Source organism: Prionailurus bengalensis, chromosome A1 (genome assembly GCF_016509475.1).
Source record: "Prionailurus bengalensis isolate Pbe53 chromosome A1, Fcat_Pben_1.1_paternal_pri, whole genome shotgun sequence".
NCBI classification, from domain to species: Eukaryota; Metazoa; Chordata; class Mammalia; order Carnivora; family Felidae; genus Prionailurus; species Prionailurus bengalensis.
Genome location: NC_057343.1, coordinates 52,786,331 through 52,858,419, shown reverse-complemented (window position 1 = coordinate 52,858,419; position 72,089 = coordinate 52,786,331). Strand labels below are relative to the sequence as shown.

General features: G+C 40.5%; 1 long non-coding RNA gene across 1 annotated transcript; it reads left to right on the top strand.

The window, feature by feature from the left end:
- Positions 1 to 38,247: 38,247 nt before the first annotated feature.
- LOC122483794 lies at positions 38,248 to 51,137 on the top strand. The gene is made up of 3 exons (XR_006297469.1): positions 38,248 to 39,073; positions 45,707 to 45,792; positions 50,891 to 51,137. It is a non-coding gene; the product is annotated as an uncharacterized LOC122483794 (long non-coding RNA).
- Positions 51,138 to 72,089: the final 20,952 nt, after the last annotated feature.

Sequence of the window (72,089 nt, the reverse complement as noted above, 5' to 3'; positions counted from 1 at the left end):
AAAATTGAGTGCATGCTTGTCTCCAAACATGTCTCCCAAGATATGAAGGCTGGTTATATAGAGAACTATAAAAAATTAGTCTGTATCTTCTCTGCGGAAGAGAATAGAGGCTTATAAAACAAAAAATTGTAGTATTGTAAATCAATAACAGATGGCACATGAATATTTTCAAAAGTATTTAGGAAAATGTGAAAAAATAATTTTTAAGAAGAAAATGAACCAAGGACTAAATTTACATTGTTATAAGGTTTGTTGTATATCATTTTATTTTATGTCATTTTACTATTTCATAATAATTTATTTATACTAATACATGTAGATATTTGCTAACATATGTAAACTTGTTCGATGACTGTTTTAGAAATCCGTATTGCATTTCACCTGCCTATTTACCCATTTACTATATTTTGTCCTGTATCTCATCACAGTTAAGTAGCAGTGGTCCACAGGTTTTGGTGACACCAGGAAGTTAGATTCTCTTAAAAATGATATTCTGTTTGCGGGTCTATACCGTCTGAGAGAGTACTGAATTTCATTAATCTGAAACTTCTGAAACTCTTTGGGGGTAGAGAGAAGTATTTGGTTTTTTCTTTGTTCTTGCCACATATGGTAATTTTTCTGAATCCATTGTTTTTATGGTATGCCATTTAAATATGAATGTTTTAGAAGTTAATTGTAAAGGTCATAAACGTGATAGCTGTGAAAAGTACACTGAAGCCAGTTATATCTTTTTAATCAAAGGCATAATCTGAAGAAAATATTATTTTCTTATTATTCTATGCATAATAATCCACACTTATTTATTACTATCTACAGGCACTGTACTAATATCTGTGTGCCCTTTTTATTCATTTAATGAGGGGTTTCCAAATTCACCTGTTCCGTGAAGATTTAATAGAAGTAATCATAATCACCATCCTTTAAACTCAGAGGGCTTTATAGCTTACAAAATGTTTTTACATACATCATTCCATTAGTGCCTCCCAATGGCCCTGGTTTAGGAAGGGCATTTATTATTATTCTTACTTCATCAAGGTGGAATTTCAAGCTAAGAGAGTGTGAGTGATTCCCCAAATCACAGTGTTAGAATGTGTTGTGCTTGGGTTCCAAATCTATCTACTAACTACCAGAGGTGGTTGTATTTTATCAACCCGTAACAGGTATAGCCACAACAACTTTGTAATAAATAATAGGTGTTGAAATAGCGAATGACTCATGTAAGCACAGTAGCTCTTGAATGGCTCAGATTAAGTCTGAAAGAAAATATAACCACTTCAATGAAGACTCTATGTTTTATTCTACCTGCAACTATTAATGGAACTTAGTAAATGTATGTATGCAACTTCCCCTAAGGGGATATATTCCTGGCGTTTATTTCTAGTTGGGTTTATGACTCAAGTTACCTCTGGTTTCAGCTCGAAGGGAAGCACCTCTGGTTTCAGTTCAAAGAGTATTTAGTGTCAGAGGATTTGGCATGTTTCTTTTCCTAGATTGGGGACTGTCCACTTAAAATTCAATCCAGGGTCACGTGGGTGGCTCAGTCAGTTGAGCGTCTGACTCTTGATTTCAGCTCAGGTCATGATCCCAGGGTCGTGGGATTGAGCCCTGTGTCAGATTCTGTGCTAAAAGTGGAAAGGGATTCTCTCTTTCCCCTCTGCTCCTCTCTCCTCCTCATGCTCTCTCTCTCTCAAAAAAATTTAAAAAAGAATCCAATCCAGGACTGGATTGTTTGCTTTATTGGTAAATGAAGAGTCATTTTTACAAAGATGTGCTTGACACTAAGTGCTTTGAGCGACGTGAGGACCAGGCCACGTCAGGCACCCGGTGGAGACTTGCTGTTTGCGCAACCTACCCTGCCTACAACCCAGCCCTGGCTATGAGACTGTTCTTTACTTTGCTACCAACGACCACTGGCCCATTGATCTTATTGCTACAGGATTCCTACTGGCTGAGCTATAAAAGAATTTCATTCTAATGTGCACACTTTAAGTATTCAGCGAATATTTGTTAAAAATAAATTAATAATTACATACTTTCATAATTGAAAACCTTCACAAACCCAGAGAAAATATAGTTTACACCTCCCTGGGGTTGGGCTTGTTACTTTCTTTATCATAATTTCCTTGGAGTTGAAGTGTCTGTTAAGTACGAGTTTGAATACTCTTCAAATACATTGGGGTTCCTGTGTCCTGATCAGTGGTAGAAAAGCACCTGCGGTGTGGTGACAGGGGCAGAAAAGGACTTCTAATGGATCTCTGGAGGAGCCATGTTTTGTGTGTGGGGTGAATTCCGGACTAGAAGTGTCTGAGTCAGCCAACATTTTTGATCGTTTACCCAGGAGGGAGTGATTGAGTGGGAAGCACCAAGGTTAATTTGTTGATTAAAATTATAATTCAGCATTTACATTTTCAAAGTACTTTGTGATTGCTAATGAGCTGTTCCTCAAAGTGGGCATGAGGGAAAGGGCAGCATCTCTGTCCCCATTGTACAAATGAGGAAACATAGTCAAGAGATATTAAGTGACTCACTCAAGGTCATACAACAAGTTAACTGCTGAGGAACCTAATTGAACTTTAGAAACTGGCTGTCTACAGCTGGCTCAGGATATTCGGGGTGGGGCTTCTTCCCAAGGGGAGTTCGCTCATCCCTGGGCTCTGTGGTCTAAATGTGAGTTGATGTGTGTCTGTGATCTTCTAATGGAATGAGCGCAAACATCCCCATGACTGAAGGATGTCAAAATGGCGCTGACGGCTGGAAGAACAATTCTGGGAACACACCATTCTGGCCTTCCTGACTGAGCTGAGGTTGTGCAAATTCTGCTCATGAAAATAATTTCTGGGGTCCTAGGGTCTTTGCTCTCACTTTTCAACAAATCTCACAGGAAACCTTTTCCTGCAAGTCTACTCTTCGAGATCAGTTCAGGTTCACATTAACCTTCCTTTTAGATTCTTCTTTAATTAAAACTAACAAAATCCCATAACCTTTCTTTGTTGTTACAAGGAAATGAAGCAACTGTTCCTCCCTAATCAGTGCTTATGAGACACGCCGGGCTTCAAGAACTCACAGTCACAGTGCTGAGGATGTTTCTTCCTCTGAGCTCCCCAAACCGTGTGCAGACCTTTATTTTTGCATTTACATTGTAACAGATATTTGCTCTACACTTTCTGGGGGAAATTTTTCACATTTTTTTGTCTCTAAGATCTTTTACCACACCTATTTAATCATAGGCACTTAGTATTTCTTTTAAGTTTATTCATTTATTTTGAGAGAGAGAGAGAGCAAGGATGAGTGGGGGAAGGATAGAGAGAGGGAGAGAGAGAATTCCAAGTAGGCTCTGTGCTGTCAGTCCAGAGCCCGAGACGGGGCTCAATCTCATGAATGGTGAGATCATGACCTGAATTGAAATCAAGACTCGGACACTTAACCAACTAAGCTACCCAGGCCATCCTCATAGGCACTTAGTATTAAATGTTTTTCCTAGAAGAATTAATTTAGGTCACCTAACCGCCTTTTCTTTGTACCAGTGGCTAAACTTTGCTTCTTTCCAGGAAGGAATAATAGGAGAATGAGAAAGAGGAAAAAAGGAGAAAGGAAAACTGGAATTGAAATAAAGAGGGGGTAGTGCCAGATGCTATTTGGAAACTTTATATACTATCTTCCATAACTCATGTGCTCTTATTAATAAGTCTATTTTGTAGATGAAGGAAAAGAAGAGTAGAGGGGGAGGAAATAGGTAGATGGAAACTGTACTGGCTGCCCAGGTGCATATATGCCCAACATTTGTAGTTCTAAATAATTATAATAGAACAAAATTAGCTTTACGTTGAACAACTCATCTTTCTCCAGCCAAATTCTGAGACACGGCCAATGCCAATAAGAGAATCACCTGGAAATTGTGCAACTGGTGGTTTCAAGGGATTTGGTCTACAAACTCTTGATGGGTCAATATCCCATTTGCCCCCTTTCTAAGAGCATCCCAGATTTTTCAATGTCATCTTTAGTTACTAGAGTGTGGAGTGAGGAATGTCATCCCATTACTGGCCAGCACATCACCTATTTTTATTTTTCATTGATCAGAGCCCAGGCCCTAGAGCCTGTACTGGGAGCATTTAGATGTTGGTTCTTGAACTTTTCTAACGGGAAGCTTAGTCATGGTTCCACAGCAGAAGTATTTGAAGAGAAAGACCTTTGGTAATTATGGGGTTGAACAGATGCCTTATATCAAGTGAGCCTGTATATTATGAGGTAACCGTGATATAATCAGCCATGGTATAAGAATATGGGTGACAGCTGAATTCCATGTCTGTATCTGCGATTTACTAGCTAGCTGAGCAAGTTACTAATTATGCTTCAGTTTCTCCACTCGTAAAATAGGGGTGATATTATTTACATTAGAGAAGTTATGAGGGCTAAAAGATAAAATATTAAAAATAACCGTCCCATGTGAGGGGAAACAAAACAAAGCAAGAAAAAGAGGATAATTCTTTAGAGAAAACTGTCAATAATAAATGTGGAATAAAGGGTACAATTAGAAAGTCACCATTTTATAGTCCTTAATATCATAATCAACTCATGTGAGTACGGTCGGTAGATGCTAAGTCATTGGGTGTTGAGGAAGGGGATATTCACGGTTTAGACTGAAACAGGACAAAATGTAAGTTTATAATGGAGAGGTCAAGTGGTCACTGCCTTTACCAAATAGTCAAGTTTGTGACTTCCAGAGGGACAAGAAGGCCTTATATGTTACTAGATAATCAAACACGAGGTATCAAGTACCACCCATGAACTATTCTGGCCAAAAATGTTTAATCTAAATCCAATTGAGTCTCTCAGCTAACTTCCAGTTTAAAGAAATACAGGGGAAGGGGGTACAAGTGAAAGTGCATCTTGAAGAAGTGACCAGTTTTATCCAGAAAGTGGGATAGTCTGTGTAAGACAATTGGACCTGAATGCTTAAAAAAGTTCAATATCATGGGGAAAAAAAGGCATGCAGGGGGACTGTTCTGAATTAAAAGAGAATAAGGGACTATAACAACTCCGTGAAATATGTAAAATAACAACAACGACGTCAATGGCAAACGAGCAATGGGATGACTTCTTTTTTTGGCAAGGACTATTAGGAAAATCTGAGTGCGACTGGATCTAGGTGATATTTATGCAACAATTTTTATTCCATAAAAATTCAATAGTAATTACAAATTTTTAGTTATAAGATACTATTGTGGTATATTTGAGAATGTCCTTATGCATACATATACACAGAGAAAGAGAAAGCAAACATGGAAAATGTTAATAATTGTTAAGTCTAAAAGGAAGGTATCTAAATGTTACTTTTTTCAAGTTATTGTGTTTGGAATTTTTCATGAGTTAGAAAAACCAAAAAGAAAAACACCCAGGAAATATATGGAAGATACTTAATTATAAATCTATGAAGAATATAAGCTACTTTTAATGTATCAATAGTATGTATAATGTATCTATAATGAAAGTTGTTGACTAATTGGTTGACAAAGACAGGAACAAACTTATTCCAAAAGGAAGTAAGAATCACATAGAAAAAAAAAAAACAGTTCAAAGACTGTCAAACACGTAGGAAATATATAAAAACGTTTCTTTTTGAATGTAAGTTTTATTAGATTTACGAATTGGTCTGTCATCCTCCTGGTCTGAACACAAATCTAGATAATGATGTTTTAGGGTGCATTCAGGAACTTATATTAACAGTATCATGTGTATTTGTAAAGCATTCCTTATTTTCTTAATCTGAATGCATTCACAGTTGCATAGATATCCACACCAAAGGCATCCAATCATCTGACTATATTCATACATTATTCTGGGAGGTAAATAAGCCAAGAATTTCTGCTTCAATGTATCATTGAAGAAACTTGGTCTTTGATGGTACCTGGGTTACAGATGTGGAAGTAGGACCGACTATCAATTACTCCCTGTTTAATTAGGGTGAATGGCGAACATTTCATATCAGATTTACCTGACAAAAATACGCTGGATTAGTAGTCCAATCTTCTGTATTATAACTCAGATATTTTGAAATTGCTTATGCCTGCAATTGTGAAAAAAGCAACTTGGATTTAAAAGTTATTAGCTATGGTGTCCTACCAGACCATGTTCTTACGACATCACTCCATTGAAGCTGCCATATTGCCTCTATAAGAACAAATGCAATACAGCATACATTTCTAGCACAACGCTAGATATTTTCTCCAGTGAAAATAAAGAAAAGGAGAAGTTGAAAAGGTTTGTGTTGCAAATACTTAAGTGGAAATCCAGACATTTATTATTTTTGGCTGCTATTTATTGAAAAATATTCAAGGGTTGGCAATATTTCAAAAAAAAATGAATTAGATAGTTCCACCTTGGGGTTTTGCTAAATATTGATTTTACTCATCTACATTCCTTTTGTTCCTCTCCTCTCATGTCTTGCTTTCTTTTCGATTACTTTTGTGTAATGCAGGAAAAAATGTGTTGTGGCTATGTCTATGAAATCAGGTTTTCTATATTACATTTTTAAAAATAATTTTTTAATGTTTATTTTTGAGAGAGACAGAGAGAGAGAAGGGGGGGGAGAATGAGTGGGGGAGGGGGAGAGAGAGAGAGAGAGAAGGAGACACAGAATCTGAAGCAGGCTCTAGGCTCTGAGCTGTCAGCACAGAGCCCAATGTGGGGTTCGAACTCATGGGCTGTGAGAGCGTAACCTGAGCCAAAGTTAGACGCGTAACTGACTGAGCCACCCAGGCGCTCCTCTGTATTAAATTGTTAAAGTGAAAAAGAAATATAAATATATTAACAATGAACAATTCAACAAATCTAAAATACATCACTATTTGCACAAATGTCTTGTTTTTTTTTCTGCATCTATCAGCCAAAATAATAAATTCTATTTTTCACTGGAACTTGCTAATTGGTTATTACTACACTTTAAAAAAACCAGAAATCTAAAGGTCAGAATTGCCCATGGCAAAAAGCTTTCAAATAATTACCATCAGAAATACCGTCTTAAAAACTGAAGGGTGACCACATTTATCAGTATCATCAGGCATGAGTTGCCACCACCTACGTGACTTTTCCAAATAAAACTTTTAGGTGACCTGAATTAAAAAAAATTTTTTTTAATGTTTATTTATTTTTGAGAGAGAGAGAGAGAGAGAGAGAGAGAGAGAGAGAGAGAGACAAAGTTTGAGTGGGGAAGGTGCAGGGAGAGAGGGAGACACAGAATTCGATTCGAAGCAGGCTCCAGGCTCTGAGTTGTCAGCACAGAGCCCGACCCGGGGCTCCCGCTCACAGACCGGACCGTGAGATCATGACCTGAGCAGAAGTTGGACGCTCAATCGACCGAGCCACCCAGGCACCCCTAGGTGACCTGAGTTTTTAAAGGAGATTATTAACTTGAATGGAATGTCTTAAAAAAAATCTTTTGTGTATGCCCTTTCATATAAGATTTAATGTGCAGAATACATGCTAGTATTTACTTAATGATTCAAAGTTATCATTATTAACAGGATACCTTTAATGTACACAACATTTTATGGGCTCGCAATCATTTTCACACATATACCTCCTATTCTGGTCTTCGCCTCAGCTTTATGGCATAGGTGGGGTGGGTATCAATATCCCTGTTTTATAGAAGAGGAAACTGAGGCTCAGGATGGCGAAACGACTTTCCCAAGGATCTCTCATGAGTGCCAGAACAAGAAAGCAAACCGAAGTCTTCTGGCTCCAAGCCTAGTGCTCCTTCCCACGAACAGCCCTGCCTCTCTGGGCCAGTGATTACACAGTGGTGTTTTGCAAAGATAATGAAGTGGTAACATGGACCATTTTTCCTTACTCTAAAAGCCCTCAGACTCCTAAGGTTTTATGTTCTTGCATTTGCTTTTTATAGTTTTTATTGCACAGTGCCTGGCATATAATAAGCATTTAGTCATTGTTCCTGTGAATCTGTCAGCTGTCTGTTGTGGTGTGCCTGGCACCAGAGGCTTATCACCTTCTTAATATTCATTCATTCAGTCATGCAGGCGTGCATTCATTCATTCATATATACATTCGACAAATACTTATTAAGAATCTGTGTGTGCCAGGCCACCAGACTAACTGTGGAAATAAATGCTGAACCCATGAAAAGACTTAGAGTTTAGATGCTTATGTCAACACATTGTCACTCAAATGTCAGACTTCTTGTCCCCCTCAAAGTTACTTTGAAGAATACATGAGCTGCCGTAGAGCTGCCATAACAAAATAACACTTAGCCGGGTGGCTCAAACAAGAGAAATGTATTTTCTCACAGTTCTAGAAGCTAGAAGTCTGATAGCAGGGTGTGGGCACGTTGGATTGTTTTGGGGGCCTCTCTCCTTGGCTCAAAGATGGCTGCCTTCCTGTGGCTTCTTCGCATGGTTGCTCTTTTTGCAGGCATGCCCCTGGTGTTTCTCTGTGCATCCAAGTTTCCTCTTTTATAAGGACTCCAGTCAAATTGGATTAGGTCCTGCCCATATGACATCACATTACCTTAATTACTTCTTTAAAAGGCCCTATCTCTAAACACAGTCACATTCTGTGGTTTTGGGAGTCAGGGCTTTGGCATATGAATTTTAGGCGTGTGGTGGGGGCATATGAATTTTGGTACAACGGCTTATAACACTATTCTAATCACTTTCCATGGAGAGCTTATCATGTGTCAGCAATTTCTAGGTACTTGTATTAACACTAGCCCCAATCATAGCCCCTGAAGTTAGGGTGCAGTTGAAGATATGCTCAAGAGGACTAAGTAGCTCGTGTGAAAAATAGCTTCTGAGTGGCAGTGCCTGGACTAGAGCCCTTCCAGTCTGATTTGGCATTTTTGATGTTTATTTGTTGGTGTAGAAGTCTTTTCGTATCGTGGTGCTTTCCCTTCTGGATAACTGAGCTTCCAGGATGCAGGACTGCCAGGTGTGAGGCTGCACAATAGCATGAGATTAGCGTACATTTACTTCAGCTGTCGATCACACTTTGTTAAAAAAAAAAATTTCTGGCAGAGCCTTGTTTCTTCAATCTACAATTATTTATTGTGTGCATTCCATGTGCCCAACAAGGTATATGAACTTTTATAGGCAATGACAGCTGTAGGTTTGCTTATTTCCGGCACGAAGGATTGCTTAGTTAATTGGCCATCTGGCTTTAGTTTTCGTTGCTGTTGTTGTTGCAATGAGCATTGAAACAATCCTTTAAAATCCGTATTTTTATCCACATCCCTGTGGTCCAGGAAAAGCAAAGTGTGGAAAGGATCAATAAATGTTTGTGGAATGAATTATGACCATGTTAAGCAGATTATCCAGTTAATTTTTAGCAACATTCATAAATGTGCTTTTTTTTTTATATGACGTATTTGTGGAATTGTCTAGAACCTCAGTATGCATTATAATAGTCACTAGAATTGCGGTTTTAAAGCCAGGAGATGGAGGTTTTGTTGCGATGTGGGTGAGGAAAATAAATTTAGCTAAATTAATAAATATTCTTTGAGCACATTCTGTGTACCAGGAACTATACCAGGCACCGGGGATGGAAAGATGAATATCCCCTGGCTTCACCTAGTTCAGTCTCCTCAGGTTTCTACCAGACCATTGCCTTCCTCTCTTGACTAGACTCTCTCTCCAGTCTCGCTCCCCTCTAAGCCAGCCGCCACCCTGCAGCACAGCAGCCTATCCGAAATGTAAATCTTACCGCCAGAAAGCCCAGTCTTCAGCATCACAGCTAAGCCCATCAGACACTGCCTCTCTCTTCTCGTCTCCTGTCATTTTTCACCTTGACATTTATGCAGAACATTTTTCTTGTTTCTTTTACATAACACCGGCCTCATCTTAGTTATTAGATGGCACAGAATCATTCATGCATTTCTCTCAATTTTATATTACTATCAGACACAGTCCCATTTTAAAAATTATTTTGGGCTCTGTGAATAACTGTAGTATTTAACACACCTAAATATTTGATGACTAACTTTGGTTGACTTGTACCATCTCAGTTTATACCATAAATTCAGGCAATGCAGAAATATTTTAGACAAAATACGCAGCGCATGATAGGAGCAGAAATAACTGGAAATGTTTATTTTATAGTGCATAATGCAAATATAACCTAGTTAAATTACCTAAGATTTAAAGCGATCAATACATATTTTCAATTCAGGGAGAATGTTAATACATCATTTTATGTTGTTGGATAATGTGAAATCTGATATGCTTTGCCATTTCCAGGAATTCCTCCCTGGGCTCCTCCGAAGGAGCTGGGTTATTCTAGTCTGATGTGTGGACCGGAAGCAGTATCATAGCTGGCTAGTGGCCAGCTGTATTTCCTCAAACATCCTCCACTCCTCAAAAGCATTTCTCCAATGAGCTGCATAGTAAATAGACACCACTTGTCCATCAGCCTAAGAGAAGCCGTCTTCTCAAGGCACACTTTAGATTTTCCTCTCTTCCCTCTTCCTATCTTGATATTGATTTGTATGTTACTGGATTTTAATAATTAGAGGCTTAGAGATGGTTGCACTTCCCTGATAGCTAGTTAGACATTTTCTTAGTTGTTATTAGCGAATCATCTAAGTACACATCAAACCCTATAGTGAAACCTCAATAAGCGATAATGTTTAGAGAATGGTAATTGATTTGATTTGTGGATAAAACAGAAATCCCTGCCCTGTTAAAAAAAAATCCGGTTTAGCATTGTGTTTAAAATATTTTGTATAACTTTCCTGTTTATTGTTAATAAATTTATGGTATATATATATATATATATATATATATAACACATGCATAGCATATACAACATATAATAGACTTGTCTATTCAGGATCTTTGTTCAGTCTAAACATAAATTCCTATGGACTGAATGAATGAATGAGCGAGACGCTGAGGTAATACAACTGACCCCGTGCTGCCCTGAGAACACAGGTTAGATGCATTTTATTTTGTTTTTAAAGTTAAATCCCTGTTATCTTTGGATTTGGTTTGCTCTTCCTAAGTCCATATCAGGGAAAAGAAATTCAGTTGACTGAGTAGTCATTTATTTGGATTTAGATGTTAGTACCTGAAAATTAGAGACTTGAATCACTTTGCCACATGTGGTATACGCCTGGGTAAATTACTTAACCTCTCTGATCTTTTTCTTTTCTCTTTTCTTTTCTTTCTTTCTTTTTTTTTAACTTCCTGTTAAGTGGGGGTAAAAATGGCACCTGTCTATAGGGTTTTTGTAAAGATTAGGTGAGGTGATGTCATTAGAGTCTTAACTGGATGCCGTCAGTACACGGCAGTCATTGTTATTATCCTGCACGATGACATGTCCAATAGAGTTTGGTGGGTTTAGTTTATCCCGGTCTTGTGTCCCTCTTTGTTGAATGTTGCCTGGGACCCCGGTAAAGGCTGCAAGCCAGCTGGTGCTCCTTCTTGCCGGGCATCCCATACTCCCTTCAGGAAGTGGGCTTTTGTTGGAGAGACCAGCTTGGTTTAAACCGCTCTTGTAGCTCAGGAACTTGACACATAAGTACTCTTCCAGGTGGCAAGGGGGCATACGTATGCAGTTACTTGCATTCCTCCCACTGTAACTTGGTCTCACACTCTTAGTTTGACTGAAGAAAAAAATGGAGAAAAGGTTTGATAGATACTCTTCCTTATACTTCATTCTAAAGGATCCAGAAACGACTTTTTACATTCTTATTTTTTTCCCCTCCACATTAAATTTTCCAATTTTTCAGCAACCCTAGTTTTGATTTCCCACTTGTACTGCCACTGCCTCCCTCAACTTTCCTCTCCAGCTAAAGATACTGGAATCCTAAATATCTAAGCCACTTCTACCGTAAGGGAGGTTCTCTCGTACTGTCCGGAAACCGAATGCTTTCAATGAGCTTAAGACTAAAATAGACTAAATCAAGAGTAAGGGGGAAAAAAATCAAAGAAGTTGAACAAATAACCACCATTACAAGTACCTTATTTCCTTAGGCTGTTCTTATTACACCGTAGCGAGCTAAGATGCAGAGGACAACTGGGAGTGCTTTGTGACTTTCTGGTGATCAGAGAGGCTAAGCCTTTTACTTACCTCCTATCCTTACTCTTCAATGCAACTGGGGTCAGATTCTGGCCCATTAGGGTTTTGCTTATTCCAGTTTTCTGGTGTAGGTGAGGAATGGGAGTAGAGTAAGCATGACACCTACTAAAAAAAGATTTTGGAATAAAAAAGACTGGGATGTGACTATTAACTCATTTGTATTAGTTTCCGTTTTCTCATCTATGAAGCACGGTTACAACAGCACTTGCCTCTTAGGATTGTGAGAATTAAATAGAGCAATGCCTAGACCGTCCAGTCAGTCCATTCCTTCTCCCTCCCTCCCACCTCCCTCCCCCCTCCATGCCTCTCCACACCTCCCTCCATTTTTCCATTCCTCCCTTCCTCCCTTCAGTCCCTCCCTCCCTTCATTTTTCCATTCTTCCCTCCTTCCTAGCCTCCATCCATCCCTCTATTTATTCAGTTAATATTTCTGACAGTTTCCTTTCACGTGCCCTTGCAATTCTGTCGGTAAAATCCCAAACTCCAGCCAGAGAAATGAAGTTTTTGACCCTGGAATAAGGAGCAGCATTTTAACCAGAATCACTGCCCATCTGCCTTGCCCGACTCCTCTGACAGCTCTGGGAGGTGTTGACAAGTCTTCCAGGTTTTAGTCACAGGAACTGAAAGTTTCCTGTGTTGTCAACAATCCTCCCACCTCCCAAACCATCATCCACAAGAGGCCAAAGGACGGAAGCGTCGCTGGACGGCACATCAGCAGGTTTTGTGATGTGGACCTGGAGGGCTGACCCTGGGGAGACAAGCATGCTCACCCTGGGTGCGCTGGGGATCCTGGGGGACGGGCTGTGCAGAAGCGTGAAGCTTTTAGGCAAATCTGGCCCCGGGCAAAAATGTGAATCTGACCGAGATTGTCTTCCACCTGCGGGCCCGAGCCTGGGATCCTGCCTCTTCCAGCAGTGTCCACTCTTCCTGTCAGCTCTCAGGAAGTGCTGCTTGTCATTCTTTGTGGGGCCCAGAAGAAACTAAAAACGCTTCCCACTCGAGGCGCTGTGCATTTTAAAATAGGCGTGAAAGCCATCCGTTAAGGGAAATTTCAGCTTGGAAACTGTCGCCAGGGTCGGGCAACGTCCGCTCTGGACCTGCCTGGAGTCCAAGCTTCAGATATAGAGAGGAAGGCTAAGTCATCAAGAAAGCTAAGAAAAGTAGGGTTGGGGGGATGGCAGGCTCCTGTTTCCCCCCCCCCCCCCCTTCTAGCCTGTGTGGCATGGCACAGTTTTTTGTTCTTTAATGTTTATTTATTTTTGAGAGAGAGAGAGACAGAGAGAGACAGAGAGAAAGAGCAGAAGTGGAGGAGGGGCAGAGAGAGAGAGGGAGACACAGAATCCCAAGCAGGCTCCAGGCTCTGAGCTGTCAGCACGGATCCCCACGCGGGGCTTGAACCCACAGACCTGGAGATCACAACCTGAGCCGAAGTTGTGATGCTCAACCCACTGAGCCCCCCGGGGTCCCTGGCATGGCACAATTTTTATTCTGAGCTAGAATTTATGTGGCTGTTCCCTTCCTTTGGGACGCGTTCACCAGTTTGCAAAGAGCTACGCCCCCCTGGCCCTATAGAGCCTGGACCTGGACTGTTTTGGAAGCACGGAAGCAGCAGACCAGAGGGACCGCTGCCTGTGCTAGCTCTGAAGGCTCCTCTGTGCAAAATACTAACTGCATTGCCTTTAAATAAGTCACCCTGGGGAAGGCTGACTCTTTCGTCCTCGTCTGAAACAAATCATCTCATGAAATTCTATCAGAAGAACGTTGAACAAGATATACTAAATTCCAATGAGATCATCCAAGAACTTGCACTTCTACTCACAGACCATCCCTCCTGCATGTTAGGAAGAAGGGCAAGACTGCATTTGACTCTCTGCTTCTGATGAAAGGACACACCCCAAGAGCAATGGCTGTAGGTTTTATGTTCCTGTCACTGTGCCGGATACTGTCAATGTGTGATGGTGACTTCCCCTTAAACAAATTTGATTAAAGCAGATTATGAGTAAAAAAAAAAATGTCTGAGAAAAGACATCTTTTTTATGATAACTCACTTGTGGTTTTGAAGTGTGCTTTAAATGGTAAGATCACAGTAAGTAATTTAGCTGAAGTGTAATAATTGGGTTCCAAGTGTTAGGATTGATACATTTCATTGAAAATAGCACCCTGAGGTTTTTCCAAATTAAAGATGAAATCTAAATAAAACCTTAAATAACCCATGTGGAAATACTTTATTGTAGTTAATAACCAAGCAAAAATATGCTCATTCTGTCTGTAGACTCGTTCCAACAGATTATACCTATTGTTGCTTCCATTTGAAAGACATCTCGCTTGGTTTATGTAAAAATAATAGCATTCCTAACTATTAATAGCAAATAAGAGAGACTTTTATGGACATTCATACATCATTTATAAATGACCCTTATGAATAAAGTGTTACAATGATTTCCATTAGCATAAGTTCCACAATTACGGGCTGCATAAGAGATACATTTTTCTTTCTTGAATGCACATATAAAAAGCTGTCGTTTACTTTGTTGAAATTTTATCCATAATGCTTCATTGCATCTCTATGCTATTAAATGACTATAAGCCTAAATATGTAGACCCGGATGTATCGTATGAGTATGTAGAGATCCATGGGGTCTCATCTGGACCCAGGATGCACGTGTGTGTCTACTCCTTGAATGGTGCAGTTTAGAATGAGTTCAGGCTTCCGGGACTGGCTTGGACAAATGACTAGAAATCTAAAGCCCCTAGTGGGAATCTTGATCTTGTTTTCCCTTACCCTGGCAACTCTCAACCCAGGATTTTGGGTACTAGCTTCCCACTCTGTAAGGATGTCCAACTTTGGAGTAAATGACTTACTCCAGCTTCTGATGGAAAGGGCAAACCAAGAGACAATTAACTGTGGGTTTTATATTCCCCGTCACTATACCGGGTACCATCAGTGTGGGATGGTGGTAACTTCCCCTTAAACAAATTTGATGAAAGCAGATTATTAGGGAAAAAAAAGTTTATGACAACTCACCTGTGGTTTTGAAGTGTGCTTTAAATAGTAACAACACAGTTAGTATTCTAGTGGACGAGTATTAATTGGGTTCCAAGTCTTAGGACTGATGTACTGAAAATAGTACCCCGAGGTTTTCCAAATTAAAGGTGGAATCCAAATAATACTTAAGTACTTCAACTTCGGAGCAAATAAGGTAGTATCTTCCCTGATGACCTAGTGAGAGAGGCATCTCTGTGATGGGAACGCGAAAAAGCGAAACACAAGAACCGATCGTTATTGAGCTTCTGTTTTGTGACAGGCACTGTATGCCCATTATCTCCTCACAACCATCTTATGGTGATGTACATATTGATGATGTACTTATGAGGTGTTATACTTTTTTTCTAGATGAGAAAACCAGAGCTCAAAGAGGTGACATAAATTTCCCAAGACTACATAAGCCATGGCAGAAAGGGTTTGACCCAAACCCATGCTTGTCCCACCACGTATACCCTGACCTCACTAACACGTTGCCTGAGCTTGTAGGTACCAGGGCTCTGGAGCCCTCCCTATTAACTTTCTGAAGATGTGGAACTACTCTGAACAGAGATGTTCTTTATATGAGATGTTATCATTAAATCGGTCTCATGTTGCCAGGAGACAGCCTGGGCTGTGAGTTAGAAAGTTTCGGCCACGGACATTGCCAGCAAAGAAGTTACAGTGAAGCACGTCCCCCAGCTATTGATATACCACATACTCTTATCCCTTGTCGTAGCCCTGCATCTCTTTTGTGAGGCCACTTAAAATGGGTTATATGTCCCAGCTGTGGCAGGTGTCATTATCATCAGCTGTTGCCATGGTCCCCTCGCTCTACTTGCCGAGATTCCTGAGGGGAGGGCAGTGAGCCGGCTGTTGTGACCCTCCCTCATTTCTCTCAGTGACTTTCCTATGTGCCTTCCTTCATAATGGCCAGGAGCATTTGGCCAACAAAAAAGTAGCTCCTCCATTAAAAAACAAACAAACAAACAAAAAAAAACAAAAAAAAAAGTCGGGGAATCCTCTGCTTGGGAGTACATATAAAAATGTGGAATGAGGACAGGGAATATAGTCAATGGGATAGTAAACGGTGTCGTGTGGTGACAGATGGTAGCTGCACTTGTGATGACCTCACACAATGTATACACTTGTTGAATCACTGTGTTGTGCACCTGACAGTAATGTAACATTGTACACCAACTGTACTTCAATTAAAAAATATTAAGTAACTAGTAGAGATGTAAGAGAGCTTTTAAAAGAAAGAGGAATGAGGGATTTTAGAAGTGGAAGGTGACAATTTGCTCCACCCTCCATGTTCGTACAGAGGACACATGTTTATCGTGGCGAAGGGGACTCTGCCACTTATTAGAGGTGTGACTTCAGGCAAATTGTTTACCTCTCTGTCCCCAGTTCCTCCTCTGCAAGGTGGGAATAATAATCGCACCTGCCTCATAAGGTTCGGCTGGAAGTTGAATGAGATGATCTGTGGTTCAAAACAAACTCCCAATAAATGGTAGCTGCCTTTATTATTGTTATTACCACGTTCAACTTAGATCACGTAGCTAGGTTGGAACACTTCTGGCGCTCATGCTAGAACCCACACCTCCTTCCTCAGGCCAATTCTTTTTCTTCACTGTTTCAACCTGAGACAGATCTAGACTTTTGATATCAACATTGATACCAACTTTCAATATCAACCTATAAAACATTTATAGCTGACCAAGAAAGAGAGGCTAACAGCATTATACTACTAACTTTGGCTTTCTTGAACAACTCTGTTACTTTAGAATAGGCTGTGTTTGGGGCGCCTGCGTGGCTCAGTTGGTTAAGCATCCGACTTCGGCTCAGGTCACGATCTCACAGTTCGTGGGTTCGAGCCCTGTGTCGGGCTCTGTGCCGACAGCTCGGAGCCTGAAGCCTGCTTTGGATTCTGTGTCTCCGTCTCTCTCCGCCCCTCCCCTGTTTACATGCTGTCTCTGTCTCAAGAATAAATAAACATTAAAAAAATTTATAATAGGCTGTATTTGCTAGTTTACTATTGATTATCTCAGCAATCAACTCTGGGAAGTATCTGCTGCTCTTAGGTGACACCAACCATTTACCACACACACACACAAAACAGTTTTTTCCTTCTATTCTCCATTTTTATGCAACAGGTCAGCTTGATCCACCGCATAATTCTTTCAGACTTTGTCACCGCCACATTGTAACTTCTCCCTTTGAGAACAAGAGCAGATAATGACCTGTTCTGGGGGAAGCCATGTGAGCAGATGAGTACTGATGTTGTCATTTGCAGGAGGAAAGCATTGCTGACATATGCAAAATAAATCCTAATTTTACAAATAATTTATCCCTGAATATTGTTTACTTTTCTTTTTGAGATTATCAGCCTTAGCCCTAAAATTAATCCAAGGAAATTGTAGTTTTTAATGAGGATAATTTTTTTCTCTGTGAAGTTTATTGATGAATAAAGTAAGGTCGTGAACAAAGAATTGTTATTTTTTCCCATAAAATGTAGTGGCAACATACTTCTTTAATGTCTTCAAAAAACCTTTAAGACTAATGACTCCTAAAGCCAAAATACCTCTTTTGTAAAGAAACGGGAATCAGAATAACATTTTAAGGTTAACCGTGTTTGTATGCATGAGCGATTATTGTATAAGGATATTAATAATAAATTACAGAGATTTATAAATAAGTTATCTATGGTAAACTAGACCAGGACTTCTAATTTCTTCTTTTACTTTGCATACATTGAGGTAGTATTTAACTATAAGCCATTTAGCAATTAACTACAGATGTTTTCGTAATTTTATGGATCTCCTCTGGAAAAATATTAACCCCATAGCCTTTATTTTATAAGCAAAAATCCTTTAGGGATTGCTTGGTTGTTTGTTAAAAATTACTTTAGGAGTATCTGTTTACAACAAGCAGGCATATCATAATTTACTCTCAAATATTTGAACTGAGTAGTGTGAAAGCCCTTATTTTTTAAAAAATCAAGGCAAACTGCATGTAAATCACACCAGACCTTCAAACAGTTTTCAAAAACCATCAGACCCGAAAAAGACCATTTACTTCACATAATTGAAATTGAACTGCTCGCATTAACCTGGGCCCCCCTCTTTTCCTCACTTGTTCTGATCTCAACATCCCTAAGAGCCTGCCTGCCTCTAGCATATCCTGTCAAATCAGGATTTTATGAAAATGTCTTAAGAGATTGAAAACCGAATACTATAATTATTAACTCCAACAATCTGATACTTATTAGGTCTCCTCTGGCTCACATTAGTCATATTGTGCAGAGGGACCAATATTTATTGTTACACTTGGATTCCTTTATGAGATAGAAGGTTGCCAATTTTGTAGTAAATTGAGTGTGTCAAAGACTTGGATGGGGGCCAACATCAAAACAGGCACGGGAAGTGTTTTCTTCCTGCAGGTGAGAGGCAGCTAGACAAACTTGCATTGTTTCTGTCAGCTCTATGATAATTAATTTCAACCATATTATCTGAATTAAAAAGTGACATTTATTCCCTAGACTGATTTCCTGGAACCTTTCCAGTTTCCCTACCCTATTTTGGAATAGGCTTGGCTAAAATATGAACAGATCATTAAGAATTGATGCATCAATGATGCACGTATTCCTCTAAAAGATGACACCTTTAGAACATGATTTTTAGACATTAGTAGAAAAGAAAATGTATATGAGAATGGGCCATGGGTCTCCCTGGCACAGCTGGAGTGCCGTGTGATGAAAAGTAAAAAGAGAGACTATTAGCAGACCTTTTGGGCCAGCAGTATGGATCTCCATTCTTCACATAAACCCATGTTGGCTCATTTGCTGATCGCTGTGATTGACTGTTGGGTCATATTATCCCCTGCTGTTCCCCCTCCCTCACTTCTGGGGATATCAACAGCAGGAGTCGTCCGTCAGGGCTCCATTGATTATCTTCAAAATTTGCTCCTGCTATTGACCATAATGGGGAAAAAATCATGCCTCTGAATTATTCAGAATGAAAATATACACAGAAGAAATCGATAAGGCACCTCTGATATTAAAGACAAATTAAAACAGGCAGTAGCATGAGGCTCGAGGCAGCCACTACATACAAAGGAGAAGGCATTTTGGAGATGAAGGAAGAGTGATTTGATTTCTTAAGAAAAGATGTTAAAGCTGTCAAAGCTTTTCAAAATTAATAGCTTTATTAATGGAGGCATTAGGACTTCCTGGCCAGAGAGTTCCTTATGGCTGCTGGAATTGTACCTGGGATGACAGCTCCAAAACTTCTTCCTAATATCCCCACGGACTTTTTAATTATAGCATGCTGCACCGCCCTGGAGGGACCAAATTACTACTGAACCAAACTGAACAAAAGTTCAGCTCGAAACCAGGATACTTTTTTTTTTTCCTTCCCCTCCCCCATGGTCTTCTGTTAAGTTTCTCAGGATCCACATAAGAGTGAAAACTTATGGTATCTGTCTCTCTCTGTATGACATTGAGGAGGGCACCTGTTGGGATGAGCACTGGGTGTAGTACGGAAACCAATTTGACAATAAATTTTGCATTAAAAAAATAAATAAAATAAACATTAAAAACAAAACAAAACAAAAAACAAACAAACAAACAAAAAACAAAACCAGGATACTAACAAAGAGTGAAGGCCTCGCACAAAGTACAGACAGAATTTGGTGGAAATTAAATGGTGAGGAAAAAAAAAAGTACCCTCTCACTGTCTCTTACAGTTGTGAGAAACACACTTACTCTGAATCTTTGACAGAAAGAACCAGGCTCCAGGAGGCTGTTCTGAGCAGGTGGGGATGGGGGTTGGGATCTCTGGGGTAGAAACTTCGCTTAACCTGGATTTCTGAGGAGAGAGGACTCGATTCAGAGCTATTTCGATGTTGTTGAAGTGGACAACTTGCAGTTCCCTGGAAATCCGATTCCCTTGGTTCGCTCCATAGAACTTCTGACCCGCTTTCCCCTTCATGAACAGGTGTGTTTAGTCCAAATTATAAACAATAATTATTTAGCTTTTTCATTTCATCCCATCTGTGAGGTTTTTGTCTTGGTTATGTAATCTCTGCGGGAGACATTCAGTCAGTAGCCCAGGAAACTTGAGGACCCTCACACCCCCAAGGGTCAGGAACCAGCTTGAAGATCAAGGGACTTTATTAGGTAGGCAGTGACAATCCCTCTTGACCGTTGGTTGAAATGTCACTCAATTAGGAGTCTTCCCTTGGACTGCTGTGTGGAAACAGACGATTCTCCTGGGATGCTTCTCTTTTCTAACCCTACTTCTGAGGCGAGGCCTGCTAGATGGGGAAGCACGCCCTTCCTGTGAAATTAACAGGGGCACTTAATATCACAGGGCAGCCACTTGGTCAACTGAAGATAGAACTTCTTCCATTTTTTTTTTTTTTTCAGCTCTTCTCTTGGTTTTTCTATCCTTAAAGTCACTACTTAAACAAGTTATATGTTTGAAAAGCATATAATTCAATGCATACCTCTGTGATATGTAGCATGGTCGGCTCCAACAGGGGAATGTTGGAGCAACATAATCTGACTTCTGCTTCACGGCAGCGAAGAGAATTCTGAAGGGAGGTTGTTCAACATGAGGTGTGTGAAGATTTTGGTAAGCGTTAGCAGCGGTACTAAAAGTACAGACTCGGGCTGTGTCCAGGCCCCAGGAACTTTCCTGGGCATGGCCTGTCTGTCAATTGGAGCTACCGCTATTGCTACTGGTCAGAAGAGAGATGAGTAGACTATCAGCCGGTTCACCCCAGCACCCCCAGGTCCCAGGCTTTCTTCCTTATATGCATGTACTCACTTTCCAGAGTCTCAGATGCTATCACCCATCCTCCCCACCCCCCCACTCTCTCTAGGTGACCGGCTCACTCTTTTCCCCTCTCTCCAAAACTCCAACGCTTCTGCACCTCTGCCGCCATCCTCTCCCTCATCTGTGACCCCGCTTCTTTCCTCAGTGAGATGTCTGAAGCAATCAGACAGCATTGCTCATCTACCTCAATGCAGGTGGGACAGGAAGCAAGGTTGCAGCCCATTTTTCCTCCTCAAGGACAGACAGTGCTGCAGAAATAACTCTTATCAGCGTGGTCAGTTTTTATCTTTCTATCAGATGATTCCCACGGGGCTACAGGCATGGTGTTGTTTCTCTTTGCTTAAAAGAAACAGAAACCAAACTCAACAGACCAGAAAGCTTTTTTGACCCCGTTTCCTCCTTAAGCTACCATTTGTTTTTTTCTCACCTTTTCAGGAAAATTCCATGAAAGAGTTGCCTCCACTACTGCCTCCAATTACTCTCTTCCTATGTACTTTTCCCAACTTACTATTCTGAAACAATTTTGAACATACAGGGAAGCTACAAAAATAGTACAGAGAATTCCCATCACACTCTCCACGTAGCCTCCCTTGATGTTAACCTCTTACATAATCATAGCATAATATCAAAACCAGGAATTTCCATTTACTCTTGAATCCACAGTAATTGCGGCCTGCCTCCAGATAAAGTCACAGTGCCCTCCACGACTAAATCCAGAGTCAATTCTCAGACCTTACCTTATTTGACCTATCAACAGCTTTCATACTGCAGATAATTCTCTCCTCCTCCATACGCTTTCTTCCCTCAGATGTTAAGTCACTCACACCATACTCTTCATCTTTTGCTTCATTTTCAATGCTTGCCTCTTCCAGGGGAGCTCTTGGCCAGTTCCCTTTTCTTCTTTTTACCCCTTAAGGAGCTGAATCCTTGGAGGACCTCTTCTCTTTCCTTACTGTTCCAACTCACTTGGTGACCCAGCCACTCTCATTGCTTTAAGTACCAACACACCCGGGGGACTGACACATTTTCTGTCTTCAATTTTAACTTTCCCTTTACACTGTGGACTTGTAGGCCCAGTTGTCTACTTTTAACATTCATTTAGGTGTTTAACGGGCACATCAAATGTAGCATTTCCAGTGCTGAGCTTCTGTCCTTGCCCTCCCCCCCACCCAGGTCGTTTCTCACACTGTATTCCCAGCGCCAGTAACTGGCAACTTAGTCCTTCCAGTTGTTCAAGACGAACATTTTGGAAAGAGATGCTTCTCTTTCTCTCATATCTCACATCCAATATCACAATTCTATTGGCTATACCTTCAACATATATCGAGAATCCAGCCACTTGTTAATACCTCCTCTGCCAGGATCCTGGCCCAAGCCACCACAATCTCTTCCGTTGGTTATTTCAACAGCTAACTCACTGGTCTTCCTTATGCCTTTGACCCGCATCTATTCTTTACCTGTAGTAATCTAATTAAAGCATAAAACAGATCACATAATTTTCTTATTCAAAATGGCTCTCCATCTTCCATGTCTCTCCATCTCAGAGGAAAACAAAAGTCTTGACAATGGCAGATGAGGGTCTATGAGACCTGATCGTCCTCTCAGTTACCTGTCTGACCTCATCTCTAACTACCTCCCACTACTCCCCTCTGTTCCAACCCACTGGCCTTTTTGCTGTACTTTGAACATCGCAGCCTGTTCCTGCCTCAGGGCCTTTACATGTGCTGTTTCCCTGTCCTGAAATTCTCTTTCTTCTGATATCCCTCATGAATGGCTCACCTTCAATCAGATGTCGCTGATCAAATGTCCTTTCTCAGTGAGGCCTGTTTTGGTCAGCGTATTTAAAATTACTTCTCCTTCCAGAAGTCCTTGTCCTCTTTCCTGTTTATTTTTTTTTTTTTAAATTACACTTATAACCATCACAATACTATATATTTTATTTTATTATTCTCTTTTTCTACTAGAATCCGAGTTTCACAAGAGCAGCAATTTTTGTGTTTTTCCCCCTTGACTTTTCCATTCCTAGTTCTTATACGTTGCCTGCAATGTAGTAGGTCCTCAAGAAATATTTGTTGAATGAATGCATGATGTTCCCATATCTCTATGAGACAGGCCAGCCAAGTATTATTGTTTCCATTTAATGTGGGGTGGTGGGCAGAATAAAGCATTAAGGTTAAATAACTTGTCCAGAGCAAATGAGAAGTCTGAAATGAGAGCCCATGTCTGGCCTCCAAGTGCTTGGGCATTTCATCACTAGATTTCAGGAGAGGCCGTCTATTTGAGATCTTGGTGAACTTTGGCAGGAAGGGTTATAAGAACAGAACCAAAGGCAGAGGAGTGCACTAAAGCTGTTGGTGGTCAGCTGGTTAAATACATTGGATCCAAACTTCTTTTTACAAGAGAAGAATCCCAAGTAAGCTTCACTGCAGGGTGACAAGAAGGAACATTAATCTGCCAGAGCAGCTGTTTGCTCTTATAAAATACATCAGTCTTCATAATAATGGAAAATCCAAGAGGCAGCTTTGCTGATTGAATTGAAAGTCAATAGGAATCAAGGAATTGTCCATGTTGAATAATTGAGTAACTATTTCTAAATTAAGCCTTTTGGATGAGCAGCACGCCGGACTGTAGTGTGCACAAATGTATGTTTTCCTCACTCCCCTATTCGGAGAAGTTACATTAGATGCCAGCACATCCATCAAAGACCCCAAAACAGGTGTGTGAAATGACCATCCATCAAATGGGATCCTTGGCCACTCCACAGCAGAGTGATTTGGAACTTGTTCAATGGATAATGCACAGGAAAAGGGAGAGGCTATGCAGAGCTATTAGCTGAATTCAAAAGAGCATGGAAATTATTCTGGTGCTGGAACGAAATCAGAAGATAGACTCAGCAGTTTGCTTGTTCTGATTTAGACTGCCAGTTTGAGAAATGGAAGAAATAATTCAGGCTTATATACAAAGAGCTTTTTTTTTTAAATAAATCTTTAATTTTGGAATACTGTTAGATCAACAGAAAAATTTCAAAGATACTACAGAGAGTTCTCTTATACCTCTCACCTATCTCCCCTCTTAGTAGCATCCTACCTTAGTAGGGTACATTTGTTACAATCACTGGACCAATGTTGACACATTATTATTTACTGTAGTCCATGTTTTTTTTTTTTTTTTGGTTTCCTTAGTTTTAAGATAATGCCCCTTTTTTTTCCCCAGGGTCCCATCCAGGATACAACATTACATTTAGTTATCACGTCTCGTTAGCCTCCTCTTGGCTATGACAGACAGATTCTCAGATTTTCCTTGTTGATGACCTTGACAGTTTTGAGGACTACTGGTCAGGTGTTTTATAGAATGTCCCTCAACTGGGATTAGACTGGAGACATATGATTTGGGGAGGAAGACCACAGAGGCAAAGTGCCATTCTCATCGCATACCATGCGTGCATACTATCAATATGAGTTACTCCTGTTCATCACCTAGCTGAGGGAATGTTTATCACATTTCTCTGCTGTAAGGTGCTTTTTTTCCCCCCTTTTCAAACTGTACTCTTAGGAAGGAAGTTTTTAGTGTAGCCTCCATTTAAAGAATGGGAAGTTATACTCTGCCTCCTTGAAGGTGGAGTATCTACATAAATTATTTGGAATTCTTCTGCATGGGAGATTTGTCTTTTCTCCCCTATTTATTTACTTATTCAGTATGGACTGATAGCTACTTATTTTATAAATAAAATAAGACATTTTGGCTTAAAATATATAACATTTATATATATATATATATATATATATATATATACTTGTTTTTAAATACATGTATATAATAAATATTTACCATTTCCTCACTTCCTGGCACTGTAGGATGCACCAGTCTCATCTTCTGTATTTCCTGTGTTATTTCTGTTTTCTTTCACTGGAAAATAATATTAGAAACTGAGATCTGGGTTCTAGGTATGCTCATTGCTAGTGGGGTGTAGTTGATTCTAGTAGTTCTCAGTTGAGAGAGTGAGGAAATACATATGTGCATGCTAACCTGTGTGTATGTATGTGTATGTATGTGTATGTTCATATATATATACACACATATATATGTATATATATATGTGTGTATATATATATATATATATATATATATATATATTAAATGCTTCCTGTGTCTGTATTTAAGCTAAATGTACATTTATACTGGTTATCTAACTCTAATTTGTTCCCACATGGATCATTCTAGTCTCTGCTTATCTGTAATTTTCTATTACAACAGTGAGAATTTGGCTCTCGCTATCCACCATTTACCTAACTATTCAGCTTCTGTATACATGCACAGTGAGTCCAGAGTTGTTAACTTATACCTTTGTGGGAGACAACTTTATCAATTACAGTACAATGCTTATATATAGGGCTTTGCATTTAGTCCTACGGACTCTACTCATTTTGAAAGTTACTGGGTTTAGCAGTTTTCCCCCAACCACCTTCAGTGAAGTTATTTCATGCATTGGTGTCTACACTTAGATTCCTTTTTCACATTTGCATCTCATCCTGGCATCTTCCAACCTCCTAAGTGATTTTTTAAGTTGTATAATTAAGTGCTCTCTCTTTATCTCTCTCTCTCTCTATATTATATATAATATAACTTAGTGTTCTAAATTCTAAAAATGCATGGTGTCATTCATTCATCATTATAGTATCATACAGAATTGTTTCACTGTCCTAATAGCTGGATAACTTTGCCACTTCAATCCTCACACTCTCCCACCCCCAAATCCCTGGTAACCATTCATCTTTTTACAGTATTTCTATGTTTTGCCTTTTTCCAGGATGTCCTATAACTAGAATCATACAATATGTAGCCTGAAAGACTGCTTAGTTCACTTCATAATATGTAGTTAACATTCACTGATGTCTTTGTGGGGCTTGACAGCTCATTACCTTTCTTACTGATGAAGAGTATTCCATTGTGTGGATGTATAATTTACCTATTTATCTATTGTAAGTCATACTGGTTTCTTCCAGTTTTCAATGAATATGGCACTAGCTAATATAAACATTGTGTGAAGGTTTTTATGTAGACACAATTTTTTAAATCAATTCAGTAAATACCCAAGGGTATTTGTATGCTAGATCATAGGTTAAGACCAAGCTTAGCATTGTAAGGAACGGCCACACTATCTTCCAAAGTGGCTGTATTTCCACCAGCAGTGAATGAGAATTCCTGTTGTACAGTATTCTTGCCAGCAATTGATGTCAGTTGGTTGGATGTGAGTCATCCCAAAAGGTGTGCGGTGGTATCTCCGTGTCATTTGAAGTTGCATTTCCTTGGTGACAACACATGTTGAGTGCCTTTCCACATGCTTATTAAGAAAAGTCCTCTTCTTTTTTTTTTTTTTTTTTTTAAATTTTTTTTTCAACATTTATTTATTTTTGGGACAGAGAGAGACAGAGCATGAACAGGGGAGGGGCAGAGAGAGAGGGAGACACAGAATCGGAAGCAGGCTCCAGGCTCCGAGCCATCAGCCCAGAGCCTGACGCGGGGCTCGAACTCACGGACCGCGAGATCGTGACCTGGCTGAAGTCGGACGCTTAACCGACTGCGCCACCCAGGCGCCCCAGAAAAGTCCTCTTCTTAAGGATCTCCAAGCTCCTGACTGGATGTGGACTGGCTTTCTTGTGTTGGGAATTTATTATGGTTCAGTCTAAATGTCTAGAAGTTGAGAGAAGAGGGTTTTCAAATGGAGGTTTCCTTCTTTAAAATTTCAAAATGGCTGAAACCAGTTCTGACGTTTTAACAAAATGGATAACTGGGAGATGCCAATATCCTCGCTGTCAATGAGCCAGCTCCCTGCAAATTATTTAAAATGAAGCCGCTTTGTGTTCCAGCTGATACCGTTTAAACATTTTCCCGTAAAGAGCGTGGCTTTTCAACGACTTCTGCCAAATGTCTTAAAAAACTCTGCCTCATCTCTGACTGTCCTTTATCCTCTGATTAAAGAGCACCGGACAATTGCAAGGACCACCTCATAGACTTCAAATGCTTCTGGCTTTAATATTCTGTGCTAGACTCACAGAACTCTCTTACAGATGCTAAGCATTCAATCCTGGAGGCTCCACTCCATCATCAGGTAATTAGTATTTTCATTAACTTGCTTATTGTCAAGGAAAATGAGCCTTGATCATCTAATTTTTCCTCAATGAGTTGAATATTGTAATATATCTATAATTAATGTGCTTTATGCCACAAACGTGTAATGGAGTGGAAATCTGAGGCTGCTCCCAGCAGTCACTGTCAGTAAATGTTTGATGAATAAACAGAGACTTTCTAATGGGAAATGGTGGCGACTTTTATAAGCAGACACAATAAAGACTTTATTAACATACTTAAGAAGCATTCTGGGAAATAGAATTGAATGCATTATTACTGTAGGCTCCTTTTGTGAAAAGTAAATTTTACTGTCCCCATAACAAATGTTTACTTGTTTGATGCAAGTTGTAGTATCAGTATTTTATGGTGTGTTCTACAACTTAATACAATGAAGCTTAAATTAGCTACATATTCCTTATGGACTTGAGATTGTGGAAGAAAGTACCAATCCCATTTCCGGCTGTTAATCATTTGCAAACCTGGTTTACCTGGAAAGGAAACAGTGCACCTATTTCAGGATTTTTAGGAGCCCAAAGACAGATTTCAAGGTATTTTTGGTAGATAATAAACAGAAGAAGTGACTGTAGGTGTGCACTTATTTCCACATGTAAAGAGTGCAGTTTTAAATGACAGATCCCGAAAAGAGCCAGTGTATTACATTTTAGAATCTCTATCCACATGTTCAAGTGCAGAATCCAGAGACATGAAAATTTCGTTGTTATCAACACATTTTTCTTTGCTTGTGGAACAAGGTAGTGGTTTGACTTAAGAATTGCCCTTTCTTCATTATTTGTTAAATAGAGCCAGGAGGGCAGAAGGGAGCCTGTCCATTTGTTCTGCATTTGAAAGATGAGGTGTCTGTAGTGGGAACATTTCACAGGACTTTCCCATGGTTTTATACTGAGAAAATGGCAGTCAGAGAACTAGAACCCAAGTGAACTGATTTTTCTCGTTGCACACTGTCCCCTCGGCATGGATTTGTGAGCAGTAAGCTCTTCCATCATCGCCGTTGAACAACTCTTGCCATGGTGTCCCCAGGACCAGGGGGATGGCGGCTTGTATCTTATATGGACGAATGTGAATTGTTTCCAAGTCTGCCCTAGCCTGGCCCGAGCCTGGTTATAAGCATTCTGCTAAGATGAACAGACGAGAAAATCAATTTGGGCAAAGAGAGGCGTCGGGTCGCATTTTAACCATGGCAAGAAGGGAGCCAATCTGTCCTTTATGTTGTGCACCAAATGGGTTTCCCAAAACAACAATCAGGTCATGTCATCTGCACAACACCCAGGGGCTTCCCATTGTTCTTGCTTTGAAGACTGAACTTGTTATAAGGCCTTGAAGCCCCACTCACACTTCCAGCACCTTCTCAGCATGCCCCCCACCCCCGCCTCCCTGTGTATGGCCGCGGGCCTCACTCAGCTCCTCACCACTGGGGTTTCTTCTGTGCTGTTCTCCAGCCATCTCCTGCTCAGCCTTCAAAGTCGGGTGCAAACATCACTTTCTTGGGAGAAGTTTCTCCAGGAAAGCTCTCTTCCACACACTCACAGAACTGCCAAGTGTCGTCTCTTCTTAGGGTCCCTGACATCCTCTGTGGGGTTATTTGCTTGGAGTCTGTCTCTTCCCACTAACTGGAAAGTTCTTTGGGCCCGATTTGTATTTGTTTTTGCTTGCTGTTCCTAGCACCAAACACGGTGCCTGGCCCATAATAAACACTCGGAAACATATCTTTTAGATAAATGGGATTATTTACACTTAAAGGATTGAAGTATTCCTCTCACAGACCAGGTATTTAAATCACAAAGGTGTTCATAGTGTTCTGGCTACTGCATCCTGCAGAGTGTGCAGGGACGGAGAGGTTGTAGTTGCACTGGGGCTCCTCTAACGTATGGAGGGAGAAACTGGAAGACAGTGTGTGATGTGAACACAGAGATGGAAGGGAAAGAATCAGCTCCTGTTTTCAAAGGCCTGCGGACATCCGGGGTTTTCTTCAGAGCAAAGTGTACACGGCCAGTTATTGAACCTACATTCACTGTGAGCTCTGGATTCTTACTTTCAGAGGCCTCGGGGACACCCACCTGTATGTCTGTACATTTTGCTAAAGCCACTCAAGCGCCGCGGACTGAACGCGTTGCCTTCCCCCTCAGACCTGGCCCTCCCCCCTCTCTGTAACACAAGAACTATTCTCTATGGCCTCCACCCCCTCAGCTCCCAACCACAACCCATTTTAAAAAATTCTTCCCCTAGATATTTCCCCAAACTGTTCTCTCCTTTCCACCCTGCAGCCAGTGGCCCTCATTTGAATCGTTTTACAAGGACTAATCCTTAGCTTGCTGAGTGCTTTCTCTGCTGCCCATGACCGTCCTCACCAATCCTTCCTCTCTACCACCAGAGTTTTCCTTTCAAAAGTTAAACCTGAGCATGCCACACTCCCTCATTTAAAATAAAATTTAAAGTCCTTGCGTTTTCTTTTTCTTTCTTTTTTTCTTTTTTCCATCCATGGCCTCCAGGACAAAGTTGGAGCCCCTTACGACTGCAAATTAAGCTTTTCACAGTGTCCCCATCAATTTATCTTTCCAGAATCGTCCTGGGTGCACACCCTGAACGCCAGTCCTTTTGTGAACTGCTCCTTTTGTCCTTAATGTGATCTTTCACTTTCAGGAATTACGAAACATTCCTGCTTAAAATCCTCTAGTAACTTCCCCAAACTGTTAGAATCAAATGGACCTAGAGACATTTTATTTTGAAAGATTATATTCATCAGTGAGAGATAGTTGAAGTTTCGGGTCTCATGAAATAAAAGTTTATAGTTTATAGTTTCTGATTGCTTACACTTGATTGGGATTTTCAGGCTATGGCATAAGTAGTATTGTAAGTCGATAGGGTTAGAAGACTTTCAGATATAAAATGGCATAAATTAATTCCCTTTACCTTTGATTCCCTTAAAACAGAAAAACAACACTTTATGAAGCCTGGGCGTTATGTATATGAGATTTTGAGTCGGATGGTCTGAATTGGAAGTCTTCCTTCCTCTGTCCCTTGCTTACGACTTTGGGCAAGTTGCTGTTTCCTTAATCTTAGTGTTCTCATGTGGGTATGTGGATAACAATCTCTGACATGGGTGTGTTTTCAGGGTCAGCCTGAAGTATAAAGTGCCGAATAAATGAATTCAAGCATATTAGGTGCTTAAAATATCTCCTTTCATTTTTCTCATTTGTTCTAAGCTCCAGACAATGATTGATCTTATTTTTTAGAAGCGGCAGTATAATTTTTGATGGATGTGGTGGGGACCAAATGGGTGAAATCGTGAGATTTCTGACTTATGTTGAAGAAGAGTTCGTAGACACTGCTGTCAAACAACTGGAAGCTAGAACTTCCTTACGTTGGGTGTGTTTTAATCTTGGCCTAAGTTTTTCTGTTTTATTTATCCTTCGTTACCTTCTTGGTCAACATAAGCTGGTTATTACTTGCATCCTTACTACGTTTCCTGTGTGTCTTATGCGCTTGGTTTTTTTCCATGAAATGTGATGCAGAGTTAGCCTTTGGACACACAGAAATCGTTTGAATCTGAATGGAAACATAATAAAAATATTCATTTGGGGTGGAGGGGAGGAATTATTGGATTAGGGATAAGGCATGAGGCATTTACATTTTAATTATATTTCTTTCCATATTCAATAAATACATGTTTATACATGTGCTCACAGACACAGAATTGGAGAGGAAATACAGAAAGTGAAGAATTTAAAGGGTCCCCTAAGTTGGGGGGCTTTGGCCTGTGGCAGTTTGTTTGTTTTGAGAGAGAAAGAGAGAGAGAGAGAAACCACACCGGGGAGGGGCAGAGCAGACAGAGGAGACAGAGAATCCGAAATTAGCCTAGAGCCTGATGGGACTCCATCTCACCAATCCAGAGATCATGCCCGGAGCTGAAATCGGGAGTGGGACACAACCAGCTGAGCCACCCAGGTGCCCCATGACAGTCTAGTTTTAAGCCTTTTGCTTTTTCCTCCCAATGAGCCATGCTAATTATTAACGAGAGTTGTGCAACTGTTAATTTTCATTATTATTCTTAAACTTGTCCACCTTCCTTTCACCAAACGGGTCCCGATGCTCTTTCCCGCCACGAGTGTTGCGGTGGTGGGAGGCCCACGGGCTTGCAGGTGAGAGGGGACAGAGATTCAAGGGGCACCTGGTCTTCCTGCACCTGCTGCATGATAGGCCTGCAGGAAAAGTTAGTCCCCCCTGCCCCCCACTTATTAGTTCTGTCCGCAGGACGTTTGAAATTTGATCCCTATCAAAGCCTTAAGCCAGACTAATTAAGCTCCAATATTAACTTCTTGGAGAGTTGGGTGGCTGAGGCCTTTTCTGAGTGTGGGATTGAGAGGCTCCTGTGACGCTCGGAGTGACCGTCTGACAGCTGGTGTGGGAGCCGTGGAGGTCCTCAGGGGGGTCCTGTGGGCTTGAACCAGAAAGTGGAGAGAGACCTTTTCGGTTCTGCCACTTAGTAGCTGCGTGGCTTCTGATATGCCAATGGCCTTTCCTGAGTCACTATGTCCTTACATGCAAAATGAGAGAAGTGACAGTGTGGATGAGGGCATTAGCAATGATTTATGTAAGTGCCTAGCATATGCCTAACACGTAATCACTTCTTAATAAATAATAATAACGATAATCATGATAATGTGTTGCTCCCCTCCCTCTTTTTTCTTTTTTCTTTTCCTCTTTCTTCAATACAACATGAGCAAGTAAGAAGCCACAATTAATCTAACAACTTCAAAATCTTTAATACAAGAAAAAAAAAACAAAACACCAAGCATTTTAAGTACCTTTAAAATAAACCAGAGATCTTGACCAAAATAGAGAGAAGATGATACAAATGTCCATACATTTTATATCTTGTATACAGTTGTGGCTGGAAAATCAAATTATTGAGCGAGAGTCATCACCATAATGGAACTTCAAGAAACAAGATAAAGTTTAAAAAAAAAAAAAAGAGGCATTTTTGTATATTTGCTTGCTGGGTAGAGATGCAGTTTTTTGCCTTTCAGAATAAGAACTAGATTAGAAATTGTAGTGATTTTGTTTATTAATTATAAAACTATTAATATTACCCTACTTAAAATACTCAGCTCTTTGTAAATATTCTACTAAACATACAGAAAAATTTTACTTTCACAGAAAGAGATCACCGATTGTCTTCTCCTGGGATTCAAGTGAACAATGTAGTTCTGAAGTGAGAATAAAAGCTTTGGAACAGAATAGGCAAAAATTCTAAAGAGTATAGTTTAATGGCCTGTGGGTATGTATAAAGCAGATAATGCTATTTATATAAATAGAAAAGTCATAGTGATCCTCAAATGGCAAAAGACTATATGTTACTTGTTTTCTTTCTAAATTGTTTCTAAATGGTTGTACCAGATTTTCCTGATTGAATTTTTCTATTTTAATTTTCTATTTTTGAAGTTCAGTGGCACTAACACACAATCCTTCAAGAGACTACTACCGAATAGTATCCCAGTTTATTTTATTTTATTTTATTTTATTTTATTTTATTTTATTTTAATTTTTTTTTCAACGTTTATTTATTTTTGGGACAGAGAGAGACAGAGCATGAACGGGGGAGGGGCAGAGAGAGAGGGAGACACAGAATCGGAAACAGGCTCCAGGCTCTGAGCCATCAGCCCAGAGCCTGACGTGGGGCTCGAACTCACAGACCGCGAGATCGTGACCTGGCTGAAGTCGGACGCTTAACCGACTGCGCCACCCAGGCGCCCCAGTATCCCAGTTTAAAGTGTAAAATTCATAATAACTTCACAGAATATCTAAAATAAAAGTATATAAGAAATGTAATTCTTTATTTTGCTGAATGAAGACAGAGGGGAAAACAAAGTGGGCAAAATAATCCATGTAAAGGCATCTGGGTCCCGAGGCACACTGACACTTCCCTAATGGACGACAGTGCACATAAAAATAATTAATCATATGGAGAAGGCATTGCCAAGGTTAGAAGCGAGGTCTCTGGTTTTTAATGGAAATGTTCCATGCGTGAACTAAAAGAACAACTTCCCTAGCTCAAGCATTAGGGCATCTGTCATACTTAGCTCAGAATAGTTCAGGAGTTCAGTAAAATATCAGATAGAGTTCAGCACTTTTATTTCTTGGGGTATTAAAACTATATATAATAAGAAAAAAAGGGGTTGTGATGAACTACTTAACACGGTGGGTAGAACATCAAAGAGGTTAGACTTAGAATCTCAGAAATTTCAGGGAAAAAAATTTCCCCTATTATAGCTACGACTTTATTTTGTAGGATTTTTGTTGTTGTTGTTGTTTATGGGTGCTTCTGACGATATTGAAGTAAATGATAAGCCAGTTTATACACTTGAGGAAAAACATACACTGAATGAGAAGGAGGAAGGCCTGGATGTATTTCATTGTTGAATTTAATAAACCAGGTTAATGTGCTCATTTCTTTTTGGCTCCTGGAGAAAGTGTAGACAGGTAAAAGTGGAGTCTTCTGGGGAGTGACTGGTGGTTAAATTGTACAGTTCTTTTCTCTGTGGCTCTGTATGGAAAACTACCGCTTGAAGGCCCTGCCTGGGATGGGAGGTGGGGATTTCCAGTGGGCAGGGGGCTCCTGAGGGGTGTAGGATGGAATGGATTCCTGGAAAAAGCATCTCCTGTGCTCCCAGGGCCAAATGCACAGACTAGAAGACTGGCCTTCCTTGATCTACTGAAGTTGATGAACGAGCTGTCACTATCCCATCATGAGCTTAATTCTTATAGTCTGTGGAAGGGCTAATTCCTGGGTGTAGTTAATACACTTGCACTGGGAGAATTTTGCTCAATAAGCAAGATTCTCTGCAGAAGTGGCCAATGCTGGGATGAAGGTATGGGATCCAGGAAGGGCTGATGGCAGTTTAGGACCTCTTTGAGAGGGTGGGAGAGGAGTGTGTGTAATAATTAGCACAAAGGTTATAGCATGAGATGATTAAAATGCGGTTTGAATTTTTGAATATACAAACTGGATTTCACACTCTTAAATAATTTTTAATTTTTTAAAAAAAATATATTTATTTTTGAGGGAGAGAGAAAGAGAAAGAGAGAGAGAGCATGAGTGGGGCAGGGGAAGAGAGAGAGGGAGACAGAGAATCCCAAGCAGGCCTTGCGTTCTCAGCACAGAGCCCAATGCAGGGATCGAACCCATGAACCTGTGAGATCATGACCTGAGCCAAAATCAAGAGTCAGACACTCAACCTACTGAGCCACCCAGGCTCCCCTCTTGACTTATTTTCAATCTCGTGAACACCCCCTGGTTGGATGACAGTATTAAGGCTTTCAGGTCTTTCCTGGACAGGATGGGGTAACTCTGCCCTCTCCCCACCCTCTTGCCATCCCCTCCACTGCAAAGGAAGAGAGATTTCTAGAACGTATCCGGGGCCACACTGAAGCGGTCACTCTAGGTTCCCACTAAGTCTCTCTGCCAGAATGGTCTAAACTGCTAGGGCTGAAGCACTTTTCCTTTCCTTGTGGGCGTCCATCTGCTTTGGATTCTGTTTCTTTGTGGTTTGAGATTATTGATGATTATCATGGGAGGGGAGAGTGTTTCTTCTCTGAATCGAATACACACAGAGAACACCACATGATTTGCAAATACTTTTCTTTGATTTGTTGAAATAGCAAATCCCAAAGTGCAGCTATGGGGAAGGTGGGAGGAGGATGATCAATCTTTTTCATCCGATAAGTACTTGTGTTACTAGGTGCTGTGACTCACTATATGACCTGATCCTTTGCTTGGTGGAGAGATTACATATTAATGTCTTGAGAGAGCTGGAGAGATAGGGCTGAGCAATCTGGAAAGAAACACGAGAGGATTTGCCCGGACTTAAAAAAGGCTGGCTCTTTGAAATACTCCAAGTTTTCCAAAGCATCAATTAGCTCAGATAAAAATGCAAATCAAAGGAAAACTTTCTCAATCTTTTAATATATAAATTCATAACTCAGTTTCCCGGCCCATCTTTTAGGTGCCCCCACCTCCACATCCCTCATAAGCATGATGATAAGTTTACAGTTTGCAATTTACCTATTATTTTTAGAAGATGGCTTTTGGAAAGAAAAAAAAAAGGAAATTGCGATTTTTAAATATACATGTACTCAGGAGCTTTTGAGGAGAAGCACAGGGTACACAATGATTGAAATTTTATATAAATTTTATTAGCTCGAACACTAAAGTCAGACAGATAATGGGATTCAAACATTGCGTCTGCCACTTAATTATTTTGTGACCTTGAACAAGTTTATCTGTCTGAATCTTCTTATCCTCACCTGTAAACTGGGATGATGGTGGAACCTGTTTCTTACGTTGTGTTGTTATGGGGAATAAGCAAGATAAAGCATTTAAAATGCCTGGCATGCTCTCGGGCACCCGAGAACATTTTACAAAAACGTTAGCTATTTTTATAATTGCTATTGTCATCATTATTTTTATTCCCCAGCTCTGTTTCATTTTCTCCTGTATTCCAGAATTTTCTGCCTTCAGCTCATCAAGGAGCATGTGAATTGAATTGGACACAGAGACATCCTGTTGTCCAGTTTTCATCTACAACATCTGCCGTGACCCATACTGTCTGCTCCACAGATGTGTGCTCTGCCACTTGCAAATCATTCAAATGCCCAGGAAGCCCCAGGAAACCTTGAACCTACGCTTGAACCATTTGCTGGCTTTTTCTTGTTTTGTCCACATTTTAAATTTATTGTTATTATTTTTTAATGTTTGTTTATTTTGAAAGAAAGTGAGAGAGCATGTATGCGCGAGCAGACGAGGGACAGAGAGAGAGAGAGGGAGAGAGGGAATCCCAAGCAGGCTCCACACTCAGTGCGGAGCCTGAAGCCAGGCTCTATCTCACCACCATGAGATCATGACCCGAGCCTAGATCAAGAGTTGGACACTGAACCGACGGAGCCACCCAGGCACCCCTCCTCCAATTTTTTTAATTTTTAAGGGTTTTGTTTCTCTAATGCATCTTTCGATTGAGTTTGTTTTCCATCATAGTTATATGAGATCTATAATGAATATTTCATCGCTTTACCCTTCTTTCATCTGAATTCTATTAATTAAGCTTGTATATGTTTCGCTTTTCCCTGGTGTTTCTGAAGCAACTTTTTAACTTGTAGCTACTTTCCATTTAAGAAAACCAATATTCAGTCTCCTCATCTTCCTCTTCCCTCTCTCCTGTCTGCTTTTCCCTGGGCCCTGACGCAAAGCAGCGAAAGCCCTCTGCCTCGTGGCTGCAACCTGCCGGGCTGTGTCGGGGCCCTCCCATCGTGGAAGAGTGGATTGCCAGAGACTTGTTCTAACACAGTGCTAGTGCTTGTAATCCCTCCCCATGCCGAAAGCGTACAGAGTACGTCCTCTGCCTTCCTTGGGTGCATAATTACTTCCCCTCGTGAGGCAGAGCTTCCTGGAGGACAATCAGAGAGCCGCAGTGTTCAGCAGCCCGCTGATGAAGAATGTCTGCCTGCGGTCTCCTTCTAGGAGGCTATTGTGCTGGAGGAAGGGTTTAGCGGCCCAAGCATCAGCTCTCAAATGCCAGGTTCAAATTCTGACTCCGCCATTTGTCCCCATGCGGTGTTTGAGTAAAGCTGGCGTGGCTGTGCGTTTGGGGAGGGGCGTGTTGCTACGCAAGAGCCCTGGTGCAGCTCTGTTTCAGATTACCCTAGGGCTAGGGAACCACTGATATTATCTTTGCCTCATAGAAGTAAGAGCTGGGTTGTTTTCTTTCCTGTGAAATACAGTTCCATGCATCTCAGAGCTTCACGTTTGGGGAGAAATCCTTTAACTTTTCACCTGCGTTTTTCTTCTGGTGCAAATGGGGATAATGTCCTTTTTGCCAGTTCCTAAGTGGAGCTGGGGGAATCCCTTAGATATTTCTAATGTTAACAGGATATAGAATCGGGAAATGCCTGCACAACCATCGTGAACTGTTGTTGTGGCATACGACTTTACTTTCTCACTGTAGTAAATAACTTGTGTAAGTAAGTAAATAAGACAGAGTTGGGATCTGAACTTAGCCTGTGTCTGGTCTTTCCGTCACCTCATGCAGCTCCTGGCCTGCTACCGTGGAGAGAGAGTGCCAGCTTCTTGGGAAACTTCCACTCAGTCTTACTGGAGCTCAGTGTTGGTCTTAGCAGGAGGCCAGAATCAAGGAGCAGTCAGCCGCTCACGGGAGCACGGGAAACATCCTGAGTCAGGGATCCTTCTCCCACTCAGAGCCCTGCCCTTTCGAAAGATGGGAACTGTTTTTATTTGCATTGCAGCCTTTAAGTTAATTAATGGGAATTAATACGTGTGTAAGAACTTCAGAAATTTCCCAAAGGCTCATTATAAATTTAGTGTAAAAAGAGCACTGGATATTTTTTTAAAGACAGGGCTCTCATTAAATTTTTAGGTTATTAATAAAAACATTTTTATCAGGGCAAGTTGAGTGTGAGTGCTGGGATGAAGACATCAGTGAATGCACTTGAGCCAAATTCAACTGACTCCTACAAGGGAAACCGTGCGGGGTGTGTGTGTGTGTGTGTGTGTGTGTGTGTGTGTGTGTGTGTTTGGTGGAGGGGAGAGGAGGCTGGTAGTGTGAAGTACTAAAGGCTGCCAGAAAAGCACATATCTATAATTTCCTTTCATTAGGAAAAGGTTCCCGACTTAATTGTTTGTATTATCAAATCATCTAAGACTTCCTCCGCTATTACAGGCTGTGGCCAAAAAAAAAAAAAAAAAAAAAAAAAGCATTTAGTGGTATATAAAAACAGAACGGAGTGTCTGCTTATTTGGGGATTTATATCTGTTTATTCATTTATGACCACCAGCCAGGTAGCTTGATCAATGATAATAGGAGAGCTTTATGAGGAACGTCGCACGTGCCAGCTCCCCTGTTTCCATAGAGAATAAATGTACAGAAGTAAATCTTCGAACAAACAGAAAAGCGGTTTAACTTATGCTCTCTCTAACTGTCTTTGAATAGAGGCTTATCCTGCCTGGGCCTCTGTGGGCTTTCCCCTGGCTTAGCATCACTGCCTTCAGAGCCAGCAGCCACCCTAGGAACGCCAGCCACCCACCGCACACCTGTGAACGGCGGAAGGTCGTGCTGGGGATGCTTGCAAACCCCGGTAACAGTGGCTCACGCCTTTGGCAGGGTGCTCGAGCCATTGTTCGACCGTGGAGAAGTGGCACATCTTTGTCGCAACATACCTCTCCTTGGGGCGGCATCTCGCTTCCGCACTGCCCCTTGTGCACGCTGGTCCCAGTGCTCAGAAGGGTCCCAAAGGGACCACCGTCCTTGTTACAGAGCACTTTCACACCGTGTGAAGGGCCTCTTGGTTCTTTTCAACTCATCTCTTCCTGGGTTAAACAGCTCCGTTTCCCTTTGCCGTTCTTTATCATATGTTCTAACTTTTAGAATTCTTGACATCCGAGTTGTCTCCCCTCTGAAAATCCTATGGCCTAACAACACATTTCCCAAGATATGACATCATAAGAAGGCTTAGGACACCCTAAGCCGTACGGGGTCCACGGGATCACAGGGTAGCGTGTTACTGTCACCTGCCTATGTCTGGAGCCTATATCCCAGCTGCCACAGCTAAAAGTAAGGCTGTGAATTTCTTATGGACAGGAACTGGCCTCGGTCACAGCAGGCAGAAGAGTAAATGAATAAGGTTGTCCGAGTGCTTTTTAACAACAGCAGCCACACTTCACAAAGCACTGCTAAGGAAGCATTTCCCCTTCCCCTTTGCAGTCAGATGGCTCCCTGGACTCCAGCAGGTCTCTGTCTCCCCTTTTCAGGTCAAACAGCATCTTTCCAGCTCCACTGCTGATGCCACTCTGGCCACCTGAGATCACTGCAAGTTCTCCTTGTCTTCCAGAACTCCAGAACTCCAGCCACACCACCCGGTCCTATGCCGCACGCAGACCTGAAGAGCGTGTGGTCTACTCTTCGTACAGGTTAGTGTCGAAGGTAATGAACGGGACACATCCTGACACTCATCAATGCACTGGCCTCCTCTTCCCCCTAGCTCTGACTCTGGTGAATTCTACCACCACAGCCGTCACATCTACGTGGAAACCACAAGCACCAAACTTCAAATTTGCTGTTTGTCCTTCTCAAATAAAAACACTCAAAACGTAGCCATTCCTTATATTCTAACATCTAGTCATTAAGAATTCAAATATGCATTATATGGCGCCATGAGTACAATGAGGATCAAAAGGGACAAGGCCCCTGTTTTCATGGAGTTTACATGGTGAGCAACTAAATGAACAAATAAAATAATTGCAGTTATGGACTTCATTTAAATAGGTTAATTGTGATTGGCGTTACGAAGGAAGTAAGCAGACGGATAAGGTAGTTCTGGGCAGAACCTGCTTTAGTACAGAGCAGGCAGGGCCTTGGGGAGTGACTGCAGGGTGAGAAGGAACGAGAGCATCTAAGCCCAAGGAACAGCTACAGCCCAGCTGCTAGAATGGGATATGCGTGCTCCGCGGAGCTGACAGAGGGCCAGTGTGACTGGAGCAGAGTGGGCCTTGTATGGGTTTCACTTGGAATACAACGGGAAGCCACTGAGACGTTCATCTAGTGGATGCAGAATGGTGTTGTTTGCAGTTTTTGAAGGGCCTTTTGCTGTATGATGATCGCACGGGGGATGGAGGAAAGTGAAAGGGGGAATACCAATGATAGAACTCTGTGACAAAGGCTAAGGGAAGCAAGAAAGGGCTTGCACTGGTGGGTGGCAGTGAGATGGGAAGATAGATTCAACATCTATTCTGAATGTATCCTGCATGCAGGTCAAATGTAAGGGGTGAAGGGAAAGGAAGAGTAAGGGTGATTTCAGCGATTAGAGCGAGGGCCATTCACAGAGATGGGGAGACTGGGAGAAGAATCATCTGGGGAGGGGAGTGGATGTCCAGAGTGTTCATCTGGGATGTGTTCAGTTTGAAATGAATCTGTGACAAGAACACAGAAAGCTAGGAAAATAGATAAGATAATTTTAATTGCCAGAGACAATTTAAAATATGCAGGAAAGTAAAGGTAATTACCATGGATCCCACAGCTTAGCCTTGAATGGTACAGACTCAAAATAATGTCCATGCTGAATGTTAATGTAATCAAACATTTAAAATAACTATATTGAGAGGCTGGGGTGTGAGAGGTGGGCATCTATGTATGGTGGAGACTATGAAGGGAAGAGTGTAACGTGCTAACCTTCCATGTGGGGAGTCAATATCCAGAGCTGGAAATATCAAGTACAAGCAATGTAAGCGTGTCATTTAGAATTCACAGGTAAATACCAACACAATCAGCTACAAATGTTAAAAGTGGTTACCTCTGAAGAAGGGGAAGTTGAGGGTGCTGGAGGGAAGATGCTAACAACAGCTGCTTATTAACAAAATTTATAGACCTGGGTGAATCTTTAAAGTATGTGCATATATAAATTTAATAAAAATGAAAGATTAAAAATGTTAAGAGAGCCAACCAACTCTACAAGGATGTCAAGACAGCCAGCCCTATGAGCATACCTAAATCCCAGGGTGAGCTTGGAACTTCTGCAAAGCTAAAAAGAAAAATGCTGTCATTAGAAATGCTCCTAGAGATAATATGGCTCATTTACTTATGACAACGGGCCTCTAAAATAGATACTTGTGTTACCATTTTACAGATATGAAAACTGAGGCTCAATGGGATTAACTTGTTTGAGATCACCATTCATTCATTCATTCATTCATTCATTCACTTATTTGATATTTATGCATCATCTCTTCTGCACTAGCCAGGCTAAAAGATGGCCATAGATTTTCAGACTCCAGAGTTTGTGTCCTTTTCCTTGTACCATTTTGTCTCCCATGAAAACAGCTTCCCCAAACTAGAGAAACCTCATGGACAGACTCTTTAAGAGAATATGATTTTAAAGGGAATGGGAAGTTTAAATAAATATGTAATTCTGACTCTGCAAGTGGGACTAACTTAAGTGAGAAGGAAAGGAGATTGAAGGTTAAAGCACCTAAAATAGTTATAAAATTAGCTCCTTCATGAGTTCAGATTTTGTAATATACCAAATAAGACAGAAAGAACTCATGACTAAGAAAAAAGTATAGAAGATAGGCACAAACCTTTAAGATCTGAGTCACAATGGTTGTAGATCAGTACAAGATAAAAGTTTATTAATGTTCAAGATCGCTAAAAATGCTAAGAAAAATATGGTTGTGTCTGCTGTTCAAAGATGTTATGATGTTAACACATATCAAAGAAAGGGCCAACCTACTCTTTAATCCAGTTTGTTTCTATTTTCTTCATCAAGGAGAATGGTTTTAAAATGGAAAAAAAGAACATAAAAATCGCTGAAAGGTGGTTGAAGACCAAAACATGAGACGAGATAGTGAGTTAATGCTTGGGGAATTTAAATAAGTTTAATTCCCCAAACCCAATAGAATGATATGCAAGCTTATTGAAGTTTCTTGTATTTTGACCATTGAGTCATCCATGAAAATCAAATAATTCAACCAAGAGCACGGGGACACAGGAGTTATAATAAAATAGTGAACAAAATTGTAAAATGCTGATATATTAAGATTCAAGATAGAAGAAGAAATGGTTGGCTAGAGCTTTGGCTGAGAGGAAAGATGACTTTCTAGGAGGGACGTGAATTCCTTCAGTGTCAGGCATCAGCAGCCACAGCATCAAAGGACGGGCAGCAAAGCCATCATCTTTGGGTGGCTGAGACCTTCATCACAGAGCCTTGGTGCCTTCATAGCACACTTGTTCCTTTGGTTATCTGCAGCTACAAGATGACCAAAATGATAACGAGGAAGAGGGATTCCTGGAATGTGGTTGAAAGCCCCTTTTCAGAATTCCCAGATCTGCTCTGAAGGAATCTCGGGAGAGCTGGGGTTCTTAAGAAAGCGATGGGAGCAGAGCCATGAACATTCTATTTTTTTTCACTCTTGTTACAAGTCTTCAGTGAAACCCATTCTTGGTCTTACAGAGATATTCTTGACTGGTGTGGTGAGCCTATGATACTAATAGCCAATATGTATTAATAGTCTGTGTAATGTTCACATTTTAACAGAGCATTCCTATGGGATGTTTTGATCCAAAAGAATGAATTCTTAATGGTGGAAATTTTGGCTTTAATGGTCTAAGAGTATGATTTAACAGAGGACCTTTGCCTTATGCCCCTCCCTCATATATTTTTTTGAAAAATTTTAATGTTTATTCACTTCTGAGAGACAGAGAAAGGCAGAGCACGACTGGGGAGGGGTGCAGAGAGAGAGGGAGACATAGAATCTGAAGCAGGCTCTGGGCTCCAAGCTGTCAGCACAGAACTCGATGCAGGGCTCAAGCCTGCGACGTGAGATCATGACCTGAGCCAAAGTCAGGCACCCAACCGACTGAGCCACCCAGGCACCCCTGCCCCTCCCTCATATTTCTCATAACTGGTGTTCTATCTCTGCTTGCCATGTATTTCCAGAATGTGTCTTTGGATCCCCCATCTTTTTCTCTTTATTGAAGTCTTTGAATTATTTTCTGATTTTCACAGTGGTATATGTCAATTGAAGTAGGAGTATATAGATGCACTTGTGAAGTCTAGAGATCCATTTCCTTCATACTATTTAAAGAGGTACAAAGAACACACTAACTGGATTGACTTCATGTTTCAGATGTTTAACAAATGTTACGAGCCAGAGTGTATATCTCAAATGTATATTTATATAGTTGAGCACCGTAGAATGTGTCTTCAGGGTACTATTGTAAACAAGCTGTCAAGCCTAACTGGGTTATCTTGGGGGAAAAAAACAACAACTTTTGTTGCACATGCCATTTACAAACCTTGTAAGAAACATTCACTGATTGAATCAATTGTACACGTTTAAATACATGAAATGCTGTGATATTTGTTCAAAAATCCAAAGGTGAGACTTTTGCCTATTAGGCTTTTGGGAAAGCTATCTATTTTAAAAATTAAAATTCAGCCGATTAACAAAGTGCCTTAAAATTTTTACATCAGTAATTGTTTTCATACTTTGAAGAAATAAAATTAAATTGATTATGTAACGCTGAGAGTGAATGTCAGACTTTGGGGTAAAGTTAATATACTCATTTTCTCATTCTTCTGCTTTTATTAGAAAATTTCTGTGATTAAATGTAAATTTGTTTTCATCTGAAACATAAAACACTAGAATACCTAAAATAAAATTTTACTCATTACATTTAATTTTCAGATTTCTTTGTAAGGAGAATTAATGGAGTAAAGGATCAGCCTCAGCAGTAGCAGAGTTTGGAGTAGGGGAGACTATAGCCAAGGTTATCAGTGAAGGCTTCCTGGAGGAAGAGAGGTTTGAACTAGGCCTTGGAGAATGAAAAGAATAGAGTCAAACTTGAGGACCCTGAAGAAGGAGGAAAAATAGGGAAAAATCTAGGTATGTCTGGGAAATAATGACTAATGCATTTTAAAGTATGTAAGTAGTGGGTCCATTGAAGGATCTCTCGCAGCAATCCAGGAAAGACATTGTGGTAGAGGCAATTCATTCATTCACTTCTTGACCCATTTGTCCAGTATCTGTTTACTGAGCACCTGTCACGTGCCAGGTACAACTGTAGACACTGAGAGTATAAAGGACGGGATGTACGAGGTGACTTATGACGGGCCTTTGGATAGAGTACAGCAACATGCTGGTACATTGTAGGCAGGAAAGGCTGAAATTCTCAAGCATTCGGAAGAAAATCACCAATGATACGGGTGGTAGGCAAGTGCCTTCCACTGTAGTCCGAGGAGTTAAAATAAGCTTCAGTGGATAAAAATTCCTATAGCATTGACTTCCATTCATTAATTCAGCACGTTTTGATGGAGCCCCTGACTCTGGGCATAGTGCTGTGCTAACAGGGGAAGGAATTCTCAGCTGCTAGAATGGATGGCAAGGAAGTCGTAGAGCTCCCTCCCAGGATGTGTTGCCGGAGAGGGAAAACCTGTCTGGAATGGCTGGAGCTCAGGACACAAGGGGCCTGTGACCTCTTTGGATGGGGCAGGAAGCCCTCTGGGCTCCTGCAGCCCTCAGGTCATCATTATGGACATTGGCTATCTTTGAACTACAGTTTTGCAGAAGTGCCAACTATTAATAGACAGTAGAGAGCAGAGTTTACTGTAATAGGCTGACAAATATAGATCTGAGATATCATTATACGGCCAATTTCTCTTCTGCCCGCAAAAGCTTTGTTGGCCCTTGAGTTTCTTCCTTTCCCTCTCGCTCAACTAAACACAAATGGCTGGGTACAGAGCATATTCTGGCTCTGCCTGTGAACAAAGATAGGACACAAAGTAAGACATAAACTCTGGTATTATAGGCCCCATTTCTTATTTTCATTTATTTATTGTCAGATGTTTTAAAGGACCCAACAGACTTCTTCTCCATCCTTTGCTCCTGCCCCCCCTCTGAGCAGCCCAGAGCATTTGGACTTACATTTATTTTCATGCATGATTTACAAGCCTTCTCTTTGGGAATCTTGATGCTAGGTCACTAAGAGAGAATCCCGAAGTCATGTCAGGGAAAAGATATACTTTTATTTAATGGAGCAATAAACTGGTTATGGAGTCTCCTTAGAACTTTTTAAAAAGGTTGCTGTAGGCAATAGTTTGAATGTCGTCCAAATCCTGGATGTATCTTTTTTAGTCTTAAATAATTATAGAGCTGGCATGCTTTTGTGATTATCCCAGTGATAGACTCACCTAGAAATAGAGCAAAGGACTCTTATTAATAGTGTCCACACGGTGGTTCCTTCCACACATGAAGACTAAAATAAAATAGTCAAACTTGAGGGAGTTTTAGCCATAACCTGAAAAAATATTCAAATGATTCTGTGCCTCCACTTGTGAAAAAGCTAAGATCAATTTCCAATATATTTTTAAGGGCAACAGTATGTGATTCAAGTTACCCCTGAATGCAAACACATAGCACTGTGGGTTTTTAAGTGAATGATAAATGTCAGTTCACAGGTTCCCTGTACTGTTGAATTGCTTATCTCAAGACATGGTAGAATCATTGCTTGGGACTTGAAAACATTCTTCCCTTACGGATCTGTTTTCTATCACCTCAACTCTGCCCTCTACTTTGTTACCGAAAATTCTATTGTGTTTTCCTCACAGACTTCCTTGCCTGTAGGTATTTTATAGCATTGTGGTAATATTATCTTTCCATGGCTTGCACTTTTTTCATTTTAACTCTGAATTCAAGGACTACTTTTCCAGCCTTTAATGAGGCAAATCTATGTTTTTAATCCATTTATGTAACACGGAAGGATTTACTTTGAAGATTTCTTTTTTAATAAGGCATTGTGAAACTGGAAAGTATTGTTCATATTGCAAACGTGGGCATATTTCACCTAGAAAACAGCGAGAAAATAAATGACTCAGAAATCCGCTGTGAGTGATGATGTGAAAACTATCATGTGTTTGTTACGCTTGTTATTTGTTAGTGTAATGTAGACCTTTGAGTTATTAGATATGTCTGTGAAAATACTGGCTGAATAGGAGAACTGGATAAAAATCCAAGAAGCTAACATGACCTTTGAACCTTATTCATTGGCAGGGACTAATATGTCTGAAGAAATGCTGTTTGGATAATCATTGTTCCTGTTCATCACATGCATTGAGAACCATGCTGAGAATACCACGGTGAGCAAGATAAAATCTCTTGTGGAAAGGGCTTGACATCTAGTGGGGAGTAAGCCATGACATTACTCTTGGATAAATTCTATGACTGGAAAGTACGGGAAGGCACATGGGAATTAGAGAGTAACTCCACTGCAGAGAACAGCAGATAACTCCTAAAGAAAGTAATGTCAAAGTTGCTGTAGTCGGTATAACTTCAAGAAGATCCCCAGTTAACCATGTCTTTATGTAATGCCCCTCCCTTGAGGGTAATGGCCCTCTGTGTAATGCCCCTCCTTGAGGGCGAGACCTGTCAATTACTTCCGTCCATAGAATATAGCAAAGTTGATAGGATGTTACTCCCATGATTTTGCTACATTGTATGACAAAGGTGGAAGGAATTTTGCATAGGTAAATCAGGCTCCTAATCAACTGACTTCAGGTTAACCCAGAGGGAGATTATTTTGGGTGGGCTGACCTTATCAGCCAAGCTCTTTAAAAAAGACCAGAAGTCAGGAAGATTTGCCTCTTGGCTTTGAATCAGTAGCTGCCTTGTTTCTAGAGGGTCTGGGAGTGGGCCAAACGGTGAAAAATTGTGGGGGTCTCGGGAAGCTGAGAGAGGTGCCTGGCTGATAGCCAGCAAGAAAGCAGGAACCTCAGTCCTACAACCACAAGGAATTAAATTCTGCCAACAACCACATGAGCTTGGAAGAGGACCTTGTGCTCCGGAAAGGAATGTGGCTCAGCTGACACCCAGACCGCAGCCAGGTGACATCCTGAGCTGTGGACCCTAAGCGCTGGGCTGCACTCAAACTCCTGACTCATGGAAAGCGTGAGATGATGCACGTGTGTTGAGGCAGCTAAATTTGTTATGCGGCGTTAGGAAGCCAGTACAGCTGAGACATGACTGATGGCCCTTAGATGGGGAATGCTCCAGGATTTTAGTAGTATGTGTAAAATCACAGGCTTTCTGGTCAACATTAACTTAGCTTCTTATTTAGCCAGCTGCCTCTGAACAGGTTAGTTAACCTCTCAGTTTGCCTATTCTGGAAAATGGACATTATCATTATCATCACCATCCTCCCTACCATCATCATTATCATCACCGTCATCATCATCACCACCCCCTGTCTCTGTCACATCCTTGTCATCGTCACCTTAATCATCACTGTCCTCATCTGCATCATCACCATCATCATTCTTCCCTTACAGGGCAGCTGTGAGGATTAAGTGAACTAAGCTGCTGAATGATTTTAAATAGAAGCAGGGCATGAACAGAGCCAGGATTCTAGTTCAGTCTGTCTGACACCGGGTTCTAGAATGCTCTTCTCAACTATAATGTATATTGTCCTTCTCTATTGTTAAGCATTCACATTTAGTCATCTGACAGATCTGACTTTAAGATCCAGCTTCACCTTGAGCAAGAAATTAAAATTTTAGGGTGTGTCCTCATATATAAGGTATGAAATAACAGCACCCAGCTTATAGGACTGTAAGGATTAAATGAGATAGCACATACGAAGTGAGTAGCAAAGTACGCACTTAAGCATTTCTTAGCTAGCTTACATTGCTTAAGAAATGTTTATATGTATTACTACCTGCAGACTTGATTCACTGTACATATGATCCACACACATAGTGCTATCTACACATGTATGAAAAGCTTCTCTGCATAAGGCATAGATTATGGGGGAAGAGTATGAAGATCACTGAGACTAAGACACGTTTTGATTGGTCCAGAACGTGTCAGGTCAGGTGAGCGCGGGGAATCAGTGGACGTGTTAGATGTGCAGAGATCATCCTTCCAATCGCTGCGTTTCTTAATTTTAAAAATTCTTCACTGTAATTACTTCCTGTGTGTGTGGATGTAGCCGAGCCAACTGATTTACACCCCTCAGGTCCTTCTTCACGGATTATATAATTATTTGTTCTTTGATTTTCAAGGGCTGAATCATTGCTTTCTATTTTCATAGCTTCCCTTTCTCTAAAAGGGCTTGCCTTGCCCCATGAATAGGTCCTGGTGATGTTTGGTTGGCGGAAAGCACGCTTTTTCACACAGTGTGGCTTATTATTACTATAATTTTCTAAGCTTGGCTCTTGCCACTGCTAGTCCCGAACAAGCCGCAAACTGAAAATGCTGGAAGTCATGACGAGGAGTGGAGAAGATTTGTTTTATTTTCTCACGGTGCGAATGCAGTCTTTCCCGTGCCTGCTCTGCTTGTTTTATTGGCTCTTCTGCTTCCTCCCTCTTTCTGACTCATTGGTATAGACTGTGTTTATTGTTGTCTTACAAATTATCCTTCCACTTGGCATTTGCTGTTGCTAATTGCCTACTAACTTTCTCGCCATTCGAGTAATGAGTGGCAATTTCGCATCTACCTCCAAGCAGATATTATGGTTTCTCATCATTATTACACTGCATCTATTTCTCTCTTATACTCTATTTGACTTATATGTATATAATGTCTTTTTTTTACATGAAAGAAGCAGCAACCATTTATATTCATAATTATTCCATCTTTTCCAGAGCAAGGCAAAATAAGTATATTCAACACATTCTGTATGGCGATTTACATTAGGGAACTGAATTACAGTTACTAACATTTTCAATAAAGTTTGAAAATTGTGCAATTGTACAAACATATCAGAGCCTCTTTATCACTTTTGTCGGGGCAGGGAGCTAAAGCCTGTATGTGTTCTAGAAGAACTGGGTGAGACTCCTGAGCACCTGTGGTGAGCTGACCGTTTAGATGGGGACCTTTTACTGATCATCCAGGGGCACATTTCAAACTCTTCAACCAATTTGCCCACTGACTGATGGCACCTCTTTTCCTGGTACAGGTTGGGCCACTGAGAGCCAGGAGACAAAAAGCAATAGAGGGCAGTGTTCTTCTGCTACAGGAAGATTATATAAAACATGGTCAAGTTATTATTCTGTAGCTCATTTGAATAGGCATTTTTACCCAGATTCACCTGATTTTGGATAGCAGAGTCCATACGTGTCCTCTAGAGGCTGGCTGATTGTTACCGGAACCACTATTGACAATGCTGCTCGTTTAAGGTCTGTCTCTTGAACTGAAATTATCTCCCACTTGTCTTAACCCCACAGTCATCCCTCCCCAATCCATCCTTTCCATGGCTGCCGGAATTCTCTGTTTGAAACAGAAATCTATGTCATCCCCGTGCTGAAGAAGGCTTGTTATTTCCCCACTGTAATGAAGAGATGATGGTTAAGTGCACAGCTTTGGAACAATGGAAACTTGGCTAGACAACTTTGCCTTAGTGATTCTACTTGAACCTCAGCTTTCTCACCTGAAAATGGGGGTAATGATGTGCACTGCATCAGATTATGTGCAGGTTAGAAATAACATGCCGAGTGCTCAGTGGAGCCTCTTATGTAATGTGAGCTTTCAGGAAACGCTAGCTCTTAGCTAGTCTTTTTTAAATAAGCCTGATTGATTTAAAGTCAGCATTCCTTTCAGAAAAAGGGAAAGCATCAGGAGCGACAATTCATGTAATTTGGCCTCTTCCTCCAATCCATCAAAACTTAACATAATTCAATTGTAAAGCAGTTGTAATTCATAGCTCTGTTTTCTCATGTGCCAGGTTATTTTATATTCAAGTGATCATGACTATTAGAAGAATATTCCATTTTTAGAACCGGATTTCAGGGAGTTGACAGAAATGTCAACATAACATGGCCAAAAAGAAATACATAAACAATCAGATCAAAGAGACTCAGCCAGAAGAGAATCCTATTCAGAGGAAGAGAGAAAAATGTTCAGAGGGAAATTAAAGAGGCTGACAACAAATTAAATATCACCGGCAAGAACATTTTTATCTGGCGCACGATGCTTTGTGGGTTCTGATTCTTCTTTTGAACACCCGCGCTCACATGAATCCCTTTGCATTTGCTGGCCTTCCCCGTGGGATGACCCCGGCGTCTACACGCAACAACATCTTTGCTCATCTCTCATTTCACATCCCTTGGTTGTGCCTTCTCTCTGCCCCATCTTGTGTTGCCCCCAATCAACACCTGTCCATTTTACTGCCTTTCTCTACATTCTTCTTCTGCATATCACTTGTCACTACTATGAAATATGCAATATTTGTGCATCGTCTTTCTGCCCCACTCAAATGTATCCTGTCCAAGGGCAGGGTATTATAGACTGAATGCTTATGTTCCTTCCAAATTCATATGTTGAAATCAAACCCCCAGTAAGATGGCATTTGGGGCGGGGCTTTGGGAGGTGATTTGGTCACGACAGTGACACTGCCAAGAATGGGATTAGTGCCTTTATAAAAGGGGACCCCAGAAGGCCCCCTCATCTCCTCTATCATGTGAGGACATGGTAAGAAGATGGGTGTCGATGAACCAGGAGGTGGGTTCTCACCAGACACCAAATCTGCCAGCACCTTGATCTTGGACTTGCCTGGCTTCCAGAACCGTGAACAATAAATTTCCATTATTTATAAGCCACTGGTCTGTGATACACTGTTACAGGGGCCTGGATGAACTAAGACACAGGGGCTCTGTGTTATTCAGAGTTATATCCCCGGTACCTAGAATAGAGCTTGATATCATAGGTAGTCGATAAATCCTTGTAAGATGAGTAGATGGATGGTAAAGTTAAAGTCCAAATCCCCAAGAAGAAATGTTTACAAGCTCTATTTCTTTCTTGTTTTTTAAGTTTATTTATTTGAGAGAGAGAGAGACAGAGAGAGAGAGAGAGAGAGAGAAAACGTGAGCAGGAGAGGGGCAGAGAGATAGAGAGGAGAGAATGAATCCCAAGCAGTCTCTGCTCTGTCAGCACAGACCCTGACGTGGGTCTCGAACTCATGAGTAGTCAGATCATGACCTGAGCTGAACTTGAGTCAGAGGCTTAACCGCCTGAGCCACCCAGGTGCCCCTCTTCTACTTTGTTAATTGTCAAAGAGAGAAATGTCTCATAGATTGGGACTTCTTCCTAAACAACTCTTTAGTGATGGAAAGCTGCCTGGGCACCCATTTTCTTTGCAGAGTGCCTGAAATTCGCTTAATGCAGTTATTGGCATATGGTGTTTTCAGGACTTATTATTATTATTCTAAGTATGATAGATTAAAAATGAGATTTCTATTCAGGAATACAGCCTGCGTTACAACAGCGTGCATCTACTGCTCACAGAGCTGTCTCTGACCGTCGCCCCTTTGTCAGACGTGAGTGACTGCACCTAAATGGACCGGCTGAAAAATAGGAGGGGCCCCACTGTCAGCACTGATAGGAGCTGCAAAGCCTCACAGCCGCCGCTCCTGGGGTCCCTTCCTGCTCTAAAATCTGCAGCAGTTCCATCTGGCAGAGTTTTCAAAGTTCTTCCCTGTTTCTTCATCTTCCGGGTAAGAGGATTCACAGCAGTGCTCCGAGGGGCACAGAAAGAGGGGTGATGAGTCTGGAGACATGGGTTCCTGATTTAGTCCCACCACCGTGTACCCCTAATTAAACACCACTTACTCTTCTGGTCCCCCAATTTCCCGATCTATAGATGGGAATAATGCTAGTGCCCTACAGTGTCCCAGAGGAATGTCACGAGGAGAAAATGAAGGGCGGCGCGAAAGTATCTTGACAAATACAAGCACAAGTCTCTTTCAAAAGCAACATCCAGTGCAGTATATCAGCTCCTTTCTTGCATCACCAATGGAGACAAAGAAAAAAACTCCACTGTCATTTCAAAAGGTAGTTCCAACTATGTCAAGGACACTCAAGACTATGTTAATATTAGCTCTCCTGGCATAGTCTTCAAACCATCATTTGATATCCACTTTAAACGTATAAATATGAATGGCAGGTTACAAAAAAAAAATCAGGACTAAGACCAAGAGAAGAAATAAAAGAGACTCTGCGAATATATACATGTCTCAATTTTGGGGTATGTTACTAACAAACCACCAAAAAGCAGTCACATTTGTAAGACGTATCATCCTCTCTTTCTCTGTCTCCTCTCTCTTTCTGATTTCTCTACGGATTTTCCAAACTTTGCAGAGGCTCTTTTTGCATATTAAACTGAAGTCAGCTTCAAACACAAGCACAAACAACCCTGCTAAAAACATTTTGTTCAATGAAGGATAAACTATATGACTCACCACATTATTATTTTTGCAAAAAGCTATTATGTAAATATACAGGCTTATATGAGCTTAAATAGTCCGAGGCAAGGATGCAAAGAAAGGAAATACATACACATCTACCGAAGCAATGCTCACGGCGGCCTGGTTTTAACAGACAATTGCACACCCTCACTTAAAGGGCAAAGAAGAAACCATATGTCTATTTTAGTGACTCCATCCCGAAACGGTGTACTTATTCCTTTTATTATATTTTCAAATAAATACATATGGGACCCGTCAGATGTCAACAGTGGCTCAGAAAAGAGTATGAATTAGTCACACTGGCACACAGGGCTCGGGAACAATGAACGGTGCTCTGGAAGACCCTTGAATACAAGCCTATTTGCCTTTTAATCCAAATGAATAATTAATGATAATTATCATGCTGCAGTTATTATCTGTGATAATAATATATCCGTAAGGTGAATAAATTCAATCTGCTACTATGCAGAAATGGCAACTCATAATATTCTTAAGAAATACAGATATAATTATCAGTATTAATGGTCAAGGAAAGAAAGAGATTTTTATATAAGGAATTACAGCAAAAGGTCTAAAGTAAGGTGGAAATGAATCCTCCTGATAATAGTGTTTTCACCGCCGTCACCGCTATGGCCCTGCTGCGGTGACGTTGGGGTTCTTCCTTTTGTGGGTAGGTTCCATTTAAGTAAAAGCTTTACTCTGCACTTGTGCATCGCAATCTGCCCGTAACACTTCCATTATCGCTCTTTAGAAAATGACTCGGGTTAAGTTTAAGACCCTATAAAAGGGGCAAACGAAACATCTTAGGATAGATGGGGGTGGTCGGGCCACCAACTTGACAATTTAACACTTAAAGGGAAAGAGCGCAAAACCCAAACCAAATAAAATGTGAAAAGCTTGGTGTATTTGACTGGGGGGAGTTGGGGCAGTGCTGGTTCATGGCGTTTGGGGGTGATGGCAGTTCTTTATAAAACCCCCCCATGAGCATAGAGTCAACTAGTGAAATTAAATGGAATCGTGGTGCATGACCTAATCCCTCTGATCAGTCCTCATCATCGGCAGGCAGGCTGCTTGGCCATCACTTTACCTATGGGTGTGTAAACCCACTCACACACGTCTCCTTTTAGTCAAAGGCCTGTTGAAGGTATAATTTTCATAAAGTAAAAATTACCCTTTTAAAATATCTTACCTCCTAAGTTTTGGAAAAAGTAAATAGGTAACCTCCATCACAATTTAGAAACAGAATCTTTCCATCACCCCCAAAGCCTCCTCCATGTGCCTGGGTAATCATTCTCCTTTCTCACTCCCAGCCCGCAGCACCCACCAGATCTGGTCTGTCCTTATAATTTTGCCTTTTTTTTAGAATATCATACAAATCGAGTCATGGAGTTTTCTCGTGCCTGACTCCTTTCACTTAGCATATTGTTTTTAAGATTCATCCACACTGTTGCAGGTAGCATTAGTCTGTTCTTTTTCATTTTCTGAGTAATATTCCATCGTATGCTTGTGTTACAATTTATATGTGCACTCATTAATTTGTGGACATTTGGGTTGTTTCCAGTTATTAACAATTATGAATAAGGCTACTATAAAAATTAACCTCACAGGTCTTGGTGTGGGCATGCCTTTCCATTTCTCGTGGGCAAATACCTAGAAATAGGATTGGTAGACCAAATGGAAAATGCATCATAAGACTGTCAAACTATTTTCCAAAGCGGTTGGAACATTTTACATTCCAGGAACAACAGATGAGAATTCCAGTTGTTCCGTATCCTCACCAACACTTGGCACTGTTGGTTTAAACACTTTTGCCACTCTGCTTGGTTTGTAGTGATATCTAACTCAGTTTAATTTGTATTTCTCTAATGACTTAATGATATTGAACATTGTTTCATGTCTTTAGTTACCATCTGTGAAGTTTTGGGAAGTTTGTTCAAATGTTTTTTCATTGAAAATAATTTAGCTGTATGTCTTTTTCTTGTCAAGCCATGAGCGTTTTTAAACTTGTTTTGAATGCACGTTCTTCATCCAATATATATTTTGCAAATACTTTTTCCCAGTTTGGGGCTTGTATCATCATTTTGTAAATAGTGTCTTTCAAAGAGCAAAAGTTTCTAATTTTTTGATCCTGTCTGAATTTAGTAAGCAAGCAGACTGGAGAGATTGTGCAGATTAAGACACTTCCCTCTTCCCAAATAAATCACTGATATTTACTGAACACTAACTACGTAGAAGTGTCTAGGCTAAACCCATAAAAACATGTAAATACTCACTTAAGAAAAAAAATTACAATTGCAAGAGTAATTCAGTAGCTTATATAATTTAGTTAAATGCCATTCCACACTATGTTATTTTGTCTTTATACACACAGCTGTAGATAGATGTTTTTACCTGGGAAAAATGTCCCAGGGCATGTGTATCACCATGAAAGTGAAGTTTCCCTTTGATAAAATATTATACATTTATTTGAATTCTACCACTTGTAACCTTTATACACTTGAGGTTTGTAAAGAGAGAAACGTTATGAGTTACTTGGTATGTTTAGTATATTAGCACTGAGAAAAGTAAACTTCTATTTGACATTGGTGGAAAACGTCTAAAACATTAGAAGAATATAAGACAGTTAACTCCAGAGAATGCTTAACAGCCAGATTAAAAATAAAACACTTTTAAGAGTGCTATTTATTAGGAATTACTACAAAACTTTCAAGGTTTACGCTCAATAGCCTCAGATTTTCTTGTAAAATATTTCATGTACTTCTTCATTACTGATCAAATGGGGATCAAATGGGAAAAATGATCAAGCCCACTATTTGCAACAACGTTGAAAAGTCTCTCTTTTTTTTTTCTTTTTGTACTATTTCTAAGTTCTCTCGCATTTGTTTGGTCTTTCCTTGGATGTTTTTCTCAGAGATCCTAAAGGCAATCTGATTTCCATCCTCCAGGAACATGAGTTTATTTTTATAGAATTAGATTTTCTTTGTCTTTTTTTCTTTTAAAACTATTTTCACATCATAATTTTGTTAACAAGTATAAGTTTTAAGAAATTCGGAAAGCTCAAATATTAATTTCTTGTCATATTGAAAAGAAAAAAATAGTCTCGTTCACAGATATCCTGATGAACTATATGCATTCTGTTTTTGCTTCTTTTGAGGCAAAAAAAAAAAAAAAATCCCATAGTAGAAATGCCTGTCAGATGTCGGGGAGGGAATAACAAGGTAACAAGAGTTTATCTCCTTGAGGTCTTTGTCTTTGACAGTAGAAAAAGATTTTTTTTTTTTTTTAGCTGCGCCCTGTTTGTGCCATTATGAAATTACTCCATTTCACTGGTTTAAATTGACTCGGCAGAGCTAGGAGAGAAAAACAAGTCATTAGAATCAGAACATAGAAAGTCTGACTTTCTTTAAACATATGTATATTTTCCTAGTTCAGGACAAACTTTGACTTGTTACTGAGCGTCACAAATTTAAAATTCATTTTAGAATTGTTGATAATAAAAGTTCAATATTGTGGTGTCTTTCGACTGAGAGCTCCCAAAGCTACGATAGGGTATTGAGCATCTGATACTTAAATATCAGCTTTGCAGGAGAAAAATAGCTTTTCTCTAAATTGTTTGAATAATTGATAAATCAGTACAGAATCACAGATAATCAAGAATTGACTGAACTAGAGAACCAGAGATTCCATCTTACCCGTTCCTTTCTTAGGTGCAGAGAGATGAAAAACTGGCTCTGAAAGATCTTTGAGAACGAGTCCTCAATCCAGCTTGTTGTTTGAATCAATTATTCAATAACACTCAAAGCCAGAAAATGTCTGAATCCAATGCCTTCTGCTGTTGCCTTATGAATCCAGTGCTTTTGGCCTTACACATGGCTTCGATTCCATTCTTCCATGACTCTCTACTCTGTGTGGGAGCCTCACACACCCAAAGACAATAATTAAACCTCCCCAGAGCTTTCTCCAGCACTTGCATCCTCTCGGTGGCGATATTTGGCGGAATCTTCTCAAAATTCTCCATTTCAGGCCCTGATGGAGGGCAGTGCGTCTTGATAAGGTCTTGACTAGCACTGATTCATATGGAGAAAGTGATTGCCTTTGTACATTCTAATATTTGAATTGTTTTGTAAACATTAGGGCCTCCCGTTATTAATTCACTGCTAGTTTATTACTCACTGTGAGCTTCTGATCATTTGATCCCTGCTCATATTTAGTCATTTACTTTCCAGCTGGTATTTTTTGCATTCTGAAACTCTGTATTAGTTTCTCTCTGCTTCTTCACTCATCAGGGTCACTTGGAAGGGGGATCATAGCCTTTGGTGTGTTGGAAAGTGCTATGATCTGAATATTTGTGTCTCCCCCAAGTTCACATGTTGGACTCCTAATGCCCAATGTGATGGTGTTAGGAGGTGGGCTGTTTTGGGGGTGATTAGATTGTGGAGGGCCTTCACGAAGAGGATAAGTGACCTTATAAAAGAGACACCCTCACAGGGCTTTCTAGACCCTTCTGTCAGATGAGGACGCAGCAAAAAGTGTGCAATTCAGAAGAAAGCTCTCACTCGACGATACTGACACTTTGACTTTGGACCTCCAGCCTCCAGAACTGTAAAAAGTAAATTTTTGTTGTTTCTAAGCGACCCAACCTGCGGTATTTTGTTAAACCAATCCAATGGACTAAGACAGAAGGAATTGATGGATTGGCAGAATTTTCATAATTTTGCTGTGTAATCTTTCTGTTATTCACAAACGCAATATAGGAATTAAAAGGGCTGGAAGAGTGCCAGAAACCACTGAAGACGTTGAAGGTGGTGAGGAGGAAGCCGTACCATTGCAGCAGCAATGAAGGCCAGCCTGTCCGCGGGGAGTCTGCAAGCGTGAGCAAAAGTGGAGGTTCTCTTGGTGATGGAAGAACTTGGGTTTCTGAATCCTTATGGTAGACAGATTTAAGGCAGATTAACTAACTGGGGGGTTCACTGGTTCCCTTGCCCCTTGTATTGTCAGAAACTTTCTAAATTTATAAATTCTGTGATTACGAATTCAGTTCTAACTTAAGGCCCAGATGTAGGACTGTGTAGAATATATTCACCAAGAAAGTCCACTTGCAATATTGAGACTAAATGGTATTTATGATATTTCTTTAAAATATCTGGAAAAGCTACATGCTACTTCTTAAATGTAAATGCTCTGTTAATCTGAGAAGTAGAAGTTTTTGAAAATTTGCAAAAAATATTTTGTGTGAGGTTGTAAGTAATAGTTATGTAACACTGAGGTATTTTCATAAACTGGTCCCTTCATAACCAAAGACTGAGTGTGCTGCCTGATATATGTGGAGATGATACTGTTGGGATAAAGATAATCTAGAGTTTAGGCTTTCAGGTAATGGATTTATCCTGATCTACTTATGTTCTCTTATTTGGGAGAGTGTATTTATACCCCAAAAACCTAACGCATGGGAATGAAATTTAGAAGTATATAGGGTCTTTTGCACTTAAAATTCTATTAGAAGACTTTTGATTTACATCTCATTTATGAGGATCCCTGGTTTATCACCTGATTGGGCACATTAAAAAAAAGTATACACACACACACACACACACACACACATACACACCACATTTACAAATCTATAAATGTCATATATTTTGGTAGCAGCAGGTGGTCTGATGTATGGCACAGTAGCAAATGTTGAAAAGGCCATGCCATGCTTTTGTGTGTGATGGCCCAGAGCAAGATGACCCAGTTTTGATTTTCACCACGGTTGTCAAAACTGTGTGATGAGTGAATTTGTACTGAGCTTTTTCCATCTCTCTTTTCTGACTCCCTTCCCTTCATCAGCTGAAACTTGTGGTCCCAGTGCTTAGTATTCTCAAGCTGTTTATTGGTTGCTTAGAATCTTCTACTGTGGCATTATCACTTGGCCTGTCCTTCTTCCCAGAACCCTGTGTGCCACTCTTTACCTTTGCCCCATCCCAATGCATCTTCCCTATGTGTTTCATTTTCAGTATTGTTGGGGAGAATGATTTCGGTATTGATAGGGAGAATGAATGTGATTAAAAAAAAATGTGAGCCATCAAATTCTTAACTTACAGTGATTACTATTATAGGAGTTTAGATTATCTTGTAGGATTGGAGGGGGAGATATTTGGGGACTAGAGAGTGATTTGGATTTGTGTATGTCATGCCTATAAATCCAAATACTTCCTTAATCTGGCTAACTCAGAAGAATGGCTAGGAGTAAAGCAGGAAGGACAGTAGATTTCCTGGAGCTCATGATGCTCCCTCCTCAAATGGTGCTTTTCAAAAACATTTTAAATGCAGTATCACTGACATGGTGATTTTTAACAGTGTAGTTAAAAGACTTTAGAGAAAGCAAAGTAATAAAGAAGGAAGTAACCAGTCTTCAGAGGGTCAATGTTCTTACTTTGTGAGTTTCACCCCACCTGGCCTCACCTTGATGCTGGCTCCACCTGGCGTTAGGACCTGAGATTGACTCCGGACTCTGTCCATCCAACTGATTACGAGTCTGGGTCTGAGTTGTTTGGGGAAGCCTCTTGTAGCTTCTAGAACATTCACTTCTGGCATTTGTCAGCTCTAGGGGAAAATTTATTGCCTAGGAAAAGCTAACTTTTAATACACATGTATTGGCCGAATTTGATCTCTATTGACAGAAGAGAGACATTTTTAGGCATCATGTTGCTGAGGAATTATTTATTTTGAAAGGAAGTCACGGTCTTTGGATAATTCTGGGTCTGGAGACTTATTTAACACATTTTTTTAAATTAATGTTTATTTTTAAGACATGGAGAGATATAGTGTGAGTGGGAAAGGGGCAGAGAGAGAGAGAGAGAGAGAGAGAGAGAGAGATACAGAATCTGAAGCAGGCTCCAGGCTCTGAGCTGTCAGCACAGAGCCCAATGTGGGGCTCGAATCCACCAGCCGTGAGATCATGACCTGAGCCAAAGTCAGACGCTTAACCAACTGAGCCACCCAAGCACCCCTATTTAACACATTTTAATTGAGGACCTGTTTAGTTAATGTCCTAAAGATAGAGCTGAGCCAAAGACGCATGGACATTTAAGGAGCTCACACACTAGTGTCACGAAAGCCTTTTGTAGAATTTAAATCACTATACAAATTAGTTATTGGTTGTAATTTACTATAAATACTTATTCAATAAATATTGAGCAAGTATCTGCTATATTCTAAGCCCTGTGCTTGGTGCTGGGAATACTGGAGAATATAAGGTGCATAAAATATAGTCTCTATCCTTGAGGAATTTATAGCTTGAGACAGAGTTATTGAAACAAATAGCCAAAATGTCAGGAATTACATAATGTCAAGAATGAAACTCCATAAGAGAGGCAGGTACAAAGCACTTCAGGTCCATAAGAATGGTACTTAGTGCTAACTACCTGTGAAGGTCTCTGGCAGGCCTCTCCTGAGAAAATGGTATTTGATTTGCATTTGAAGAATGAGAGGAAAATGGAAGACAATGTGGATAGACCCGCACTGTAGAAAATTTAGGGTGAAGAAATCCAAGGTAGAGGGTAATAGGTTCTTGTTACTAATTCTGATGAGTATGTGTGTGCTTGTGTATGGGTGGTGATGGGAGGTTTCCCCACACCAATAAGCAGTTCTTGGACACCAGCTAGGTATCCTACAATTCAACTCACTCCTAACCCTACCTATCTAGAGACAGCATCAGATCCCACAGGTGAAGAGTTCAGTCCTACAGGACTGCCCCCTCCTCCCCACCACCACTTCAGATGCAGGTATCAAGTTCAGGTTGTCACTTGTGCTTTTGACCTACCAACCAGCTACAGATTGGAGGTTGCCACAACCCCCTCCTGGGCTATGATACATTTGCTACAGTGGTTCACAGAACTCAGGAAGCCCATTTACTCACCAGATGGCTGGTTTATTATGAAACCATAATTTCTGTTATGGTTTCCATAACAGAAGGAAGGAAGAAAGGAAGGAAGGAAGGAAGGAAGAGATGGGGGCAAGGTGTGGGGAAAGAACGTGGAGCTTCCAAACCCTCTTCCATTTCACAACTCTCCCAGCACCTGCATTGGCCATTGGTGATCCATCTCAATCTCTAGTCCCTTTCTCCTCCCCGGGGGCCAGGGGAGGGCGATGGAAAGCTCCAACCCTCTTATCAAATGCTTGGTTCTTTTGGCAACCCCCAGTTTTAGGTGAGGTCCAAAAGTTACATCTTTAACATAACAAAGGACACTTTTGTTGTTTTCTTCACTTGGAAATTCTGGGTGTTAGGAGCTCTGTGCCAGAAAGGGCAACGAAGACCAAATATATATTTCTTACTATAAATTCCAATATCAAGGGGGAAATTTCCAAGGTCTGAAATGTTGTGAATTTGTTCATGTACAAAGGCATATGAGATTAACTTTGCACATGAGACACAGCTAACTAACTACATGACTTTTCTCTAGTTAACACAATGGGTTCACTCTCTTCCTTCATATTTGGGCTAATTCTGGTCATAACACCTTGGCCTTCATGGGTAGATTGTTTATTCTGTTTATTGGAATTTCAACAATATCTTTGCATTTGCATAAAATGTCTCTTTTAAAATGTATTAACAGATCAAATGTAGTATGGCAATAATGTGTATTAAATAATGTATAGTAAAATGAACAAAATAGAAAATATTTATGTTAATATAATCTGAAATTATCTCTGTAGAAGATAGATATTATCACATAGTCAAGTTTTCAAAATGCCCAAGATGTATGAGTACTCATATGCCCTTCAGTATTGTCGTTTTATCTCTGTATTATCTTTTTAAAAACCAGTTTCTGAAACCCTCAGCTAAATTCTTTTTCTATGCTGTTGTTCCTTGGAGGTCTGGATATAGAAGTCCAAGGGCACATTTGGCTCAGAGAATTGGACAGAAATCCCATGCACTGGCACGTTGACGCACCACCCTGTTGAAAGTGTGTTGAATCGGCAAATGTGAATTCGAGTTATAGCAGAGAAATGTCTGCAGAGATTTGCAATCTATTTTGATGGCCCTGAATGTCACATTTCCTTCCCTTCAGAAAAAAATGATCCTGTCATTCAACACCTGTAAAATTCAGGTCTTTTAACATGCTATGATCTTATGACTTGTACCTGGCACGGTGGCAGTTTTCTATTTCTTTTCTTAAGCTACAGTCTCTACCCCTCATTTCTTCAAACTTACAACCTATGAATCTCTGTCATTGATATTCTCTCCTCATAACCCTCTTCTTCTTTATTCTGATCCTATCATTCCAGGACTCCTTTACTTACAGTTTGCCCCATAAAATACCCTAATTTCTCTTCATCCATATTTTTCCATTCATTTCCCTTTCTTTCTCATGGTTTTATAGACCCTGAACTCCTCTGCTTTCTCATCATTCACTAATTAGCATGTCTCCATGGTAACAGACAGTTGCAGAGCAGGAATCATTCTCTGTACCAGCTACTGCTGAGTAACCTCTGGGCCTAGCAAGGAGGGGCCTTGACCTGATTAAGATAGGAAGACTTTTCACTTCTTGGCAGGAGAGGATCCATACGTTTCAGAGAAGGCCCTGTTTCCTAGGGGAAGGAATAAGTCAATTTGGTTGAAAAGGAGTGTACACTTGGACTGAGGCATGCAAAATCAAAGTATGAAATAAACTAAGAAAATACTAAAGAAGAGGTAGGAGAAATATCTAACTCTGATGCTCTGCTCCTGGTGTGTAAGGATTAGCAGTACTTTGATCTGGAAGATTCTATGAAGCAAATGCTAGCAAATACTTGGTAGCATTTACCTTCTAATTTTACATGTGGAATTCAGTAAGTGTGTGCCATGGGGGTGAGTCAAAATAGAGAAAAACCCTACTTCCAGTGTTATGAGGTTTATTTATCATTATTTAAAATTTTATGTTCACTCTTTTAAGCTATCAACCCATAATCATATACTTACTAAGCAACTAGAATGGTATTAATTATTAAAGAAGTTTACTGTTGCATTTTTAAATAACTTACATGGCATTGTATAGTGCATAGAAGAACACTTTTCCTGTATATTTTCCTATGATTTAGAGGCTAGGAAAGATATTACTTATAATTTATTGAGCACCTATTATGTTTTTGACACTGAACTATGTGGTTTGCGTGTATTGTCTCTGAACTTTGTGACAGATTTTCAAGATAAGAAACTATTATTTCAAGTTTGTATATGAAGAAATTGAGACTCACAGAGGTTAATTATGTCCCCAAGGTCAAAAGCTAGACAGAGCCTGGCATGGGACTCCTGGATACCTGAAACCAAGTCTGTGTGCAGATACACATTACCTGTACATTCCTATACGAAGGCGTTTTATTAGTAGAACGCTATATGGGCACAAAGTGTAGACTCCTATTTTCACAGGAAAACTTTCATCAGTAAGAAGGAGAGGCCGAAGTTTGAGGTCTCCTGTGTTGGAAGCTAGTGTAGCTGAGAGGTTGAGGACCCAAAGCAGCAGATGATTTTACTGGTGTCAGGGCATGAAATGTTTTAGCAACATGTGGAAACTACAAGAGCAGGAATTTATCGCTTAAGAGCTTGCTGGTCGTGTTGCAAGCTTGTGTAAACTGGCTGTAAGCATTTTGTCCCCTGACCTATGAACCTGGGCCTGGCATTGTTATCCCAAGAATTCTGCTCTTAATGGCAAGTGGGGATGAGAACTGGAAGAGTGCTAACTAAGCCATCACGCTCCTCTCTCCTCCGTGTCTCTGATGGAAGCATCCCTTTTCCAAATTTGAATGAGAGGTTACCAGTTTGTGTATTGCATTCTGGCGAGTGAAGGTCAACTTACGTCTCAAATTTGATTGGAACTGGGGAAAACTATACCCTTCATTCAGCTTATGAACACAATGTCTGACATCTAAGGGGGAAAATGTATTTGTTGATTGTCTTCTGTATGCCAGTTACTGTGCAAAGTGCTTTTGTATGCAGTTGGTGGTGGCCGTTGAGGGTGCATCTCTCTGATCGCCTTTCCCAGGGAGTGTAACTGTCTGGCCCCAGCTGCTGTGGTCTGAAATCTGTCACTAGTTTTGTGTAGAGGCCAAGAGGGTCTGGTCACCAATTCCAATGTATGCGTGGGGGAGGGTTTCTCCACATCACCAAGCAATTCTTAGACACCAGCTGGGCATCCTACAATTCAACTAAATTCTGACGTGGAGATGGTGTCAGATCCCACAGGTTAAGGACTCTGTCCGGCAAGAGTGTCCCCACAGCTCCCACTATAGACACTAGTCATAAGCCCAGGTTGTTACCTGCACTTCTGACCAACGGGCTATAATCAGAGGTTCCAATGACTGCCTCTTTGGGTTTGATTAATTTGTTAGAGGGGCTCACAGAACTCAGAGAAACACTTTACTTACTAGGTCATTGGTTTATTATAAACGGAAATAACTCAGGAGCAGACAAATGGAAGAAATGCAAGGGCTACGTATGGTTGAAGGACACTCCGGTGAAGGACACTCTCCCCAAGTCTCCAAGTGTTTATCAACCCAGGAGCTCTCTGCACCCTGTCCTTTTGGGGTTTTAATGGAGTTTCATTTCATAGGCATAATTGATGAGATCATTGACCATTGGTGATTGATCTCAGTCTCTAGTCACCTTCTCTTCCCTGGGGTGTGTGGGACTGAAAGTTCCAAACTTCTAATCATGGGGTTGGTTGGGACCCTGCCCCCAACCTTAGGTGACCCAGGGACATTCCAAACGCCTCTCCATTAATGTAACAAAAGACACCTTTACGGAATCTCTTAGGAAATTCCAAGGGTTTTAGGAGTTTTGTGCCAGAAACAGAGACAAAGAGCAAATATATATTTCTTTTTATAAATTACAGTATCACAAGGCCACTCTTCTCAAGGGCTGCCCCTAGCCAACAACTAGGCACGGAAGGGCGGCCAAGGCAGCTCTGTCGCTGGGAGATAGAGAGTTCTCCCCATCGGCTTTGCTGCACTTTCTTAGAACTACCATCAAAACTCTTCCACTCACTTGTCCTTTCCACCCTCTCCTTGACAGGGGCCGAACTGCCATTGGGTCTGACGCCTCTCCCAGCCTCCACCTGTTCTCGCCTCACTTTACCTCACAGATGTGTCCCCTGATGAACTTCCCTGACGCCTGCTTCTCGGAGGACCTGTATCGACACGTTGTCTAATTCAGTCTCCCCAAACTTAGGAGCTATTGATGACTATAAGAAATTGAGCCTCAGGGATTTTGAAGTACGCATTCAGGTCACCCTGCCAGTGAGTGGCAGTCTTCCAACCCATCTCCGTCTCTTGACTCGTCTCATTGTGCCACACTGTCTAGGACAGCTTACTGTACATGTATGTTTCTTCTTTATGTGCTACTTTGCCGGTTGACAAGTTCTATGGTAGAAAAAGGAATAGGTAAAGATTAGCCTACAGCTCTCTGCCAAAAGGGAAAACAAAAAAACAAAACAAAAAAAGATCTGGAAGGCAAGTTGTTAATATAAAACGTTCACCCTTTTTCTAGAGGAACTTACAATTTAAGCTTCCCTGTACGTGTCACTGACAGGGAGCTGTCTGGCTACATGAATATGTTGTTTTTCTTTTTTTTTTTTCTCCCTACACCCCTTTTTAGGTAATTCAGAGCTGCAAGTGCTGAATCTATTTTTCAGAGATAACATGCGAATTTGTGACATTCCCTGTGGAGTTTGAGGTCTAGGAACCTAGGAAGAGATCACAACGAAACACAAGCATTGCTTCCAAGTGCTAGAGTGATTATTGTCTGGAAGTCTTAGCGTTATTTAAAAGGCAGCTTCTTCTCATTTGGATCAGGCAACGGTGTGTTTTCTGAAGGCGAGAAGGCCTTTCTATAAAAGCCAGTACAGAGTGGGGCTGCAGGCTGCTTGTGTTGCAGCAGAGGCCAGCGGCAAAAGCCACAGTAGCCGCTTCAGGGAAGCACCAGCAAGTGGAACCGATGCCTAATGAATGGAGGGCCCAGTGGGGAAGTGAAGAAAACAAAGGGAGACTTTTTTTTTTTCCCTCATTTCCCCCACCCCCACCCACCACTTTTTTATTCCAGGAAAGAAAAGTAGTTTACTGCGATTCATTCCCACACCTGGTGAAGGTTCAAGAGGACAGGGAGCCTGAGGGCCTTCACCTGAATGGCTTCTTGAAAGATGCTGTGTTCAGATCTTTGGTGCCAGAACACCGACTCATCTCCCTCTTTGCTTCGCAGGGCCTCCTTTCATGTGATTTAGAAAATGTGTTCTTCTCAGAGCTACGCCACCGGTCTTGTGCTCCTGCTGCCCATCCGTTCTCTCTATTTCTCTGGTCGGGGCCCCAAGCAAGAGCAGGCACCTCGATCACTGAGTCATTTCCTCAGATGAGTCTACCGCAGAATCTTAGCTCTTGGATGGAGGCCCCCACTGTTGGTCTTCTGCCTCAACATTCCTTTTAACTGAATGGTGTCCCGCTTGCCTCTCCAGTTCGTCTCTCGTGGCTTCTTCACACCAAAAGTGCTTTCCGTTCTAGAAGCTTCCATTTTCCCTATGCCACATGCCTTTGCCCACGCTGTTTCTTCCACCAGTAGCGTCCTGTGCCCCTTGCTAACTCCCTTGCTCTCTGCCCATTTGGTGCGTGTTTAATTCCAGGAAGACGGCGTTCAAGTGAAACCTCCGCGAAGCCTTCCGTGACATCTCCAAACTCGATTAATTACTTCATTCTCTGCGTGTGTCAGTAATTTTGTTTAGTGGAAATTAATTTTGCCTCTCTGTGAAGATACAGATTCACATTCAGTAGATTTTCTGAGTGACTACTAAGTGCCTGGCACTGGAATGATCACTTTCACATACAGCACTTTTTGAATTTCTTTTTGGTGAAGAGACCAGAGAACATGAGCCTTTTGGATTGAGATGCACTAGTATGGTATTGTGAAATTACTCTTGACTCTTCAGAAGAAGGAATGGGTATACATATGAGGGGCATTTTTAGTCACTTCTAATTTGATAAAAAAACAACACAACAAAATCTTTGTTGTTCGAGGTCTCTGACTTCCCCAGAAGTTTTGGGGAAAATCGTGAACCCTGCTTCCAGTGACCCTCTGCCGCACGAGGACACATATTAATGATCTCTGTAGGTCTCTTTGGAAGGTGCATTATGTTATCACACTTGCCGTGAGCTCTGGGGGCCTCCAGACTCCCTGAGTGGCAGCAGGCATAGGCCCTGCCCCGTCCCACTCTGCATGGCCACCTGAGCCATGAGCAACCCAATCTCAGTCACTCCTTCTTGTAAGGTTGTAAGTAACAGCCAGCATATCTGCAGAATGCAACAAGTACCACTGTTTAATGTGTATAGGATTTTTGACATGCTAATTACATCCTGCTCCAAGCCGTGAGGCGTAGGTGATCAGCTCCGTGAAACAATCAAGTCGGAAAAATAGCTTTTATTTTTCACTGAGATGACTGTAAAAAAACATTTTTTTGCTGTTGATAACTCTGCTTTTAGTTGAAAACACAGAGCACAGGCTGGTAAACTATATATAGCCTCTGAGTGAGCCCGTTCTGTTGTTTCTTTTCACACATAAAGGTTTATTGGAACACAGCCAGGCCACGTGCTTACATATTGCCCATGACTGCTTTCACATTATAAACACAGAGTTGAGTGGTTGCAGAGAGGTTGGATAACCCACAGAGACTAAACTACTCACTGCTTCATCCTTTGCAGAAAAAGTGTGCCGATCCCTGACACGGCAATGCAGAGTTCTTCCAGAAACCATCAAGGCAAACTCTCCAACAGCAAGTCCTTACCAAAAGCCTGATTGCAAGAATATTTTTCTCTCAGATCTTAGTATCAAGAAAGTTGGGCTTGCTCTTGAGCCACTGGTGAGTTTGTAATCTTCTGGGCTCTCTGAGTCCTGGAATGGACAGTGTCTTTCTTTCAGTTTTGGCTATGAGCACTTCCTGAACCAAAATTGCCCACCTTCTCTGTAGGTCGTATCGATCTCTACTCACTTTCAGCTTTACCTCTCTTAAATCCTCTTGGCTCTGATTACCTGTTAATTTTCACCTGATAGTCTTTATGGACATAACTGGTGGCAAAAGATTAGGTCTAAATAAATATGTAAGTATGTACATAAATACGAGGTACTTTTTGCAAATCCATAGTCTGTTGTCTAGAATGAGCTGCTGATCTATTTCTACTTCCTGGATCAAAAACTCTGAGGATACTGGCCATGTCACAGGGTGCTTTGCACATAGACCATACCCAATAAATGTGTGGATTTTTTGTTGGCTCATTTTTGGTTTGTTTTGTTTATTTCAAAGCAAGCTAGTTTAGAAAACGTTTCAAAGATCAGTGTATTTTCAACTTAAATTAATTGGCTGCTGTTGTTATAAATAATAGTCTCTGCAAGATGCTAATGTTGATTCTTTGGTTGAAAAGTTGACTTATTTTCATGCTTTTATTAATAAAAAAAGACAATAATTGTTACTATTTATTAAATGGCTAGCATTATCTGATGCATCAATGTACATTGTTGAACTTTTCTCTCCTAGCAGTGTGCAGTAGTCCTCGACGTTCCCACTCGATCAGATTGTGAAATATGACTCAGACACCACTCCTTGCTTGGAGGGAATGTACGGGGCTCTGACCACTGATGCCTGCAGGAGTCTGGCAGGTGATGGCGGTATGCGAAGTGGGTGGGGGTGTACACTGTGGAGTGGTGGGGACCTGTGAGCACGTGTTTGGCCGAAGTGGCAGCTGACACTCAGCCCCAGCTAACTGGGGGCTCAAATATCAGCTCACTCACTGTTGCATGCGTTTCCAGTTGTTCAGAAACCAGAAATCCAGATTTTCAGTGAGATGTTTTCATTTTAAAAGCATTGTTCAGGCATAATGAAACGTGCTGTAGATCAGGTCTGGCACCTGCACCACATGTCTTCAGACTCTTGGTGAAGACCACGGGGGTTGGGGCAAACTTCTCACCTGTGAATCTGGATTCTGGACATTCTGATTGGCAACATAACCTCCCTAAGCCTCAGTTTCCATCAAATGATGCTAACAATAGTACTGATTTATACCTAACAAGTCCAGGGCACTTAAATGCCAGTGTCAGACATACTGCAACAATCAGAATGTTGATTCCAGTTGTATTTTGACTTCCTGATAGATTTTGGTGAAGTGTTTAGCCCATGCCTGTCATGTTGAATATAACTGTGAAATGGTTATATACTTATGATTATGGCATAAGGACATGTAGCTAGTAATTTCCTATCTAGGATCTGTAGCCAGGTCTTCATGGTGGCAAAGCCACATTCTTTTCTTTTGGTGCAGTCCTGATTCTCATACCTCAGTATTTTGTTACTCTAATTTTCCAGTTGTTTATCACAATAGACACAGACCAACAACTTGGGAGCAAAGAGTTTCTTCATTTCACTAGTAGACCTGTTGATGCTGTCTTGTAAATGAGCAAGCATAGCTGTAGGCATCAAAGATGACCAGAAATATCGAATAGAAGGAAGGGTTTTACTGGGGTGAAAGGGGTACATAGACAAACATGCAGTTCAGCTGATAAATACCTCTTTACTGGTATCGTCGCATCAAACCGGTATTTTTACTAAGGGAAATGATTAGTATAGTAATGTACCAGTTTCCCTAATACGACCTTTTTTTTTTTTTTTTTTTTTTTAAATAGGAAACTACATACACTACCTGCAGGGTTATTTTGTCCTTAAAGATTTGGGTAAAATACTAGCATATTTTGGCATATAGCGGCAGCACCGAACAAAGGACTGGATTTGGAAATGGAAGTCACAGATTCTACTCTCAGTTCTGCATGTAAATAACCATGTGATTTTAGGCAAATCACTCCTTGTATGATGATTAGAGATTATAAACCTAAACTACCAAGAGTGAGAATATTTGTGGGAGTTCTTTGTTTCTAGATAAAAGTACAGTATTATCACTAGAGTTATTTATATATGTGATGATAGTGGCATAGAGCACACATGAAATCATAAACACTTCTCTACTAGGGAATTAAACGGTGTTAGTAGCTTCAATAACAGAAAGATGCACTTTCAATTGTATTCCTTTTGATTTGGGCCTCATAGAAATAGATAAGTTGAGGTGTTTAATGTCTTTTTTCTTTATTTGTTTTTTGTTCTACCCTGAGAAGCAATTTTTCTCACAGCAAAGAGAATAAAAATGAAGGACTTGAGGAGAGAACAAGAAGTTTGGAATAAGTAATATAAGGAATGTACAGTGGAGATGCTTGGAGTACATGTATGAAATGTTAAGGAGACTGAAAACCCCAGTTGTGTGTAATGTACATGGATTAATTAGCATATTTCATTTTTTTCATTATTATTACTATTTTTTTTGACAGTATCCAGTACTCTGGACACAGGAGCAGAGGCACAAGCAATACGTATTCATAGAAGACTGATTATTATCCAGAGGAATTCAGGAAAAGAAAAACAAGGTAAATATATCAAGGGTTTTGGAGACAGAATTATTTGCTTGATAAACAACAAGGTGTTTCAGGAATAATGGAAAAGGAAATGGGGAATGAAGGTCCAAATGAGACTGATTTTCATAGAAAATGTCTATATACTTTAATAGTTATCTTTTTTGTGAGAATCTGTGAGTGTTAAACTCTTTTAGTCTCTGATGTCTGAAGAGGTCTGGTTATGACAGTTTAGGTGGGTATAAAACTGCAGGCTTACTGATTTCCTCCTTAAAATTTAAGAAAGCCATTGTATTCTGGCATATGTTTTTGCTGAGGGGGAAATATATTATGTAATTGTTGTTCTTTGGTTGGTAGGTTGGTTTTTTCCTCTGGTAACTTTTATGATTTTATCCTTATCCTTGATATTCTTCAGCTTTCTCTCATGTGATGAGGCATGGAGTTAATTTTATTTATGTTGGGACCCAGGTATTCCTTCAGTTTTGGAAAATTCTTGACCATATCCCTTTAAGTATTGTGTTTCTAACATATTTTTCTGAAGTTAGATATATGTTTAAGACTCTCATTCTATCCTCTATGACTTTTTGAAGGTTTTGTTTCTTTTTTCTTTAAAAATTTTTTTAAACATTTATTTATTATTGAAGGACAGAGAATGAGGGAGCATGAGCGTGGGAGGGGCAGAGAGAGGGGGAGACACAGAATCCGAAGCAGGCACCAGATTCTGAGCTGTCAGCACAGAGCCCAATGCAGGGCTCGAACTCACAAACTGCGAGATCGTGACCTGAGCTGAAGTCGGATGCTTAACCGACTGAACCACCCAGGCACCCCTGAAGGTTTTTGTTTCTGTTTCTTGTCCATGATGTATTAAAAGTAATTTCCACAATATCATCTTTCAATGAATTGTGACTTGTCTAGATATTATTTCGGTTTATGAAAATTCTTATTGCTCCATATCCTTGCTAACACTTGGTATTAGTTGTTTTTAGCTTTAAGCATTTTGATAACTGTACCAAAGTGGTACCTCATTGTGAGGTTGGCACCTTTATATAAATCTATTGATTCTTTGGATATTCTTTTTTAAGAATACCTGTTCAAATGTCCTATGTCTTTTTCATTGGATTGTTTGTATGTTTCCCTAATTGATTTTTATGAGTTTATATATATTTTGGGTATAAACTTTTATTTGATTAAATTGTTGAAAATATTTTCTTCTACACTGTGGCTTACCTTTAAACACTCTTGACAGTGCTTTTTCTTTCTTCAATCAACAGAACTTCTTAATTTTAATATAGTTTAATTCATCATCCTTTTCTTTATTGACCTGCTTAAGAAATCTTTTCCTTCCCTAACATCACAAAATATCCTATGCCTATTATTATTATTACTGTTGTTGTTGTTGTTGTTGTTGTCAGCCATTCACATAAATATCTACAAACCATTTGGAATAGATTTTGTCTACAACATCATGTAGAGATAATTTTTCTCTCTGTGGATATTCAGTTATGCCAGTAACATTCATTAAAAGACTTCTTTTTCCACTGCTCTGCTGTGGCACCTTTATTATAGATCAGTGTTTATACATGCAGCAATCTGTTTCTGAGCTCTCTATTTTCTTTAGTTGTTCTATTTGTCCACCCTTTGTACTACCAGTATATCATCTTAATTTTATAGCTTTATAATAATCATTGATATCCAATGATATTTCCTCTTTATCTCAGTTATTCTTGGCCTTTTGCATTTTCAAATAGAAATTTAATAATACTTTTTCTCTTTAATTTTTTTATGTTTATTTATTTTTGAGAGAGAGAGAGAAACAGAACACAAGCAGGAGAGGGGCAGATAGAGAAGAAGACACAGACTCCGAAGCAGGCTCCAGGCTCTGAGCTGTCAGCACAGAGCCCCAACACAGGGCTTGAACCCACAAACTGCGAGATCATGACCCCAGCTGAAGCTGGACGTTTAACCGACTGAGCCACCCAGGCACCCCAAAATTTAATAATACTTTTAAAATCAGCTTGTCAAGTTACACGCACATCCACAAAACTGTTCGGAGATTGAAATTACATTGGGTCTATAGATAATTTTAGGGAGAATTGATATCTTTATGATATTGACTATTCAGTTGATCAAGAATTATCCTATGGGCATTTAGATCTTTAAAATTCTTTTCAATGTTATTTTATAGTTTTCTGCTTAGAGATTTTTTAGTCTCTTATATTTATTTCTTTTTTTTAAATTTATTTATTTATTTTGAGAGAGAGAGAGAGACAGAGACAGAGAGAGAGAAAGAGCACAAGTGGGGAAGGGCAGAGAGAGAGAGTGAGAGAGAGAATCCCAAGCAGGCTTTGTGCTGTCAGTGCAGAGCCTGACGCGGACTTGATCTTAAGAACCATGAGATCATGACCTGAGCCGAAACCAAGAATGGGACACTTAATGGACTGAGCGACCCAGGCACCCCCTCTTATATTTATTTTTAGGTATTTGATATATTTTGGTATTATTATACATGATATTTTAAAAAATTTTATTTTTGTGTCTCTAGTGTATGTAGATTCAAATGATTATTGTAATTAACCTTTATCCAGGAAGTTCACTTCTTTTTTTTTTTCAAAAATTTATTATGGAAATTTTCAAACATACAAAAAAACAGAATCGTGTCAAAAACCTCCATGTGTCCATTACTCAGCTTCAACAATTGTGATTAGCCTTTCAATCTCCTAACCTTGTATTTAATTATAATAATTTTCTACA